Source organism: Gossypium hirsutum, chromosome D09 (genome assembly GCF_007990345.1).
Source record: "Gossypium hirsutum isolate 1008001.06 chromosome D09, Gossypium_hirsutum_v2.1, whole genome shotgun sequence".
Lineage (NCBI taxonomy): Eukaryota > Viridiplantae > Streptophyta > Magnoliopsida > Malvales > Malvaceae > Gossypium > Gossypium hirsutum.
In genome coordinates this window covers 31,979,361-32,051,449 of record NC_053445.1, presented here as the reverse complement: position 1 = coordinate 32,051,449, position 72,089 = coordinate 31,979,361, and the positions used below count along the sequence as shown (strand labels likewise).

The following is a 72,089-nucleotide window of genomic DNA, read 5'->3' as shown; positions in this document are numbered from 1 at the left end:
CTATGATCACTACTATCTTTTAATAATAATAATAAATGTCTTCAATTTAAGGTTAAAATATTTGTTTCCATGGACAAAGTTAATTTATTATTTAATATTTAAAAATATGGTTGCCGATCGAGTCTTAGCTTAATTATTATGAGTACTATTGTCAACGTAGGAGGACGTGAGTTTGAGTATGTTGAAGCGCATTATCTTCCTATATATGAGTTGGAAGAGACAAATGGGTAGTTCTAAACATTATGTCAAAAAAAAACCTATTATTGATCCCTTATCTGATTTTAACGGTAAACGTGATTAAAGGCGAAAATTGTTAAAGAAAAAGTTTAATTAAATTTTTTTATTAATCACAAAAATTCAATTGGATACAAATTAAGGTGGACTTGAGTGCTTTTTTTTTCTTTTCTTTTTCTATCTCTTAATACCAATGCAATCAAGGATTTGATAATGATTAGATAAAATATGAAACAATCAAATTAAACAAATATAAAAGTACAAAAAAAATAAAGCTAGATTAATTAAATGTAAATATATACATATATTTTAGTACCAAGAATCTCATCCCTAAAACCTTCCCTCACAAGGATAGATTTTGCATACCCATTTATATTATTTGCTTCTCTTTGACTTTGGTTTAAAATTGAAAATCAAATCAAATAGAGGAACACAACCCAATCACAATAAGAAGGATCAGGTAACAACCATATGATTTATTTCTAAAATATTTATGGAATACATGAACCACATGATTAAGGTATAATCTTCATGTCTCTCAATCTCTCAACCCACATGGGAATACTTTCGAGGGTATCTGCATACCCAAAGAACCCATAATCTCTACTCTTATTCATACTACAAACATGTTGAAACCCAAAATGTAACACGTTGTTAAGAGCTACTGCACATGTAATTTCCTCCAATTTCGTCTTGAACAATCCATGCATTTCCACTATTTCATCCCATACCTTGCTTTTCTCCTTCATCAGCTCAACAAAATCAAAGTTTTCCAACTCCACGGAAGGGATAAATTCGAGATCAAATATGTCGCACAATTTTTTCCATAAGCTTTTCCAAGTGAACATATCGCCGTTAGTGCAATTAAAGGCTTGGTTCTTGGCACTGGGAGTCACTGCGGCCCATATATGCTGCTTGGCGAGCACGCGTGCATCGGACATGTCGCAAAAATGCTCCCATGTGTACCGGCTACCTAGGTATCGAAACGGTAAACCCTCGTATCGACATATCAATGCGTACACTGCTAATGTAAGTAGCGCGTTGTACACGCTTCTCGACGACGCGCCTATTATGATCGACGAGCGGTGCACAGAGTAGGTCAATGATGGTGCGTATGACTCCAAAAGATCTTCTAGCGCGTAGTAAAAGTTGGGGTAAGGCAAGCGGGGCAAATCCTCCCTAAACGGTGGTTCATGGGGTTCGAGACCCTGGCCCGATTCCGTTGGATTATGGATCGGACCCATGTAGTGTTGGGTACCTGTCTGAACCGTGACATGGCTGAGCCTTGAACCGGTTCCGTTGCCGCCCGGGCCACTCTTCAAAACATCGAGAACGTTGAATAACATAGTTGCGTTAACTGTAACATTTACTTGTTCACTTTCACGAACTTGGATTGCCACCCAGAAAACATGGGTGACTTCGCCGGAGATTGGAGTGAGCGTATCAGCAGTGTTTCCGGCGTCGGTGGCATCAAAAGCGATGTATTTATCGAGGAGCGAGGAAGGGAACCAAGTTGGTATGGGACGTGAAGCAGAGCCATAAACTTTCCAAGGACCGCCGAGGGCATTGGGGCTCTTCAAGGCTTCAGCTAGGCTCAACCCCGCCATGCCGGTGACGCCGACGATGAGTGCAACAAACGGTTGGTGGGAATTGGCCATATTGGGAGCTTAGAGAGATAGAGTTGGAACAGTGAAAACAAAGTGTGGATCAAGAGGCAACACGTATATGAGATAACAATAATTGCTAATAGACAAATTAGTGCTAATGGGTTAGGTCGTTGGGGCTAGATTCAGGTTAAATTAGAGTCAGTTCTTCCTTTCTTAAAAAAAATATATATATATATATATTTTTGACTCCAAAAAGTCTTTTAAAAGAAAAATTATGAAGAATAAATTGTTTTTGGTCGAAATTTTTAGATTTTCAAAAACACTTCTGAAAAGGAGTTGAAAATGAGAAGCTAAATATTTTAACTTTTCCTCTCTGAAAAGCATTTTTGGTGCTTAATTACTTTTTCACCCCTCCAATAACATATTATTTTTCTTTTTTTTCTTGGTGCTTAATTACAATTGTGTTAAAATCATTAATTAAAAATAAAAAAATATTTTTTAAAATATTAATTACAAATATTTAATGGTTATATTTAAATATTTAAAATATAGTTTATATATTCCAATTAAATTTTATAAATAATTAATATTTATTAATTAAAAATATTTACAATTTATATTTTATATATTAAAATATTAACAACAAGTTATAATATTTTTTTATATTATTACTAAAATATAATAATATTAACTAATTTAAATATTATTTAAATACATATTTGTTACTTGATAATAACATGTCTAAAATGGACATTTTATTTCTCAAAAGCAGTTTTTGACAGCAATGCTAAACACTCAAATTTTAAACCAAACTTTTCAAAAGCACTTCTCAAAATCACTTTTCCACAGCACTTTTCAAAAGCACTTTTCAAAAGCAATGAAGAACTGGCCTTTAGTGCTAATGGGTTATGTCGGCGGGGCTAGATTCAAGTTAAATTAGTGCTAATCGGTTAGGTCGGGTGGGGTTAGATTCAGGTCAAGTATGATATTAACATAATTTATGTATATTTAAATTCGGTCTGGTCTGAAATATGAGTCTAAAAGTTTATCCAAATTCACTCGTAATTGTAAAAGATTAACTGAAACCCATTTTAGTCCCGCCTATATTATTTTTTAAATTTAAAAATATATATTTAATTTAATTTATTTTAATATTTATTAAAAGTGTATATTTTTTATTTATTGAAAGTTTTTATATACTCATCTTAACATTATTTTAATGTTTATATTAAAATAGTATTATATATTTAGTATATGTTTATTTTTAATGTGTTCTAAATTACATAATATTTTAAAATAACATAATATAAAATATTATAAACTTAAAAACGGATTGGGTCAAGCTTGAGCCTTGAATGTTCAAGCCCGAGGTTGACTCATATTTTAAACGGATCTAATTTTTTTACATAAGCCTAATTTGTGGATTTAACATTTTTACCGAAACTCTTTCAAATTTCAGATGAACCTTCATACCTCAACATATCAACCTACCTATGTAATATATACCACACATTACTATCCCTTGTCGCGGTTAAACAATGACAGCAGGTAAGAAGAAATCAAAGAAAACAAATATATACTATTATTTATATTTGATTGAATTGTCGAAATGACTTTTATAAAGTAAGTAATTTGTATTATGAATATATTTTTGTTTTTTTATAATTGATACCAACATTGGCAGGTGAGTATGGAGACAGGATATCTGAAATTAATATATCATAACAGCAGGTATGCTATGCCAAAACAAATGCCTTCTCCTCTTTTCCTCTCTTGCTCTGTAGTACTTTAATTCCAGCTGTTCAATTCTTTTTTCTAGGTCATCAGGTGGTGTCATTGCATGAACATCTTTCCATCTTGATGTGTCTTAATGTATATCTCTTCATGCTGACGTGTCTTGAACTGCTTGGCTGCAAAACATTGGATACTCTTGTGACCACTCCTTTGGATCTGGTATGTTGGAGTGATATTCTCTCAAAGCTTCTTTTAACTGTTCTAGGTAAGGTGTCTGTGGATTTCTTTGGACATCCCATGGTGCTAGCAAGTTTCCTGAGGGCCCTATTTCTGAGGGAATAATTTTGTTAATCTGGCATAAGTATTTTTGCAAATCCTTAAGATCATAAGGATTTTCATATACTTCTGAGAAATACATCTTGTGGATCCATGCACTAGGGAAGGCTCCTAGTTGTGTATCTAGTCCATTTTGCATGAAATATTGGGGCTTATAAAAGATAATCACTATCCATTGGACCCTTGTGTTCTTGAGGAATTCGAACATGATCATGTCAGCCCATTGTTCCAAAGGATAGAACCATTTGAAAAAGTTTGCCAGATTTTTCATTTCAGGACTAATCACATCTTGTATTGCCATCGTCAGGAAATGTTGGAGATCTGGAATAAAGAACTCAATTCCTATGTGGAATAGATGAGTTAAATACTAGAACATCCATTTCAATTCTTCAGGAAATTCACCAAATTGGAACTTTAGTGGATTAATGAATGGATAATCAGGGTGAAGTCTTAAAGGTTTTAAGAATAATCCTCCAAAATCTCGAAAAACACTTAAGTGGTATGAAAGCATCATGTTAATGGCTTCTTTGTGAAAACGTTTTTCTAAGATTAAACTTAGAACTTCTCGAGGATGATCAGGATGAGAATTTGGTTGACAAGGAATGGAAAATGGTGAGGGTTGGTTTTGAGGATTTTTCTTTTTTCCTTTTCCTTTGGAGGATGAAGGTTGGAACATAAAAACTTCAATTGGTTTGGAAATGGTGATTTCAGGTGGTCTGGTAAGAATGTCAGCAAGAACATTGGCTTTTCCTTTTATGTGAATGACATTAAAGGAAAACTTGGAAAACCATTCATCCCATCTGAGAAGTTGGGGGTGAGGTACTTCTTTTTGTTTGAATTTCAGCATTTTGAGGAAGGAAGACATGTCCATTTCAATAAGGAAATGATATCCAAGTAAATGGAATTCAAATTTGGAAATACCTTTTTTGACTGCAAGGATTTCTTTGAAAGTAGAGTGATAATGAATTTCAGCATCAGTGAATCTTCCAAAGCAATGTACGTTTCTTGCTGGATTTCTCCCATGGTCAAGTTGAGAATATTTTTGTTTTGCCTGTAAATGTTTTGATTTATGGCTACCTGGAGAGGATCTGGAATAGATGCAACAACCACTTGCTTCAAATTGGGATCCAATCCAAGGGCACAAAAAAGCTTTGTCATCACATAAAAATGCTTGGACAAATCTTTTTTCTTATAAGAGAAACATCTTCTTTTAAAGAACTCTCTTCTTTTTAGGGTTAACAGATCATCAGGATTTCCAATAAAATGATTATGGATAATCCTAATTGCTTGAGATAAATCCATTAACAGTAAGAAGTGCATCTGGTTTGTTTGATCAATGGAATTCCACCAGTCTTTTAACATTTCTGTGAACCGTGAAACAAATTCAACCAGGACGTTATAATGGCTTTCTTCATTCAACTTTCTGGTTTCAAGCCATGCATGGAATTCTTGTAGCCTTTCTGGCCATCTGTTTGTTGGAATGTCATCAAGAGTAAAGATCATCTTCCCTGTCGAAACATGGGATGCAGATCTTACATTTGAAGGTTCTCCGGCTTCAGTGGTTTCTTCTTCTGACATTTCATCAATTTTGACATCTGGATGTGTTGTGGCCATTATTTCCGGGGTTTTTGAGTCTGTTTCTGCTTCAGAACAACTTGCTAATTTCTATGAATCTTCTGAAACGGATTCTGAAGATTCTGATACCTCAACTGGGGATTCTGGAGATATTTCAGTTTCACTTAGAACAGATATCTTTGGGAGTATTTCTCTACCATAATCCCTTAAAAAGTTTGTCAAGGGATTTTTAGTAGACTGTTTCTCTTTTTGGACCATCAATGACTTTGATACCTGTTTAGGTGGAGATGGAAGAGGACTTTCCTGTTCATCTTCTTGTTTTTCTACTGGTCTTTTCCCCAGAGCTTTTTCTTTTTGTTTCTTTTCTTCTGTAAATTTCCTTTTTTTCTTCCTCCTTTTGAGCCTTGATTTGTAAAAACAAATCATAAGTGCTTGGTTTTTTTTTTCTCTTCTGGTGGAGGAAAATCTATCTTCACGTTTCTGGATGATCTTGGTTTATCTAACTGACTTATCGAGGGAAATAATTCAATACCATTTTTTGGTGGTTGAGGATATGGTATTTTCCCTGCTTCTAGAGATTTGATATATTCATTGAGTCTCTGAATTTCTTTTTCTCGTTGGGCCATATGAGAAAATAAATCTTGTCCTAGAGCAGCTGGTTCAGTTGTAACCTCTTTAAGCCTTTTTTGAAAAAGCTTAATATGATTATTGATCATCTCGGAGTTTGCATCAGTTGTATTTTCTATTTTTGATACTTTAGTATCTATCTGATCAACTTTCTGGTCTATCTTTTTTAATGCAGAATTTTGGGCCAATGCATTTTCTGTCTGCCAATACAAGGTGGCTTCCGCTGCTACTATCTTCACTTGCTGGCCATCTGTATCTGTTTGTAATTTTTAAGGAATCTTCGGAGCATGAAGATATTCCTTTCTTGAGAATTCTTCTAATGGTGGAAATTCTTGTTCACAAGAGGAAGTTGCCTCATACATTTGGACTTCTGGAATTTTTTGTATAGGGGCGCAATTTTCTCTTCTTCTTGAGCACACGACTGCAATTGGTTGTACTTTTGGACCCATCTATTAATTCTTTTATAACATGGCTGCTTTAAAGGCTTAGCCAACCATATTTGATTTGGGTCTTTCTTTGGTGGCGACGGTGGAGGTATATGGGGTTGATCCTGGATCTTAAGAGGCTGTGGTTTTCGTTTCCTTGCAGAATAATCTACAAGGTAAACATATTTACCATTGTCTTCTCCTAAGGGACCAATGTCTGGATCTCCGTTCATCCATCGCTCATAAAACTCTGTCTGAGTTGATTTTTTACGGTTTTTCTTCCTACGATTCTTCTGGATTTCTTCATCTATATCCTCAAAGGCTGCATTTTGGCATCCATCACAGGAACAATTTATATCCCAAGGACAGTGTCCTGAGGGATCTTTGAAAATATACGAAGGCTTCCCATTGGGCTGGAAACTCTGTATAAGTGGTGCTTCTGGGCCATGTTCTGGACTATCAGAGGGTATTGGTTGTAACATCATCTGAGTAGAAAAAATTGGAGGAGTCATGAGTTACTTCAAATGGCTATGATCAAACTTAATCTCACTAGTTCCATCAGCCCTAGTGATAATCTGACTTTTTGTGGAACGGATCGGCTGGTCATGTTGGTGGATCTGTTCATAGTTAGTTACCCATTTTTCTGGAAAAAGCTTTAGCAGCTCCTGCTTAGGTATCTGTTTTGGGACATGAACACAGTGTGGCTCTTTTATTGTGTTTACAGAGATGAGAAGAGAATCTTCAGATCCTTGGTTTGATAATTTGAACGCATGATCTTGGACTCTGTACACTATCTGATAGTGAAGAGTAGTTGTAATTGCCGATTCAACCATCTCAGCTTCAATAATTTGGATCTGGACCTTAAGGGCGTCCATCAAGTTGAGATATTGTAAGGATATGGTAAAATTAGAAAACAGAGTTACCATGGCCATTCCTGAGCTTAGAATGGCGTCAACTATTCCGATGCAGGTATCTTGATAACGCTTGTATCTAGAGTCTAAAAGAGAAATTCTGGATACAACAGGTTTCCTTGAAGTTCCATGATAGTTTAGAGCCAATCGAACTGTGCCAAAATGGATATGGAGCATCCATGTTGACTCCATTCTTGAGGAAAATTTGGAGGAATTTCGAGAGTGGCAAACTATTCTTCTTGACCGCCATAAATAAGATTCTTATCAAACTTAGATGACTGTACATACTCACGAACATTTTTTCTGCTGGTAGTAATCAAAGATTTTATGCTTTTAATGGGAGAGAAAACAGGCTTTTGGTATGTAGAATATGGATTTACAAGAGGCAAATCTGTGGCTTGAACTTTTTCTTCTTCAGTGAAGTACTCAACTTCATATAAAGAAGAAAATTTTCTAGCCGAGTGGGATTTTAAAGGAAAACTAGGTAAAGACAAATGCACTTTAGTGGTAGAATTTTTAGGAGAATTCATTTCTGAAAAACACTCTCTTCCTCTCTGAATCTGGGTTTCTCATATGAAAGAAAATCTTGGAGTCGAGGCTTTAATACCAACGCTGGCAGGTGAGTATGGAGACGGGATATCTGAAATTAATAGATTATAACAGCAGGTATGCTATGCCAAAACAAATGCCTTCTCCTCTTTGGCCACTTAAAAAGGCACTGCCTTTTAGCTGTTAATACCGTTAATTTAGACTACTTCTCCAAACTCATCTGAGCTTAGTATTCTTGGTCTAAGCTTAATTTCTAATGTGCAGGATCCATTGTATGACAAGCACAGAGCATACTCTTAAATTCATAGAAGATTTTCTTTCACAGATATGCCATACTCAGGCAGGAAGAGATCAGAGAGATTTAGCAAGACATGATTTTTCAAAAACACTCTGAATATTTTATTTCTCAAACTAGTTATATCTTACAACTGAGCTTCCTCGTTCCTTATATAGAGAAGGAAAGCTAGGTGAGCAGATAAGAAGGAATATGCTTTTCCTTTTAGTACAATGACTCATCACACCTTTTCTAAAAGGAAAGTAAAATAATTTACATAAGGACAAAGCAGATAAAAAGGAATCTACTTTTAGTACAGTGACTCACCCTTAACTTTAAATAAAGACATATATCAGGACAAAACTCTTAGTCTTTAGTCAGTATCATAGTCTGTACTTATGTCGGAGGTGATATTCAATTTTTCTACTTTTGTATCCACATAATCGTCTTTTACCATTCTCTTCTTCAAATAAGATAGCTCCCCAATACTTGTCACTGGCATCTGTTTGCAAAATTCATTTTCCTTTTGAAGGAATCTGCAAAGGTGGTAGATGAGCTAGCTTTTCTTTAAGGTTCTTGACTGCCAAGGTCTGCTTGTTTTTCCAACGAGGAGGATTCTTTTTTAACATTTTTCTTAAGGGATTTATAAATTTTGAGATCTTTGGGACAAAGTCTCTGAGATAGTTTACAATCCCTAAGAATTGCTGGACTTGTTTCTGGGAAAAGTTTTTGGCTAGAAACTTTTTTAATTCTTCTGCAATGCTTGGATGACGCTGATATCTTCCTTCCTTGATAGTCATACCAAGGAATTCTATCTCTTCTTTGTTGACTTGTATTTTTCTTTCCGGAAGCATAATCCCATATTGCAGAATGATTTGCTTGAATTTTTCGAGGGTGGCATGACTTTCTTGATCTGGGCTGTACAGGAGAATGTCATCAATGTAGATCAAAGCATGGTCCACTATATGCTGAAATTTCTTTATCATGGCCTTCTAAAACAATGATGGGGTAGTTTTTAACCCAAAAGGCATAACTGTCCATTGGAAGTGCTTATTTGGGATACAAAATCCCGTCTTGGGCCTATCTTCTGGATTTATTCCCAATTGCAAAACTCCCGCTTTTAGATCAAATTTGGAGAAAACTCAGACTTTTGCAAGGCCTGAGAATAATGAATTTTTATTGGGCAAAGGAAATTTGTCATCTTGTAGGAAATGATTGAGAGGTTGATAATTGATTACCAGTCTTAACTTTCCTTTGGCTTGTTTTGATATTTTATTGAAGTAAAATGCTTCACAAGTCCACTGTGAATCTGAAGTTTCAATCAATCCTTCATCTTGTAATTGTTGGCATTATTTTTCAGCTAGCTTCAAATGTTCTGGGTTCATACCCATGTGACTAGCTTTGGTCGGATTGATGTCTTCATTCTTCTTAAAAGGAAGTCTGATGAAGAATTCAGAATTTTTCCACAAAGGATTCTTGCATTTTTGAAGGAATTCTGAATTAGATTCTGTACATGACTTCTCTTTTAATTCTTCCACGATCTCGTGGATCTTTTCAGAATGTATTGAAAATATTTTTGGAATAGGCACAAAAGGTTTGAACATCTGTTTGTACCTTAATCCATCCGGTAAGGTTCTTAATTGTTTGGCTTTAACGTAAAGATCAAAGCCAACAATTAGATCTTTTCCAGGAAGCTTTGATCTCAAAAATGTAGTAGTAATGGAGCATGTTGGGAAGAATTGAACTTTGATAGGTTTGCTCTTCAAATGTGTTGTGAAGACCTTATTTGCTGCTGAGCTAAAATGTCTGGTATGAGGCTCCCACCATCCTGATGGTAAAACATTTGGATTCATAATGGATTCTGCTGCGCCGGTATCAATGAATGCAATTACAGTAATAGGCTTATTGTATTTGTCTAGGTAGATCGAGACAGTAATATGGGGCACCAATACTTCTAAGCTTGAAAGAATTTGAGAGTTTAATAGCAGAGAATAGAAGGGCGTTTAAGGCGACGTCTGAGGTTGTGCCATAAGTATCTCACTTGATAAAGATTCTGAATCGCTGTATTCTATGATTTGGATTGCACATACTGATTGATCATTAGGCTCATCATCGATAGAAAATAGGGATTCAATATCATCTTCTTCAGTGATTCTGATTCTGAATTTTACTGTATCTGCTGGATCATCTTGGCACCTTTCTAATTGTTTGGGCATGATTTTGCGAAATGACCCTTTTGACTGCAGATGTAACATCGAGTGGCTTTCGTTCCCTTGGAAAACTTCTTCTTTTTTTTGAGATATCTCCATTTGTATCTTTTTCTGGGAGTCTTTGGAGAAAATCTCTTCATTTTTCTGAAGTGCTTCTTTTTCTTGGTATGACAATAACACGACTTGTCATATCCACACTTAATCTTGAGGTTTGAGTCATTACAGGCTTTGTCTAATCTTCTGTCACCATGGAGATAATCTTTGAAGACTTTTCTTCTATTGCATAAATCTTCCAAAGCAATGTACGTTTCTTGCTAGATTTCTCCCATGGTCACATTAAGAATATTTTTGTTTTGCCTATAAAGGTTCTAATTTATGGCTACCTGGAGAGGATCTGGAATAGACGCAACAACCGCTTGCTTCAAACTGGGATCCAATCCAAGGGCACAAAAAAGCTTTGTCATCGCATAAAAATGCTTAGACAAATCTTTTTTCTTATAAGAGCAACATCTTCTTTTAAAGAACTCTCTTCTTTTTAGGGTTAACAGATCATCAGGATTTCCAATAAAATGGTTATGGATAATCCTAATTGCTTGAGATAAATCCGTTAATACTAAGAAGTGCATCTGGTTTGTTTGATCAATAAAATTCCACCAGTCTTTTAACATTCCTGTGAACCGTGAAACAAATTCAACCAGGACGTTATAATGGCTTTCTTCTGTCAACTTTCTGGTTTCAAGCCATGCATGGAATTCCTGTAGTCTTTCTGGCCATGTTTGAACTTAAGCCCATAAGGACTAAGCTTTTAGTTTTATCACAAGAATCAAAGCTTCAATTTTACTTTAAAAAATAAAGCTTCAATTTTTATTATTATAAAGTTTTAGTAAATATATTTTATATTAATTTTTTTCACTTATATAATGAGTCTACAATAATATAGAAGCTTGCTTATAGAGGGTTCGCATATAACTATAAGAGGGGTTTGCACGGGGAGAAGAGAGTTGATAGATTTTTTTTTGAAAGAGAAGAAAAAAAATGAGTTTAAATTTTTTTGACTTATATAAATGTGCAAAACGGCGTCGTTTTGAGCTAGGGTTCACAGGCGCCAAAACAACGTCGTTTCGGCGCGACCCGCGCGCCGACCCAACCCGCTCTTAGGATCCGCGTGTTTTTGAACGGAAGGGCTAATTCACTTTTAGCCCTTCCGCTTTTTTTATTATTTACAATCAAGTTTCTTTCATTTTAATTTTTCCCCATAATTTATTTCGGATTTCAATTTGGTCCACCTTGAAGCTGTGCGTTTTGGAGGGTGGGGATTATTTCCCATTTGTTCCCTCCTTGTTATTCGTGCATTCAAATTGGTCCTCTTTTTTATTTATTTCTGATTTGCCCTCAAATTTATGTTTTAAGTTCGATTTGGCACTTTTTTGTTATTTTTTCTATTTATTTATTAAATTAATTAATTTAATATTACTATACTATCATTATTTTCCTTTTTCTATTTATCTACTTGTCATTATTACCATATCATTAAATTAATTAGTTTTGCATTATTATTTCTATTATATTTTTTATTTATTTACCTAAATATTTTAATTACATTTATTTTATTATATCATGTCATTTATTTATATCCTTTTATATAATTTAAAACTTTAGATTATTATTATATTTTTTTAATATCATCATCATTATTATTAATATTATTATTCTTAAATTGTTTTATACAATATTTATTTAATATTAGGTCTTTAGCTTCAAATTTTTAGTTTGTTATCCTTATTATTTGTCTTTTTATTTTTGGCTCGTTTATTTTATTTTATTTTTGTTCTTTATATTATCGTTCACATTAATGCATTTATTGTTATTCTGCTATGCATATCAACACCGTACTTTATTTCTACCAATTCGTGTTACATTAATCATTACCCAATACATAAATTTTTTAAATAAGCGATATGTCGTATTTTGAGATTCGAAAAGTCATTCCCTAACTTACGGGGTTTCAATTTTCTCGATAAATCTGAATACACGAACCTTTTAAAACATAAGTTTTTTTAAATAATCTCATAAATTAAAAAAGATTGTATTTTAACTTACGGAATATGATTTCTTTTCTAAAACGAGATAATCAAATATCTTTTAAAATAAAAAAAATTTGTGTTTATTCTCGTTTCAAGGATTTAAGACATTGTGTCCTAACTCACGGGATATAATTCTTTTTTTCGATTGACGTGAAATTTGTTATTTTTCTTTGGTTCCATGGTTTTTCCATAAAACTTAACTAGAGGAATTTGTTTATTTCTAAGAGTTTTATCCTCCCTATCTATTATTTTAATTAGTTATTTTTCAAAAGATAAGTCTGGTCAAAGCTCAATCTCTTCAATGGGAATGATATGGGAATGATCAGAACGATAGAGTCGTAACATGGACACATGAAACACATTGTGGATTCGATCTAACTCAGGAGGTAGTTCAAGTTGGTAAGCCACTGAGCCAATTCACTTCTGTACTCTATAAGGACCATTAACTCAGGAGGAATAAAATTTGGTTGTCAGCATTTGAAGCTTGGTTGTATTGGTCTTTTCATGAGCCGTCTCTAGCATTTCCAAGGCTTCATTGGCTTTAGTAAACTTTGAAATCCTTTTGAACTCTTGTGCATTTACCCCATGGGAAATAACATAAAGTGTTTTGGAGTTGATATTAACAACCCTTTCTTCTTCAGTAGTCCAGGTTGCCTCAACCTTAAGAGTTTCTACTCCTTCAATTTCAATAAAGAGATGGGTCTATCCAATTAAAACAATCCTCTAGTTTCGATCATCTATTGATTTAATGAACGCGTTCTTCTTGGCTTTCCAATATGCATAATTTACTCCATCGAGCATAAGGGGTGTGAAACTGAAGATCTTTCCATTGCAAGCAAGTATATCAACCAAGAAAATCAATATTTATGTTAAGTGAAAGGCTCTAATACCAATTGTAGAAATGATTTGGTACTTGTTTAGCGAACAAAAATTGTGGCTAAATTAGTGCCCACAGTTTCAACCACTAAACCAAAAGTACGAAAAAAATAAAGAAGGCCGAGATTGTTTACGCAATTCAACCTCAGTCTACTTCTACGGGGCCTTGCCCAGAGCAATGATCCAATATTTTTCTCACAGTATAACAAATTTATTTAAGTCCTAACACCAGTCTAACTTTCACCAATTTAGCGACCTCATCATTGTACAAAGACTAGATCACTCTCGCATTAAGATTCCCCGTCAAAGGCTTCGTCTTACAATCCAAGAGATTCTCTTACTTATAAAAACAATGCAACATACATGTTCCTAACTTGAACAAATTTGTGCTCTCTCAAACTCTCGTTCTCTCTCGATTCACTTTAATCTAGACAAAACTTAACTTTATATACTACTTAAGTTTTGCTTACATAAGATTTATAGTCTAATCACTTTTCTATAAAATAAAGCTAAAAATAGAATAGGATAATAATTCCATAAGAGTCCCGATGTAATCCAATATCTTCAACTATAGAATGTGACTTTATTGATCTGTAAGAACCAATCTTAAAGTCTTCGATTTCAGCTCAATTGGTCTTCATGTTTTGAGGTTTAACACATTCAAATACCTTCAAAAAGAGATAGCCCAATGTTTTTCTCCTAAAATTTGTCAACTCTGAAAATAGGTGAGGCTGACAATGAAACAATGTATGAAGTTGTGGCCTCTGTTTCAGCCATAGAAACAATCACATAAACTTTCATTGCCTTCAAATGTGTCAATAATATATAAAATCGCGAGTATGGAAAAACTTTTGAACTGGCGAGGATATAATTTATTTTTCATCATATTACTAAATTCACATTTAAAAATAATTATAATATTTAATTTAGATTTATTAGATAAAAATTGAGATAAAATAAAAAGTTGTGATAATTATACATTTAAAAATAAATAGAATTTAAATTACAATTATTATTTTAAAAAATTGTGCTAATTTTAAAATGGAGTTATTACTTCAATATAACTCTAAGTAGAAAAGGTTATGATAATTATTATTTACAATTATTAGTTAAAAAAACTTTACGTAAAAGTTGTGCTCATTTTATTATTGTAAATAAAAGTTATTGCTTGAATAGAATTCTAAACATCTTAATTATTCTTTTATTACTATTAGATTTAATTATGTTAATTAGTTATTATTTTGAATAATGTTACTTTACATTAATTACACAAAGTAAAATTATATTGTATGTTGGATATGTTAAAAATGTTTTAATTATTTGCTGAAAGCTTGTAGTTATAATATGAAAATTAATAAGTTATATATTTTAATTATACTAAAAATCAAATAATAAATATTATTTTTCATTAATTATTGTAATTAAAAATAAAATATTTAAAAAACTAATTAAATATTAAATGCATAAAATCACATGCAACAGATGTAACATTAGAACCTAGTAAATATTAAAGAAAATATTACATATATTAAATTTTAAAACATCACTTTTCGACCACATGAACGAATATTTGTAATAAGAACTAAGAAAATTTAATAATTAAACCTTTTTTTACCATTAAGTTTCAAAAGTGTTTTTCAAGTCAAGAACTTTTTAATCCAAAAGCATTAGTAGCTTTCCAAGTCAACTCAAAACGCTAAAAATTGTAGCTTTTGACTTTTCAAAATGTAACACCCCTAACCCATATCCGTCACCAGAACAAGGTTATGGAGCATTACTGGAGTTTACAGATTTAAAAATAGTTTACACATATCATTTACTATTCATAACCGAAATCAAACATATTCAATCATAATGTCTCTTGAATGGGCCCTCGAGACCTAATTTATGCTTTAGAAAAAAGTCGGGACTAAATCGGGAACTTAGAGAATTTTTTCGCAAAATCTCAAAATTTTTCTTAAGTACAAGGGACACACGCCCGTGTGGCTAGGTCGTGTGGCTCACATGGCCAGGTGACACGCCCATGTCCCAGGCCATGTGAGCATTCGATGTGAGGCACACAACCGTGTCCCAGCCCGTGTAACTCTCTGACTTGGGTCACAAGGCCAGCCACACACCCGTGTGCCAGACCGAGTGGACAATTTAATTTTTGAAAATTAGGTGCAGGGGTCACACGGCCAAGTCACACACATATGTGCTAGGCCATGTGACACACACGGTTGAGACACACACCCGTGTCTCTACCCGTGTGAGTAATTCGAAGTATTCTGTTTCTTAAATTTTAAGATGCAGGGGACACATGACCAAACCACACGCCCATGCGCATGGCTGTGTGTCACACACGGCTGAGACACATGCCCGTATGGACAAAATAAGACCATTTTCAAACCTTATTTCTCACAAATTGCCTTCCACCTATAAAAACACTTAAACATGTTCACCAACCAATTCAAACCATTCAAATCAAGCCAAATTCATGTATTAAGTATGACATAATATCACCTATATGCATATTGGACTTAATGTGCTAACTCAATTTAACCATCAATATAACGATATGCTTTGCATCACTTAACCATTTCAAACACATACCAAGTACGATAAAGTTACACACAAATATATATACTTTTACTTCAAAATATAACTATTACAAGTTATTCCAATGGCTAGTTCCAACCAAAATATTTCCTCTTTATGCTTAACTTAGCTTATACATGCCATTATACCAAAATTTAGTTTGCTTTATATACTGAGAAGTCCAAGGGATAGTGTGATGTGTCTCCGACCAAGTTCCAACCTTCACGAGCTCTCGAGCACTATAAAACACAGGAAGTAAAACAGAGTAAACATATTATGCTTAGTAAGTTCGTATAACAGAAAATTAACTTACCACTCATTTACATTTAAGATAAGCATACAAATTTCATCCAAAGAAATTTAGCAATTTTCCTGAACACATATAATCTCAAGAAACTTGTTAATCATGTATTACATGTAAACATCAAGAATCAATGATCAGCTCATCATGTCATAACTTTCATATACATATGCTTTTCATATCATATTTCCATTTAACATGTGCATTTCCATAATAAATCATCTTACGTTCAGTTCAACCATGTTAGAACTTTATCCGTTAAATTTATTTGAAATATCGATGGATACACATGTAGTACACTCGAAGTGTACAAAATTGTAATCTGCCAACTAATATTCAGAGGTACCCATTAGGGCGCATAATTAGGAAGCACTCTCTCGAGCCATATAACAGGATGCTCATGTGAGCCATGTAACAGGAAGATTATCCGGGCTATAACAGGAAACTCATAAGAGTTTAAAACAGGAAGCTCATTGAGCTTAACAGGTAACTCCGAAGAGTTATTATCAGGGAGCTCCAGATAGCTATATAATAGGAAGTTCAAGCGAACCATATCATGAAGAACACAAAAAGCCTATATCAGGACGCTCATAAAGAGCTACGGTATGTCCACATTATTTGCAGGATCCATACCGATCATATAACAGGATGCTCACAAAGAGCTGCAGTATGACTGCAACACATGTAGGATCAATACCGACTGGGATGCTTATAGGAACCATGTAACGGGAAGCTCGAGAGGGCTTATAAGTGGATGCTCGTAGAGCTATCATTTTTCTGCAACATATGCAGGACCACAACCAATATGGGAAATTTTGTATCTATCGAATTTCATTTATTCAAATGGGGCTTAACTTTTATCGGGTATTATCGGATATGTAACTGATTTTCATATATAAGAAATTTATACAATTCACACATATACAACATTCAATTCAAGCATATTAATATACATAATTTAGTTACATGAGCTTACCTCGATAATTTTTCGTGTTCGTAGGCTACTACTCTAATACTTTTTGTTCGGAAAATGAAATTTATGCAATTTAATCCTTATTCCAAGTCTAACTGGATTTTTCATATAACATTTACAGCCCATATAATTAATAAAATTCAAAAATTTTCCATGAATTTTACATCTTTATAATTTAGTCCGTAAATTATAATTTTATCAAGATTCACTTTACAAAAGTTGTTTATCTATCAACAACCTTTAATTTTCTACCATAAATTTCAAAATTTCAGCATACTAATCCATGGAAAACTTTTAATACTTTGATAACTTTACAAATTAATCCCCAAAATAGGTAGATTAGGTTACTACGATCTCAAAAATATAAAAAGTACTAAAAATTGGACAATAATGCTTACCCAATTTAGCTTCCTTGAACTATTTTCTCTTAGGTAGGGTTTCCATGAAAATAATTTGGGGAAAGATGATGAAAAAGATGATATTTTGTTATTTAATTTAATTAACATCTTTTATTTTTTCCATTTTTCAATTTAGTTCTTTTCTTTTCTTAAGTTTCTATGGATAAATCATCATAAATATCTACTAACTTCTCTTAATGGTCTATTTGCCTTATAAGGACCTCAAATTTTGAATTCCATAGCTATTTAATCCTTCTAGCTACTAGAATTCAACTTTTGCTTTTTATGTAATTTGGTCCTTTCTATAATTAAACATGAAATCGGTAAAATTTTCTTATTGAAATTTTCATACGTCTTTCCTATAATAACGTAGACCATGCAATATTATTAAAATAAATTTTCTTTCTGACTTGAATTTGTGGTCCCGAAACTACTGTTTCGATTTCATTAAAAACGGGCTATTACAACTCTCCCGCTTAAAGAATTTTCGTCCTCGAAAATCTTACCAGTAAAGAGGTTCGGATATTGCTTTCTCATTGTTTCCTCTGGTTCCCAAGTAGCTTTCTCTATTCCATGTCGTTGCGAAAGAACTTTCACTAAAGCTACCTTTTTATTTCTTAACTCTTTCATTTCCCGTACAAGAATTTTGATCACTTCTTCACTGTAAGTCATGTCAGGCTGAATCTCAACTTCTGTCGGAGAAATAATATGTGAAGGATCTGACTAATACTATTGCAACATAGACATGTGGAAAACATTATGAATTCTATCAAGCTCTGGTGGTAATGCTAATCGGTATACAATAGGTCCGATTCTTTCGATGATCTCATATGGCCCAATGAACCGTGAGCTTACTTTTCTTTTACGACCAAACCGAAGAACTTTCTTCCAATATGAAACTTTCAGAAATACTTTGTCACCAACTTGGAATATATTTTTCCTAGTTACCTTCGAATTCCAGCACACAACACCAAAGCATATATTCTAAAATCTGTATCACACGTTCAGATTCTCCATCAATCTGATGATAGAATGCGATGCTAAAATGTAACTGTGTACCCAGAGCTTCTTGCAACTTAATCCAGAAGCGAGATGTAAACCGAGGATCCTTGTCTGAAATAATAGGGTCCGACACTCCATGCAGTCTGACAATCTCAGAAACATATAACTCTACTAATATATCCAGGGAGAAACCCATACGTATCGAAATAAAGTGTGCAAACTTCGTTAAACGATCAACTATTGCCCAAATAACATATTTCTTTTTGGGGATAGGGGTAATCCCGATACAAAGTCAATGATAACTTTTTCCCATTTCCATTTCGGTATTGTTACTAGCTATAATAATCCCCAAGGTACTTGATGTTCAGCTTTAACTTGTTGACATATCAAACATTTAGATACAAATTTAGAAATATCTCGTTTCATTCCCAGCCACCAATACATCTTTTTCAAATCATGATACATTTTGTTACTCCCAGATGAACATATATAATACCATGAAGAGCTTCGTTCAAAATTTTCTGTACAAATTTTGAATTCTTCGGTACACATATTCTGCCTCTGAATAACAGACAATCGTCAGACCCAATCTAAAATTCTGAATAGGAAATTGACTCACATTGTACCCATTTAGCTTGCAATTCATCATCATTTTTCTAAGCTTCACAAATTTACTGTAGAAATGTCGGTTTAGCTTTTAACTTAGCTATGATTGAACCATCATCAAATAACAACAACCGGGTATTCATTGCTCGCAAATCAAGCAGAGACTTTCTACTCAAAGTATCTGCAATTACATTGGATTTTCTCGGATGATAGTCGATAACAAAGTTATAATCTTTCAATAATTCAAGCCACCTACGTTGTCTCAAATTTAAGTCCTTCTGCGACATCAAATATTTTAAACTCTTGTGATTAATGAATATATGACACTTTTCACCAAATAGATAGTGTCACCAAATTTTCAATGCAAACTCAATGGCTGCCAACTCTAAATCATGTATCGGGTAATTCTTTTTATGTGGTTTAAGCTGTCTAGAAGCATAGGCTATTACTTTACCTTCTTATATCAAAACACTACCCAAACCATTCAATGATGCATCACTGTAAATTACAAATTCCTTACCTAATTCAGGCTGAACTAGAACTGGTGCTTCAGTCAACAAAACTTTCAATCTGTCAAAACTCTGCTGACATTTATTAGACCATTCAAACTTTACATCTTTCTGTAACAACCGTGTCATTGGGGAAGCTATCGTAGAAAATCCTTTTACAAATCTTCGATAGTAACCAGCTAATCCCAGAAAACTTCTGACTTTAGATACATTTTTTTATTGTTTCCAATTAACAATTGCTGAAATTTTATTCGGATCCACTCTAATGCCTTCAGTAGATACTATATGCCCAAGAAAACCAACTTCCCGAAGCCAAATTTCACATTTACTAAATTTGGCATACAATTGTTTCTCACACAGTGTTTGTAAAACAATTCTCAAATGATCAACATGTTCATTTTCATCTCGGGAGTATACCAGAATGTCATCAATAAATACCACCACAAATCCAAATACGGTTCGAAAATTCTGTTCATCAAATCCATAAGTACCGCAGGTGCATTGGTAAAGCCAAACGGCATCACAAGAAACTCATAGTGCTCGTACCTGATTCTAAAGGCTGTCTTTGGCACATCTGAATCTTTCACCCGTAGCTGATAGTAACCGAAAAGAATATCAATCTTTGAAAACACAATAGCACCTTTCAACTGATCGAACAAGTCATTAATACGAGGCTATTGATACTTATTATTAATAGTGACTTTGTTGAGCTGCCGGTAATCAATGCATAATCTCAACGACCCATCTTTCTTTTTAACAAACAAAATTGGCGCACCCCAAGGTGAAGAACTAGGTCGAGTAAAACTTTTGTCCGGTAGTTCTTACAACTGAGCTTTCAACTCCTTTAATTCAGTAAGAGCCATTTTGTAAGGTGCTATAGATATAGGTGTTGTTCCAAGAACAAGATATATGGAAAATTCTACTTCTCTGGCCGGCTATAATCCGGGTAATTCCTCCGGAGACACGTTAGGAAATGCACAAACAACCAGCACAGATACAATATAAGCATTGTAATAGCCCAATTTTACCTGGGCCCAGTGCCAAAACCAAAAGAAAACCAAAAATAAAAATTGAGTCCAAAATATAAATAGTCCATTTACAATAAAAGTCCAAATACATTACATCCAGCAGACCCAAATAACACAAACCCTAATGGCCCAAATCTAAACACCTAACAAAAACCCTAATGCCCCATGTATGCTGCACCCCTCCCAAGGGAGCACCGCCCGTGCCTCGTCCCGGGGCCTGCCTAACCCCCTCTGCTACCTTGCACCAAAACGAGAAAAGGCTGGAGCCTTCGCCTCCGTCGACCTTGCAAAGCCCTACAAAACAGATTTAAAAGAGAAGACAGAGTAGGCAGAAACGAAAGTAGAACAATAGAAATAATATACAGTGTTGTAAATGGCTATAAAAGCCAAACATATCAATGTAATGGTTTTTTTAAAGACAATCGAATACAAAAAAACGCAAATATCAATCAAAAACAGAATTCAAAAGGTGATTTTTTTATATTTCATTTTCGAAAGCATATACATAAAAAGAAAACAAAAAAACTTACCTTTATCGCCGTTGCCTCTCCCTCTGTTTTGGAAGACCGACGGACCCTCGGGGGTTTGACGAAGGGTCGCGATGGAGGAGGGCAGAACCGAAAGGTTATTTTATTTCTTTTTGGATTTTTAGGGCTTTTCTAGGCATTTCAACCCTAAATCGGGGTTCTACTCGAAAAGAAAAAAGAAAAAAGGGGTTTTTGGTGTTTCCTGGCCACCGCGGACGGTGGCGTCGTCACCGGCAATCGGCGACCGTAACGGTGGTCCGACGATCAAAGCTAGGTTGGAGAAGGAGGGCTAAGAGAGAGTTGAGAGAGTTTTAATTTTTTTTTTGAAACAAGGGATTTAAATGATTTTTTTTCCAAAAAACCGTTTTGGGCAGGCCTCTCAGGCACCAAAATGACGTTGTTTTGAAGGTAGACCCACATACTGACCCGACCCGCCTGAGAGGATTCGCGTGTTTTCGATTAATGGGCTGTTTGCGCTTTTAGCCCTTCCGCTTTTTTATTATTTATAATCAAGTTTCTCTTAGTTTTTTAATTTTGCCCTATAATTTATTTCGGCTTTCAATTTGGTCCACCTTGAAGTTGTGCGTTTTGGGGGGTGGGGATTATTTCCCATTTGGTCCCTCCTTGTTATTCGCGCATTCAATTTGGTTCTTTCCTTTTTTATTTATTTCTAATTTACCCCAAATTTATGTTTTAAGTTCGATTTGGCCCATTTTTTGTTATTTTTTCTATTTTATTATTAAAGTTAATTAATTTAAATATTATTATTACTATTATTATTTTCCCTTTTTACTTATTATTATATCATTAAATTAATTAGTTTTGCATTATTATTTCTATTATATTTATTTTTTATAGTTATTTACCTAAAAATTTTAAATATATTTATTTTATTTTATTTATTTATATCTTTTTATATATTTTCTAACTCTAGATTATTTATAATTCGTATTATCATTAATATTATCATTATCACTATTATCTTTTAGTTTTCATAATATTTATTTATTCATTCGTTCCATTAGTTTTTTTATATTTTAATTTTTTTACCTTTTATTTTTACTTTTTATTAGCGTGTTTGTTCTATTTATTTTATTCAATTTTCGTCTTTCCTATTGTCATCCGTATTAACACATCTATTATTCTGTTATGCATATTAACATCGTACTTTTTATACCAATTCGTGTTACATTAATCATTACTCAATACATTTTTTTAAATAAGCGATGTCGTATTTTGAGATTCGAAAAGTCGTTTCCTAACTTACGGGGTTTCAGTTTTCTCGATAAATCCAAATACACGAACCTTTTTAAGCATAAGTTTTTCAAATAATCTCAGGAATTAAAAAGATAGTGTTCTAACTTATGGAATGTGATTTCTTTTCTAAAACTGAGATAATCAAATATCTTTCAGAAAAAATAAAACTTTTGGTGTTCATTCTTGTTTCGGAGATTTAAGACATTGTGTCCTAACTCACGGGATATAAAAAATTTTCTCTATTGACGTGAAATACGCCCTTTTCTGAAAAATTTTTAATTAAGCGATATTTTAACAAAGGATCGTATTTTATACCTCTTCAAAGTTTTCAATTCTCGACACTAAGACACTAATTAATCAACTAGGTACCAATTTTGGGCGTAACGAGGGTGCTTATCCTTCCTCATACGTAACCGACTCCCAAGCTCATTTTCTTGAATTTCGTAGACCAAAATCGTTGTTTTAGTAAATCAAAACATTTTATTAAAACGATCAATTATGAGGTGATCCGATCACACCTCAATAAAAAATATTGGTGGCGACTCCCGTTTCTTTCGTTTTCATTCTTAAAATAAAAAGTTGACCCCTTTTATAAAAAATGATTTCGATAAGCATCATACCTTTTCCTGATATATTTTTGTGCTGACATAGTTGAGATCACATTAAACAACCCTTCTAGTTTATTAAATTCAACACAGAGAAATTCACCAATCTGACATTTTAATACAATATATTTTTGTTTACAATTTACCAGTGCATCATGCTGAGTTAACCAATCCATACACAGGATTGCATCAAATTCATCAAACGGTAATAACATCAAATTAGCCGAAAAATAGAAACCGCGTATCATTAGTGGACATTTCTTGAAAATTTTATCCATCATCAAATACTGGCCTAGGGGGTTTGATACTTTGACCACAAATTAGTGGATTTAACAGATAAATTTTTAATAAATGCTAAATTCGTGAAAATATATGAATGTGTTGAACCAGAGTCAATCAAAGTAGTAATATCAGTACCAAGAAGAGAAAAAGTACTAGTAATGACGTCTGGTGCAGAGCATTCTCTCTTGCATGAGTAACATATGTCCTTACTGGTGCTCGTGCTTCAGATTTAGCAGTTGACTCATTCGCTGTACCTCAGCTACCACTGACATTGCCGGGGTTATGAGTTGGTCTACTTCTTTAGGCAAGATTGCTCGACCTTGAAGTCTGAACAATATCTTTTTCAATCCTTTCCGGGCAATCTTTGATATAATGGTGAAGAGAACCACAACTAAAACAAGCTTCACTTCTCATGCGACACTCACTAAATTGAAATTTATTACAATGCTTGCATTTAGGTTTGATATTTTCGACACTTCCGACACTTGCTACTAATAGGGCTAGAGATATCAGATTAGAGCGTTGAGAGCTTCGGTATTTCCCAGAATACCTCAAAGATGTGGTAGAACGATCATGATATTTCTTTGATTTCTTTGAAGCTGACAGTTGTGACTTTCCCATAAATCTTTTACTCAAGATTCAGGATTCCATCTCTGTCTGTCTCTTTTATTTACTTAATTCTTCGGCTTTATGTGGTCGATCAACCAGTACAACAAATTCTTTTAATTCCAAAATCTCAATTAATAGCTTAATGTCTTTATTTAATCCCTCTTCAAACCGTTTACACATGATGACTTTACTCGGGATACATTCTCTAGCATATTTGTTTAATCTGACGAATTCTCGCTCGTACTCAGATACAGTCATATTCCCCTTTTTGAGTTCTAAAAATTATTTCCTTTTTTGATCAAGAAATCTCTAGCTTATATATTTCTTTTTGAATTCTGTTTGGAAAAATTCCCATGTAACACTCTCCCTCAGTACAACAGAAACCAGAGTATTCCACCACTGATAAGTCGGATCTTTTAGCAAAGATACATTATATTTCAAACATTCGACAGGTGTGCAAGATAATTCATCCAAAATTCTGATGGTGTTTTTTAACCAAAATTCAGCCTTTTCCGGATCATCTTTAGCAGTGGCCCTAAATTCTTTTGCCCCATATTTCTAAATTTTATCTACCGGAGGCTTACTAGTTCTAAGAAGTTTAGTACCTTGTGGTATATTAGGAACCAGTTGAGAAACATGAGGGGGAGATTGTTGTACAACAGGATTTGTTCTTAGAAATTTCGTAAACTATTCATTCATCATTTGAAAGAAGACTTCTTTAGCCTCCTTAGATCGGCCCTCAGATACGGGCCTTTTACTACTAGATGCTGCTCTTTGTACTGAAGCTTGAGCATTGCTCTCAGCTTCTTCGGATTTAGCTCTGTTAGACGACATTACTATATGAAAAACATGTTTAAAATGGTTAAGAGATATCACACTATCACAAATTATATAATGGCATGTATAGCTAAACTCGTACTTGCTACATTAGTCCGAGAATCGGCTAAACCATAGCTCTGATATCAATAAATGTAACACCCCTAACCCATATCCGTCACCGAAATAGGGTTCCGGAGCATTACCAAAGCTTATAGATTTAAAAACAGTTTACACATATCATAATGTCCCTTGAATGGGCCATCAAACCCAATTTATGCTTTAGAAACAAATCAGGCCTAAATCGGGAACTTAGATAATTTTTTCGTAAAATCTCAAAATTTTTCTTAGGTGCAGAGGACACACACTCGTGTGGCTAGGTCATGTCTGTGGCTCACACGGCCAAGTGACACGCTCGTGTCCCAGGCCATGTGGGCATTTGATGTGAGGCACACAGTCATGTCCCAGCCCGTGTAACTCTTTTAAACGGGTCAAGGTGGGCCCGAGGTAAAAAATGTTGTAACAACCTGGTTTTGACTCTAATCGGAATAGTGATTTCGGGACCACACATCCGAATCTGAAAAATATTTTAGTATTTTATTTGGTGTTTATTATGTGTGAATTTGCATGTGTGGAAGTTTCGTGAATTAATATTATGGTTTGAGTGCTTAATTAAAGAAAAAGGACTTGATCGCGTAAAAAAATAAAAAGGCTAGTTAATGTGTAAAGTGTTAAATTGCTAATGCCTTTTTAATACGGAGTCCTTAATAGGTTATTAGCTCACTATTAAGTAAGTGGGTGGTATTGGTCAAGAATGACCTTGTATTATAAGGTATATAAATTTATAAACAAAGGTTAAATAAGTAAACTAGTAATATGTTAATATATGTTAAATTATATCAAAATATAATTCATTATTCTTCATCTTCTTATGACCGAAACTAAAGAAAATAGAAAGAGAAAATCATAAGCTAGGTTCGGCCAATTTACAAGCTTAATTTAAGGTTAGTTTTGTTTTAATTTTTGATAATTTTTACGTTTTTGATATCGTTGCTAAGTTATCTTTAAAGCTCATGCTTGAATTTTTGAATTGGTTGTGTATTTTGTGATATGACATTGAAGAGAGCTTGTTGTTTTTGTTGTTAGATGATGGAAAATAAATATATGTTGTTAGATTTTTCATGTTTTTATTAGTAATTTTTAATAAAAATGTGTATTAAGGACTAAATTAAGAAAAGTGTAAATTGAGGGACTAAAATGTGAAATATATGTCATGCATGGACTTACATGAGCTTATTGAATATTGGGCTAAGCTATGGTACAATGAAAGTTTATTAATTTTATATTTTTTTGAAATAGAGACTAAATTGTAAAAAGTGTGAAATGTCAGGGGTAAATTGGTAATTTGCCCATTTGTTTTTTTTTTGGACTAAACTAAATGAATTATTGAATAAAAGAGTTAATTTTTAATATGTTTAGATCGAGAAACGAAGAAAACGGAATTGGATCGGGGGAAGTCAAAAGTAGTCGAGTAGTCGACTGTGTTCGTCGATATCCGAGGTAAGTCTAATAGCAATTTAAATGTTATTAAATTGGAATTTATATAAATATATCTATCATACATTTAGTAAGCTGGTACTAAAAGTATATAAATTGAATAAAACTTGATGATTTTTCTATGTGAAAGCCGAACATAGAAATTGATTTTGGGAGGTTAAAGTAATGGTATAAATTACATGTATATTAATTAAAGTGTGCTTTAAGTTCAATGATATGAAACTAATAGTAGAATTTACATGGATATGTAGTTCGAATGTAAGATTTAATTTCATGAGTTGAATTTAAAGTTATGAATTATATATATATAGTTGAATGAATGATACAAGTTCTTTGAGTTGAACTTAATATTATGAAATATATATATACACATACGGTTCGAATATATATATATATTTTAAAGTTCTTGAGCTGAAATTTATGTACGAATTTTATATACATATGTGATTCAAATATAGGTTATAAAGTTCTTGAGCTGAATTTAATTTATGAATTTTACTTACATATGTGTATGGTTCGAATATAGGTTACAAATTCTTTGAACTGAATTTTAATGTTGTAAATTATACGAAAGATCATCTTTGTATTTGAGATTTTCAGGCTTAAGGCCTAGTAGGCTTGATGCCGGTGAATTAATTCAGACTTTATGTCTAGCAGGCTTTGCGCCGGTGAAATGTATCAGGCTTTGTGCCTAGCAGGCTTTATGCCGGTGTTTTATACAAGGCTCTATGTTCTATAAATCTTATGTGAGCAATAGTAAAAGCAAATAAAGGTGTTAAGAAAGCTAAATTATTCAGGTATGTGTTAGCCATTTGCTTAATTAGTGTTAAGGTAGGTTGATTATTTTTAAATTGATAATAGTTTCAAATGAAATATAGAGTATGAGTTAACCATTTGAGTATAAACATATTTTGGCATAATGATTTATTGAATATTTGGCTTTGCTAAATATTTATGTGTATTTGGCCATATGGTTTGTTTATATGAAAATTTAATGTGATTTTATTTAAAGCGTTATATGATACAAAATATTAGGATCTTTGGTTTATTTTAACTTAATGATGGAATAAGTATTAATATAAAATATATATGAATTTCTGCTTATGACTTACTAAGCTTTAATAGCTTATTATGTGTGTTTTTGTTTACCTCGGTTTTATAGATTTTGGAATCGTGTTACGAGCTCGGGGATCATCAGCAAGCCTATCACACTATCGATTGTTTTCTTCGGTATTTTACTAAGTTAAATTTTGAGCTTAGGCATGTATAGTCTTGGATAAAATAATTGATTTTGGAACTTGTATGTATATAGCCATGCGAAAAATGGCTTGTCTTTAATCATTAGTATTTGTTTTGGTTTTTGTCTTATGGGTTCTTGATTAAGTGTTTAATTTTATAATTTTGGCTATGGCTTATTTATATGTAATATACGGTAGCTATGTTTTGTTGATAATATGGTGAATGAGATGATATATTTATATATATAATATGAGTGGAATGTATGGAATTGGTAATTAATTGAGTTGCATGCTTGTAAATTTTGGAAGTGTAGGATAACTTGATTCGGGTTGTATTGATAATATGTTTGGGTGTATCTTGGTTATACAGGTTCGGTTTGTTTTTTTAAAAAGAAAATAAAAATGAGTTATCCATGATCATTTTGTTTAAGTTGAGTTTATGTGATTTTGAATGGATATTTGATGTGTATAATTTTATATTTGAAATTGATTATATTAGAGCATGAATTGAGCTTGCAATCGAATGAATTATTAAGGTGATATTTAATTATGAGTTTTGACATGTTAGTTGAATTTTAATTATGCTATGTAATAATTAGGTATTTAGAAATATCGTAAATTCATGTGGTGCTTTTAAAATATGTTTGGTTTGAAAATATAAGTGATTATATGATTCGGCTTGATGTTCATATTTAAATTGATAAGTATGCGAATTGATGAATGTCAATAAAGTATAAATATGTTATAGGTAATGTGTTATAATGACCGAACATGTATTTCTTAGCCTCGTGATGATATTGAAATATGGTTATTTGGAAATGGCTCATTAGGAGTTCAGGCGTAAGCTTTATTCTTTTATAATGATGTATATTTGTCTTTTAAATGAGTTTAAATAGGTTAGTCGAATAGAGTACATGATAACTGGCAAGGTGTGAATATAAATTGATGTGAACAGCTGAACATAAGGAATTTAATTACTCAGGAATTTTTATTGAATCGATGTGATAATTCATGATTCTTACTTAAGATTTTACTGTACATTTTCTTGTATGGCTTTGTGACATGTTTGTTTAAATATAATTATGATTATATGCAATTCGGAATTGTTTGAAAGTTGTATCTTATTTAGTAATGCATCGTAATCCTAATCCGACGATGGATAAGGGTTAGAGGTGTTACAAATGTCTTACCCAGGGCCTGACCCGTTTTTTAAACGGGTCTTTTTTTTTCTCCAAGCCCATTTTTCGAGCCTATATTTTTACCCAAACCTCCTACTTTTCAGGCGGACCTTCGAGTCGAGGACCAGGTCTAGATAAGAGATAATATAATCTTAAATGAAATAGAATTAAATAAAAGAATTGAATTTATTATTTTTAAGTAATAAATAAGCCCTTAAAAATAGTATATAATAATTTTGACGAGGATTGGATTTTTTTTCACAATTTATGGAAGGGGCTTATTGAGAAAGCGGCTTACTTCACTAATAAATAGAAAAATTGTTGGCATATATTAGCACAGTGGTCATGTGCTCAGCATTTTAGCTTAGTTGTCAACAATTGTTCTTTTATTTCTTTATGGGCGAGGTGGCGGTGGAAAGATTAAAGAAAATAAATAAAGAATAGAAAAAAATGAAAATAAAAAGTTGTGTGTGTTGATTTTTTTATATAAATGTTCATCTTATTTTTTTATTTACTACTTGCGAATATACGTAATTACAAAATTATTGTAAAAATTAATAAAATAATTTAAAATAATAAAATATTTTTTATTGATTAAATGACGTTTAAATTATAATAAAAGTGTAATTAAAGATAAGTATTACTTCAACTTTTATTGCGAGTATGGATAAATGTAAAAATGATTCTGTCTTGAAAATGTATCTGCATATCTTATCAAAAAAATAGAAAGGTTTCTGAGAAGTAGAGTTTGATTTAGTTTGCACCTGCACACTAATAATAGATAAAATTTATTATAATTTATATATTAAAATTATCCAATTAACTACTAATTTTTAAAATTAATGTTTCATTTTATAAAATTTTATTTGTAAAATTTATTTTATCATTTTAAATTTTATTTTTCTAATTTAAAACCAAATAATAATGTTATTCATTAAAGAGTAAATTCAAATATAATCAAATTAAATTTTATGAACTATAATATAATTTTCAATTTTTAATAGCTTATTTTATTAAGTAAAACAATTATTGAAATTAAATAATCTAATTGTATTATTAGAAAAACAATTGAATAAATTAAAGATAAATTAAAAATTCAACTCCCTCAAAAGTTAAAATAAAATTTAAATTTGTTATTTTAATCTTCTACTTCAATTTATCATTCTCGTCATCATCTTCCATCTTGATCTTTTTCTTCGATCTATCATCATCTAAACTTACCCATTTTTTACCCTGCCCAGCCCATGAATAGGTATAACTATCTTTAATAAATATTGGGCTTTTGATGCAATTAATTACTTTGGTGTTGCAAATTACTTAAACAACAATAACAAATTGAAGATTTGTATAAAATTATAAAACTAAATAGAAAAATAGTATAAAGTAAAATTAAAATTAATAAGAACGTACAATTACAAAGTGAAGCATTCATATTAGACAATGATAAGGTGAAGCGAATAAAGGTGAGTTTAAAACAAATTTAGTAAAACATGTGTTGATATCGAGTGCAACAAGGGAGGAAGAAAGTGAGGAGATCAATGTGGGGGTAATAGAGGTCGGTTCACCTAAAGAGGTCGAGAGTCAAAACAAGGATAAGAGGACAGGTTGATCAAGGAGACAATTGCTCATAATTACCTTAAAATGCTAAAAAAATCGATCCTTTCTTCATCTTTTTTTTTCAGGGTATTTATAGGAGAGGTCTCATTGTCTGTTAGGATGATGTGGCAGGATACATAATTAGTCTCGCTAAATGTGTAAATGATAATCTTGAGCATATATCATGGGTCTTATCAGTTCGAGGTTTTTATGCCTAAATAAACTCTTTATTGTATTGGATCTGCATTCACACTAGGAGAGTGTTCATACTTAAATACGGGTTAATGCCTCTTTTTAGGTGGAGCGGGAGGTTTTTCCCAAAGGTTTTGAGGACGAGTGGCTTGTCGAGGCATTGCTTTAGGAGGAGCCAATGCATAGGTCAACAAAGTGTCTAGTGTTGACACGTGTCCAAGTAGTGGAGGGGTATAACTATAACACCTCAATGGCGGATATAATGTTTTGGGTGTATAGCAATAAACAATCTGTCTGGCGTGGTGTTATTCACCCAAATGATCGTTTTGATGCATATGTGTGGGCATATAGTAACCGCCACTTGAGTTAGTAAGAATTTGATTTCATGATATTTTGCTATATTAAAGAGACGTTCGTGTTAAAGGATAAAAGGGAAAAATGGGATGAGTATTCACCAAAGGTATAGTACGTCTGGTTTGTATGGAATACTATGCTAGTTAGACTTTAATTAATCTGGCTAGAAACCAATTGTATAGTTTAGCCTGATAAGTTTGATAAAGGGACTTATTTATATTTTTCTTGAAAATTGTAGGCCAATAAGAAGGCAAGTTCTGATACGTATGACACTTGTTAAATTCCATTAAGTAATATGAGTCATATTTATATGTGAAAGTGTGTTATTAAAAGGGTTCCTCTTCCTTCTTCTTCCTCTTCTTTAAGTGAAATTTACAGATACCTTCCTTAAGTCTGGATGTATCTCTTTATCTATAATCTAGAAGCTAAGGTTATGTCATGACCAGTGGTTATTCCATTCTTAAGTAAGTGTTACTATTCTGCATGTTAAATTCTGAAATAGTAAGTTTGTAAGAGGGCATGAACAGTAAGATGTAAGTATAAGGCTTTGCATGGGAGTTGTCAGTGCTCAAATTGATGATAAATTGTATACGAATGAGTCTTAATGATGTTCTTATGTTTTGAAAGTAGTGGTTGCTGCTGGTTCAATATGGATATCTAGATCTAGAGTTTTGATCTGTCGTTAGTGAGAATTAGGTGAGTTCTATGTTGACTCCTACATGAATACTGTTCATATTGAGAGATATCTGTACGAAATTCATTGAACTATGAATCTGAAACTATGAAAAGTATAATATGTATATGGATAGTGAATTTGATAATTTTATGTGAAGATAAGTGTACAAGTATTGAAACAGTGAAGTTTGGTTGAATATGTATATATATGAAATGCATGCTATGAGATGAGTGTTCTAATTGGGTGTATGTTAGTGAAGTAAAATGTTGAATTTATATTATGTCAATGCATAAAGAGTTTATCAAGAGATTTTGTGTCTGTTCACCGCAATGGTGTCTAATGGAGTCCGTGGGGACTAAAAACAGGAACTCTGAAGGAAAAGTCTATGACCATAACACTCTCTAAATAAAAACTAAGGAATAGTGATTGCCCAATAAGGTTCTCTATGTGTCCTAGGATGATGATAGACAATCCTTACGTAATGTGAGTTTAGGAAAATCCATATCATAAACACAACAACTATGAATAGCCTTTGGTGGCGCACTCTATATGATTGCTATGTAGCGTAAATTGTCAAGAATATCTGGTAAGTTATGGATCTGAATGTCTGTCTCTATGGTAAAATATGAGTAAATTCTAATAGTTTTGTAATAAGTTTGACCAAGATAAAGTATTGATATGCTCCGGAATAAGAGTTGAATAAAGTCGTATGGGTTTTGTGAAAAAGAAATGTGTATCTGTATGTTGAGAAGGGTATTTTTCACAATGAAAAGTAAATATGGAAAGTAAGTGGTATTTCATATTCTTCTAAAATTATTTTGAATATGAGTTAATGTCATTTTGAATTATGAGATTCTGATATAGCATGATGTGGAGTTCATCTGGATGTTATAAGCAGTGAATTATCAGTAGGGATATGTGTACAGAACTGGATCAGAGTATGTTTGAGTGTGAACCAATAATATGAAATTCTGTGTAACTATCTACTAAATATATGTTTCCAGCCAAGATAATGCTAGTGAACAATTGTTTGAAATAAGAGTATGGGTTAAGGTCTGGATTGTTGGAAGTGGTTTCTAAGGGTATGTTTTGTTAAGGTATTATGTGACAAGAGATTTATGAAATGATTAGAAGGATTCATCAGTTAACAAGATATGACAGATTAAGTATGATAAGGGCATGATAACTGGCATATAAAGGAATGATAACACTGTATTGGTATCAGTCAAAGTAAATGATGTAGAAGATGGTTGACTCATAACAATTTATACAAGATTGCAAAGTACCAATAAAGGTAATGTTCATAGTGAGTTCACTAAGTACTTTTGTACTTACAAGGTTTGTTATTACTTTTCAGGTATGTTGAGAAGAGGCTTCACCTGGAGAGACAAAGTCAAGAGTACGCTAAGTTGGTGGCGGAGTGGGATATTAAGCATAAAGTAGATTTCAGTGCAGTCTTGAATATGCCTTTTAATTTTATCTTAAAATAATTTCTAACTTGATAAGATCTGTAACAAATCTAATGTAATAAGTTATTTATCATATACTTTATTTTAAATTTCCAAATGTTAAGTTTTACTTTTGGAACTTAAAATAACATGTTCTAAATAAATGAGAAATTGCAAATTATTTTTGTTAAATGTTTTGTATCATTTAGTAACATCCGATATCTGAATCCAGTGAATTAGGTTGGGTTTAGGGCGTTACAAGTTTAGTATGAGAGCCTGATTCAGTCGATTCTTGGACAGATTATGTGGAAGGAGCCCTGTATGCATAGTACGCTGAGTCTGGCTTAGTCTCTCAAGTATGTGAAATTTAGTGTTTTGTGAAAGACATTTAGTAAACTGCTTCTGAGATAAGTAAGACAAATAGAAATAAAGGAAGTAAATTCATTGATAAAGATGAAATACATTGTTAATTAACGAAAACTGAAGCATAGGAATAAACATAGAACATTTCAAATTTCTCCCTCGTTAGGTTAAATAGCGGGTTTAGTTAATGCCTCATTATTTGGGGGAGAATCATCAGAATTTTGATCCTCATTGGCTGAACCCTCTTTATTGCTTATAGCATTAGGCGTAGTGGGGATGAGAAAGCTATCAGACTGTTTCCATTCTCTTTGAAAGGCTACCCAGTCTTCACTTTCAGGATGGTATACATCAAAGTTAAGTGAATCTGTAGAAATGTCTTTTAGGTAATTGAAATCTACTTGACTAAGATCTATAGGACCTGCAGCCACTTTGGCGTGTAGAATCAAATTTGATCTCCATTCTAGTAAGGCATTAATAAGATTCTTTTGGGTATCCTCTTGAAACTTTCTGAAAGTTTCTTTATGGGATTGGCGAAAACTTTTTAATTCTACCTTGTGACTTTCCTCTTAGGCTTTGAGTTTTTCATTCAAAATAGACTTTTCATCTTTCAGTTGATTGATGTCCTCTTTTAATTCTTCATTCTCCATTTGTGCATCTTTGAATTTACCCTTCAAATTTACAACTCGGGTATCCAATCTTCCAATTAGGTAGATTCTTGATGTTTTTGGCAGAGTTTAGATAAGAAATCTTCGCCAGTCTTCACCGCCTTCTCTAAATTTGTCATCTTAATGTTATAACACTTATTAACGTCCTTAAGATTCCCACTCCAAAGATTATGCTCTGTAGATAAGGCTTGTGAAACTTGGGACATGAGAGATAAGAGGCACATAGAAGAACTGGACAAAAGGTAGGAAGAAAATCCTCCTTTAACCACTAAGGAATTAAACCTTATTGTTGTTGAAAAATAGAGCCAAGTGAAATAGACATTGGGATGGACTCTAAAAGATCTCGCCAAGGAAAGATCCTTTTTGTTTCATTGGAAGGAGTACTATGAGGTGGAGTATGAGGAGGATCAGTGCACTGAACTAAAGGTAATGGCTCAATAGGATTCTCTGAAAGAGGAGGATCAGACATTTGTATTGGAGATCCTGATTGATGGGTGGATTCTTTTGGTAATAATGAAATGTCAGCTAGGGGCACGAACTGATGAGGGACTTATAACTGTAGTGGCAAGCTCCTGCTTGGTTTACGTTGTTTTAAATAAGGATATTCACTACTCCCAGTTTCTTGAGAAACTTCCTCCACTCTGGCCCTTTTCATGGTTTTTTTTTACTAAAGTTTTTCTCAATGGACCAATGTAGTATTCTCCTTAGTTCGGGCCTCATTAAGTATGGAAGTGATGTCCATGTCTTGAGTTGAATTAGGCGAGGTATGTGAATGAGAGGAAGACCTTACACCAACAATAGGAGGACTAACTTATTTTGGAGAAGAGGGAGAAGCTGTAATAGGATTAGTAATAAGATTCCAATTTCATGGAGAAAGGCCACATATGCTATAAAAATAGAAAAGTGGTTCTCTTTTGTGCCCTAATAAAATGTGTGCTAAGTCACTATCTAAATTGCATGGCCAAGCTTCAAAAGCAGATGGCACCGTGAAACCATCCAACCACTTGATGGAATCATTTGATCAATAACCATTTGGACTTGAATGTCCAAAATGTAAACTTACTAATAGTTTAGCCACCTTTGGTGTAGGTTACCCATAAAAAAAACAAGTCTTGAAAAATTAAGTACAATCTGCCCTCTTTATAACAATCACTCGCTATAACAGTCAAGTTCCTAGTAGAATTGATATCTTATGTTTTATTTTAACCATCTATAATAACTTTCACTTATAAAAACAACAACCATAATTATGAAGTACATTTTTTATTAAATTAATTATCTATAACAACATATTGTGTAAAATTTTAAGTAAAATTATAGCTATTTCATTTAATGAACAATCTCATTATAGGTTTTAATCATATCTACTATTTTTGAGACAATGCCTAAAACTATCCATAGCCCCTTCCCAATCTATAAATAGGAGGATAATACACTTTAGCGCACTCAAACTCACATCCCCTTGCATTGACAATAATGCCTATTCCAGTCGAGCTAAGACTCAATCGGCATAATTCTCTAATTAAATATTCTATTATGAATTTAGAATATCATAAAATTATAAATTGATTACTTGAATTTAATAACTCATGATTAAATATTTAATTTAATTTGATATCTCAAATTGATTAATTGAATATGTTAGATTTATGAACTTTATAGTTTATCATGTGAAAGAATGTAAAATAAAATACATGTACAATTGCTATATATATTTTAAATTTTTTTATTTAATACCAATTTTTTTAACCATAATTATTATATTTTTTAATTTTTATAAATATTCGCGATGGGAAATTTATGGTAAATAGAATTGACTGTATTGGAAATTTAAATACTTATTCAAGCCCATCTCGGATTGGGTAGCCCACCCGATCCAATTCTTTAGCCACCCCTGTTTTATTGTGTATAACTAAAACGGCTTCGTTTGGTAAACCTTTTTCCTTCCATAACAAAAACCAAAAACCAAAAACCTGGGCTTCATTTGGTCGCTGGCCAGTTTATTGCAGAGGGGACACATGAGAAGGCTTTCCTCTTTAGCTTCGAGGTCAAAACCTTCACTCCAAAACCTCACAAAACCCCCCAAAAACACTCCAGTTTCGCCTCAAATCCCACTCAAATTCACCAATCCTGCTTCTCCCTCACCTTCAAGAGGTAACTCTCCGATTAATTGTCATTGCATTTCCCAGTTTCTTTCTAGAAACGATTGGTTTTTGTTGCTTAACCACGAGTTAAAAGCCAAGAGACTCATTTTGAATCCTCAGTTCGTGATCAGTTTTTTTCAAAATCAAGAAAACCCATTGTTCCCTTTGAGATTTTATATTTGGGTTTCCAATATCGACCCTCTATTTGCAAAGAATCCATCGGTTAAGGCTGCTTTAGCTAATGCCCTTTATCAAAAAGGTCCGGTTTTGTTTTCTGTTGAACTGGTTAATGATATTAGGAATTCAGGCCTTAGTTTCACTGAAGATTTGATTTGTGTTTTGATTGGTAGTTGGGGAAGATTAGGATTAGCTAAGTATTGTGCTGAGATATTTGGGCAGATTTCATTTTGGGTATTAATCCTAGCACTAGATTGTATAATGCTGTGATTGATGCGTTAATAAAATCCAATTCACTTGATTTAGCTTATTTGAAGTTCCAACAAATGTCAGCTGATAACTGTAAACCAGATAGGTTTACATACAATATTCTCATTCATGGTGTTTGTAAAGCCGGTGTCATCGATGAGGCAGTTCGGTTAGTTAAGCAGATGGAAAGTTTCGGATACTCACCGAATGTGTATACTTATACCATCTTAATTGATGGGTACTGTAATGCCAGGAAGGTCGATGATGCGTTTAGACTCATTGAGATGATGAAGAAGAGGAATGTGTTTCCTAATGAAGCCACCGTGAGATCGTTGATTCATGGGGTTTTCCGTTGTGTGGCTCCACGAAAGGCATTCGAGTTGTTGATAATGTTCTTGGAGAAGGAGCCTATGATGCAGAGATTGGCTTGTGATACTCTACTGTTTTGTCTTTCGAATCACCATATGGCTATGGAAGCAGCATTGTTTATGAATAAACTTCTGGGGAGAGGCTGCATGCCTGATAATTCAACATTTAACCTTACGATGACATGTTTGATAAAGGGATTCAATCTCGATGAAACATGTCAAATTTTGGATAGCTATATAGAGCGAGGTTTGAAACCAGGGTTTAATACATATCTTGCACTTATGCAAGCCTTGTATAGTGTAGGGAAATGTGGTGAGGGTGATCGATATTTTGACCAGATGACTAAGGGTGGGTTGTTATCCACTGTTATTTCGTATAACATGGTGATCGATTGCTTTTGCAAAGCTAGTATGACGGGCAAGGCAAGGGAGACTTTTAACGAGATGTGCTTTCGAGGTATAGCTCCGACTCTTGTTACTTTCAATACCCTTATTGGTGGGCATTGTAAGATTGGGCAAGTACATGATGCTAGGAAATTTCTGGTATTGCTTCTAGAATCTGGTTTTGATCCTGATATTTTCACATTTAGTTCACTAATTGATGGACTTTGTCGAGCACACATGATCGATGATGCTTTTGATTGTTTTACCGAAATGTATCGGTGGAATGTCACCCCTAACGATGTTACATACAATATATTGATTCGTTCTTTATGCGTAGTCGGGGATATTGCTAGAGCAATGAAACTTGTAAGAAAAATGCAGGCAGCTGGGATAAGTGGTGATGTTTTCTCTTTCAATGCTCTCATTCAAAGTTTTTGTAGAATGAAGAAGATCGAGAAAGCAAAAAAGCTTTTAGTCACCATGTTGACGTTGGGGTTGGATCCCGACAAATATACCTATGGCACTTTTATTAAGGCGTTTTGTGAATCTGAAAGATTTGATGAAGCCATTGGGATGTTTCACTTGATGGAAGCTAAAGGTTGTTTCCCCGATCCCTATACATGCAATTTAGTTTTGGAGTCTTTAGTCTGGAAGGGTCGCTTGGAAGATGCTTGGAATATTGTAAAACGATGCAACCAAAGGGGTACTAAGTTAAACTTGATTCCCGGGCTTTAGGATTTGGTTATTTAAATGAAATCGTTGGGGTTTAGGCTGAGAAGTGCAGACAGATTAACCTGTGGTTCTCAAGCTACCTCAGTACTGTTGTCGAGATTTTTAACTTTGCAATGCAACGGAACATCAGGTGGTCTACCTGTTCATTTATGCCATACTATCTGCTCAAGATGTTGCACTTATTATCTGGCTGGATACGCGGGTTCAGTTGCTAGAAAAATCAAGCAATGAACTTCAATTGGCACCCTCTGCTCCCAGATTATTTTCAAAGATTAAGAGGCTATACTGCTATAGTGGAAAACAAAATTGAAATTTTGCCACATATTAGCTGAAATTCCGGACCGGAATAAGGGAGGCTTTGGGGTTGAAGGTACATGGTTTATGCTTACAAGTGCTAACAGAAATGAATTGTTCTGCATTTTAAGCTTTCTTATATTTAAAGCCTATTATTGTACTACGAGTAGTGTAATAAAAGGTCATCTCAAGAAGCTATTCAAACGAAATATGGTTTATTTGAAGAGAAGGATTCACTGTGTTTATCAAGTTTGTTAATAATAGAACTCACATTTAAACCCCATTGACCATCGCTGTTCTTTCTCATACGCTCGTTGGGGGGGATTAAATTTCAGAAATTGCCTGTTGGTGATGTGTATCAAAAGTTGTGTGAGTTGTACTTGAATTCTGTAATTTCCTTCACAAATTTGGATTTTATTGACAATTGTCATGGTATTACTACTTTATTTTAATCCTCTCATCCGTCTAACCAGGAACATTGTGCACCAATAATATTAAAAAATAGATGAAATTATTATTTTTATCTACTTTAAATTTTTTATTAACCAATTTTAAAAAGGACAATTAATAAATAATTTAAGAAAAATAAAAGACAATTTTTAAAAGCTTCACCAACACAACTTTACTTGTATGTTTTTATTAAACTTTCATTTTATATATTTAGTACGGGTTTATAGATTTTTTAAAATAATTTTGTGGTTTAATGTGTGTTTTTTTTCCTTGTTTACTTTAAATTTTGTTAAATGATAAAATTTTATTTGTAAAGTTTATTGATGAGTATTTTATATAATCAATTAATATTTTTATATTTAAAATTATTTAATCTAATTCATTTAATATATTAAATATTTTCAAAAACATTGGTAAATCCGAAACGGTATACCGAAACAAATTGATACCGATATGTATCAGTTCCAATAGAAAAACGATGCACCAGCCTGTGCAGTATTGACTACCTTAAGTATTACTCATTAATAATATTATAAAATTATTTTATACTAATATTTTTATATTTTATAATTTAAGTTGAATAAAAATATTTAATTTTTTTTATCAAATATAAATTCTAATAGACTTGATTTATATCTAAGATTTGATTTATATGAGTTGAGTTTAATTCTTTAATATATTTAAAATCTAATGGAGTAAGACGGGATGGTTGTTTGCTCACTCTAACTTTAGATTTTATTTATATGTATTTGAACTCATTTTATCTCGAACTTTATTTAAACTTTAGCTTTTCATTCTATTTTTAAATTCGAAGGGATTTCTTTAATCTCATCTTGACTCGTCTTACTTAGATGTAACTTCTAGTGTCGTTTTTTTACAATTTATGTCATGGGTTCAAGTTGTAGTGCAGGAGTGGTATGTGGGTGTATTGACAGTTATTTGCTCCTACTATCAGTTAAGGGAGAACATTTTTCGGTTTTAACTGAAAAATTTGACCCATTCGGTTTTTCGATTTTGTTTTAGTCGGGTGAGACGGGTTGGTCGTTTTTTACTTCTCAACACAATGGCTAAGGCTGATTAATCGAAAAACTGACTAATTAAACCAATTGCTCTCCTAATGCTATGTGAGTTGTACAAAAAAAGGTATTTTTTTAAGGTTAAAAAATGTTGTTAGTCCCCGAAACTTTTATAAAATTTAAGATATAATTCATATACTTTAAAGTTAAAAATTCAATTCTCTACTTTTTCAATTTTAAAAACATTAGTCAAGTCATTATCTTTGTTGATAGTTTTTGTCCGAATTTATCAACCTAGCATGTTTATTTTTGTCAATTATATGTCACGTTATATAATGCAACTTAATCAAACATGCCAAATTGATAGATTTTAACAAGATTTTTTTTTTATACAATATTGAGGTGGGGATGGTCACACGGTTTAAACCAAGGTAGTCAGTACCACACTAGTGGGTGCATCATTTTTCTATTGAAATTGATACGTATTGGTATAATTCTATTTCGATATATCATTTCAGATTTATCGATTTTTTTTAAAATATTTAATATATAAAATAATTGAATATATTAAATCAATTAGATTAAATAATTTTAAATATAAAAATATAAATTAATTATATAAAATACTCATTATTTTAAAATTTAAAGTAAACAAGGAAAAAAAATCACATACATGAAACAACAAAATTATCCACAATATTATTTTAAAAAAATTATAATAAAATCTATAACAAAATTATCCACAACAAAATTATCCATTTTTTAACATTATTCATACACCGGCGGATGCACAATGTTTCAACCGATGCAACCGAAATTAGTCGGAACAAACCGATATGGATTAGAATTTATACCGTACGGAAAAGAGAAGTAATTGTTTCAGTTTATTACTAGAACGATGCACACCAGCTGGTGCAATCAAAACTGGTGAAGAATTGACTATATTAGTTTGAACCAGTGTCAAATGGATGTGACAAGAGTTTTAACCATTGCCCCATACAAGTCAAGATTTGATGAGATGTTAATGATTGAACTGAAAATTTTAAATTAGGAAAGTAGGAGTTAATTTTTAACTTTTTAAGTACAATGATAAAATCTCAAATTATATCAAAGTACAAGGATTGATAGCAAATTTTAACCTTTTTTTTTAATATTTAACTCAAATTTTATATAAAAATTGTTCGGCTTTTTTTTTCAAACTAACCCAAATAAATTGATTATTTATGAAAATGACCTAGGTGCAAAATCCTGTATGAAAATAACTTTTTTACTACAGTGCACGTTGGTGTCGGCCATCTCACCATCAACTCTACCCTCCATAATCCCATAATCATCGCCCATGATTGCTCGGTCCCTTAAAAAATATTTATTTGGTGCTGGCACTGTGTTCGCCAGCACTGCTATATATTTTTTGAAATACACCTTAGAAATACTGGTATTTCGAGATTTAAAAAAAAAAGAAAAAAATAATATTTTAATAGACGCTGGCAAAGGGAAGGCCGACAAAAAGAAAATAATTTCTAACACCAATGCTGGCAACGGGAACACAAACACCAAAAAGATTGAAATACTTTTTTTTTTTTAAATTTGAATCTGTACCAGCAACGTAAATACCGAAATCTATTAAAATATTTTTATTTTATTTTAAAATCTCAAAATACCAATATTTTTAATATCTATTCGAAAAAAATACATACTGATATCGGCAAACACAGTGCTAACACAAAATTTTTTTTTTTTTATGAACCAGGTAATCATGGGGTAATGGTTGCGGGATGATAGAGGGTGGTGCCGGCGGTAAGATGACCGACACCAACATACACTATAGAAAATAGGTCATTTTTCGTACAAAATTTTGCACTTGAATCATTTTTGTAAATAATTATTTTATTTGGGTCAGTTTTGAAAAAAAAAGCGAAACCACCCCGTGTCGACATAAATCAAAGAAAGCCTCTCCCATTTTTATTTTCAAAACGACAGAGTTTTCTGCGATTTCAATTCCTTAGCTAACACGTTCAAAGTTCAAAACAATTCATCTTCGATCAGAATCGGAACACTACGGCATTTAATCGGCGAACGAGAAAACAAAAGTTAAAGGAAATAGAGGAAGAAAATGAAGATCGACGTTAATGCGATGGCTCGTAGAGTCGAAGTCGATAATCGAATTCCTCTCCATTATTATTACCGAATCGCCGATAATCTCCTCAAACAGGTTCCCCATCGAAATTTTGTCCCTAATCCTACTTTTTTTCTTAATAATTACGAATTTATTATCGCTTAATGTTTAGTTTTAGCTTAATCTTGGTTTTAATCATACCTTTTTTTCCCTGAAAAGTAGTTTTAATTGCTACCGAGTTTATAGTTTTAATGCTTTGATTAGTTTATTTATCATGACAAGTTAAGTTAAAATTTGAAAATGCTGGTAAGTTAAGTGCATATTAGCTTCAATTTGTGACATTGCCCTGCTAATACTTCGTTTTTTTATGTTTGCTTGAAATTTTAGGTATATGTATAGTTTTTTCTTTTAAAGTTTTAATTGATACTGAATTTATAGTTTAATGCTTTGATTAGCTCATTTTTCGTAATTAATTATCTTAATATTTGAAATGCTGGTAATTTAAGTGCTTATTAGCTTCATTTTGTAACAGGGAATACTTAGTTCATTTATTTTATTGAAATGTTTGGGAGATTACAAGTTTTTTAAACTAATTTTTAAATTTTCAGGCAAGCATTTACCGAGACGAAAAGAATATAGTAGATTTGTATATAATACTACTAAGATATTCAAGGTGAGTGAAGCGAAGCTCTGATTGAATAAAAAAATATGAGATTAATTTGTGTTAAGCTTATTTGGGAATTTTTTTTTATCAGTTTGGTATCAGAAACTATACCATTTCATCGGGATTACCATGTTTCACTTCAGAAAGAAAAGGCTATGTATAGAAAGGTGAGGCTTAATTGTTTCTTGTTGTTCTTGTTGCTGTATGACGCGAGTCTGCTCAAATGGAATTTAATGATGTTTTTGTTGTAATGCTTCTTATTTGTAGAGGCTTTTAGCTGTACTTGATGAGCTTGAATCTTTGAAACCAAAGGTTCACCGGAGAATTGAAGAACTAAATAAAGCTCGTGCAGGGGCTAAATTGCTTGAACCTGATGGCTATAAAACCACTTCCTATGGCTTCGAGAAGACATCACCTTTGGAGTGGCCCCATGTAAATAAAGGATCTAGTATGAACTTGGATATTAAGCAGGTACTAATCTGTTTATAACTGGAGGGTGCAATGTGGCAATTATTTATATCTTGTTTCCTTGTTTATGTGTTCATGGTTGTTCGATTTTGTTTTCTTTTTTATGCTTTTGTGCTTTTTAATAGAATGTCTAATATTATAGCTCTGTTTTCCATTTTATTTGGATGCAGCCTGCCAACATGGCTGTTCAATCTTCATGGAAGTATAACAATAATAGTAATCAATTTGACAAGCAGTTCCAGAAGTTGTAAGTTCTGTCTTCCCCCTTGTTACTGATGATTTGAATTATGAAACCTCAAAGTTGTACCTTTGCAATCCAAAAATCAGCAGTTCTATGGTTGGATCAATTAAAATTAAACTCTGTGCTTTAGCTGGTACCTATTGGAAAAGGGATTAATTGATGTCAAATTCATGGCCATGCAATAGATTCTATATTGTGTTACTTCTGCATTACAACATCATCTTGATTTTTTGGCCTTTGCACTTTGCCATATTTGTTTGTGTCTATGAATCTAACTCGTCGCCATGAAGATCCAAAGTCGTAGTAAAAAAAGAATTATTGAAGAACTTTTTCCTAAGGCTGACATGTTCTACTTATTCCTGGATCTGTTCAGGTCTCTCAATATACCACTTCCAAATAAAGAAACATTGTCTAGACACTCGTTTCTTGGTCCTAATGGTCTTCGAGGCCAGTGGCTTGGACCTAGTGCTGAGATAAAGGTAAACCTCTGTCTGCTATCTCTCTCTCTTCTTTCCTTATCGATTGTATAATGTCTTTTTCATGCTTAACTGCAAAACCTGCATCAAATAATTGGTTCTGCTATATAATGCAGGTTCAATATCCAAGCAATATGGACTTGGTTCCTGCGGAAAATTCAGGGTAGGGCTTTCCAGAAATTCTAATCATTTGTCTTTAAGCTGATAGTCATTTCTATTTATCCATCATCATGTGATCTTTTCCTTTAGATATTCTGGAAAATTAAGATAGAATATATGTTGAGCTTTAGTTTTGTCCCTACAATGTGGCTGCTTTAACATTTGTCTATTTGCTGTTACAATTTATCATAGGCCAAATCAGGCTGGACAATACGGTCCTTTGGCTGTAAAAGATGGTGATCCAGGACAGGTTGGTTCTGCAATGGAGTCAGTGCTCTCCTTAGATGATGGTCGATGGTTACAGCCTGCTGAGGGTTCGTGTCACCCTTTGATTACCGAAGCAAAGGAGGACCCTTTCCAGTTTGTCAGTATCAAACAACCTTTGCCTCCTCCTGTTCTTGCTCAAGTGCAGCAAGACATTACTCCAATACCTCCATCAAGAGTGGCTGATCCAAGACCTGGTCCAGCAAAGCCATCTGAAGATGGAATGCCAAACACTAATTCATATCAGCATTTACATGTTGTATGTCTGCTGTATCAAATTCTTGTTCTTCCCTATTACTTGCTGGAATTTAATAATCATCAGATTTTGGTCTTCTTGTTGATTTATATTTGAATTCTTGGCATATTCTGCAGCCAGTACACATGATGGAGGATTTCTTACGACTAGCTCGGGCAAATACAGAAAAAAATTTGGAAACATGTGGTGTTCTAGCGGGATCATTGGTGAGAAACTATGTTCTTATAGTTCATAGCATTTTTGTTTGAGAGAGTTGGGAAATAGGGGCTTCAAAGTTTCTGCTGGAGGTTATTTATACTATTGATTTTGTGACTAGAAAAACAGGGTTTTCCATATCACCACACTTATAATCCCAAAGCAGGAGTCCACTTCAGATTCGGTATGACTTTTTGTTCTTTCTAGTATATTTTCTTACAATCCTGTGAACTAATAGTATTTTTACAGAAAAGTGTTAAACCATTATTGTATCCATATGCTTTAGTACTGTTTGCAATAAATTTTTTATTTATTTTACTTTTCAGTGTTCAACATTAAATGAAGAAGAAATTTTTGAAGTTCAAGATAAATTGTCTCTGTTTCCACTGGGTTGGATTCATGTAAGTTAACAAGCCTTGAGTTTACTGTGGATATTTGTGTAATTAAGTTTTCTTTTCCTCTATGCATTCTTTTTGAATGAATACATTTGACAATGGGTATGCAAAAAGCTCACTTATCAAGCATTCTATTTCATTTAATGCTATTATCATTTCTGGTTTACTCCACTGTTGCAATCTTGCAAACATAAATATGTTATTTTAAAGTTAACCCATGATATTCTGGTTTACAAAGCTTATGTTGGTTGCTTGAGCTTGACTTAATTGTAATGGGTAACATACTATTCTAGATATATGAAAGCCAGGTTACTTTAGCATGTTATCAGTTTACCACCTGTATTTGATTTTCTTTCTGGGCTTTTTGACTGATGTAGTTCAGTATTTTCTACACGTAGCTTGGTGAAGTTTGTGCTTCTTTGGAGTCTGTATTTTGCTTTTTAATCTCCATTAATCCTCTGATTAGCATTATATGGTGTTCTGATATTCTGTGCATCACTTAATCTCCTTCATGAAGCTGGATTCATGCTGGAGAAATAAGAATGCATCTGAACATCTAAGTGCACTTTTGCAGACAAATGGTTTCGCGCATCTAAAAAGTTTAAATGCTTTGCAATTTTCTTTTTCTTTTAATTTTCAGACACACCCAACTCAGACTTGTTTCATGTCATCGGTTGATCTTCACACTCATTACTCATATCAGGTAAATCCAGTCTTACTGTGCAAATCATTCCTTTATGATTACATATTATACAATTCTTTGACAAAATTCTTTCTTATTATTATTTTTAGATTATGTTACCAGAAGCAATTGCAATTGTTATGGCCCCTACCGATACATCCAGGTAGATTCTCATTTTCTCCTAATGATAAAGTCATTGAATTCAATGAAATATGACAGTATTATACTTGCAAATGCAAATATGTCATGATTAGACAAGTGTTTTCTATTGCGGTCATGTTTTGAGATGCCGATATATTTTGCTGCATGGAAATAAGGAGAAACTTATTTTTTCTTTCTGTTTTTAGTATGTAGGCAGTCCCTATACTATTGCTAAAAGGTGCAATTAAGTCTTGTACTATAGGACCAAGTAATTTAATTATTGTTTGTCGGATTTCAACAGTCCACATCAGCATTTAGACAGTTTTCCATTAACATTATTATCGATTCTGCTTGTTTGCCCTAGTATCTACCGTAAAAGAATTGAATTTCTCAGTTCTATAGTACAGAGATTATTTTGACTATTGTACATGGATTGTCGAGATTCTATTAACAATTCTTTTCTCTGAATTGCTTGTTATGCAGAAGCATATTCTATCTTTAATATTTCATTTCTACTAGCCGATGAAAGTAGTAAAGGCTGGGATATATTCGTGTTTCTAAGCGAACAATTTTTTCTCTGCTAAGCTAATGATGTTGAGAATGATTAGATTAGGTTTAATCTTATGAACAATTCCTGTTATATACGAGGTTTTTGCATACTTTTACTTGCTAACGAAGCTTTTGCATCTGGTTACAGCCCACATGGTATCTTTCATCTGTCCGATCCAGGCGGTGTGTCCATCATTCGGAACTGTCAACAACGAGGATTTCATCCGCATGAGGAGCCTTTAGATGGAACACCAATCTACGAGCATTGCTCTCATGTATTTATGAACCCAAAGATAAAGTTCGACGTTGTTGATCTCCGGTGAGGTAAAATTGTATTGAATCAAACTGAAGAGAATCAGAGTGCAAATACAGCGTATACTCACTCAAAATTTTCATGAATTATATTGTAAGAATTATAAACCTATGTATATTAGTACTTTCTTTAAAAGAACTGGTCATTTTGAGACTACGTCGTTTAAGATGGCATGGAAATGAGATTAAATAAGAACCAAATTTGGGACATGTTTTTACTGCATTTAGTTTTACGCATTTTTCTTTATAAATTATGCACTTACAATTTCAAATCCATCATAGTTTTAATTCACTAAAAAATATGAAAAGATGAAAGATATATATCTTTGGTTTCACTACTAATTCAATCATGAGTTTAATTTTTAGAATAGAAAAAGATAATAGTATTTTGGTAATAATATACTTTATTTAAAATATAAGGATATTTTAATAATTTTATCGATTGATTTAATGATGAGTTGATTCATAACACCAATTTAGTTTTGTCATATTAACTCTGTCACACACTTTCAAATCTTTGAAAAAGATATATCGAACACGATCGCATAAGCTCATCATTCGTGCATTCATTGATGAATTCAGCAGCCAAAGCCTTTCAAATATTCCTCATCGTCCCCACAATACATTTGCACCATCAGTGTTTAAAGCCAAGCCTAGACCTAGCAAATATCGAACACGATGCATACCGCACGAGATCATCGACCGCACATCTCGAGTGACAAAGCTGAAAGGGCGATTACAATAATAACATTTCAGCAACCATTTCATCAACCAAATCATTCATGATTTGTCCTTCAATGTCTACTCCAAGTTCAAAGCCATCAACTTCAAAGTCCAGCCATTTTCCGTATCGACTGCTCATGTCGTCGTCGACGAGCTCATCGACCATACAGTCCCCCATGGCTCTCCACCTTGAGATCTCCTTGTAAACTTCTTCAGCTAACCGTTCGTTTCTTCTCATTATCACCATCCCTTTGGACCATATTCGACATCCCCCACTTGCATACTGCCTGCATCTCGAGTCTAGACATTCACTGACTGAATCGAATAATACCTTACGTTCAAGCCTAGACTCCTCTTCAACTCCTCTTCGGCTTTCCAACTGATCGAAAAGATGAGGGTTTATAATTTTACGAGCTCGACCTACGGCAAAGTCCTTGAACATTAATTCCACATTACTAACTATAAGCTTCACATATTCTAGTTCCCAGTTGCTCGATAGCATAGGATCCGACATAACAACGATATTATGATTACTTCTAGCTGCATATGATATTGAAGAAGCTGAATCCGATAACTCCGTGTCAGCTTCAAGTGTGCGTAACTTCTTTAAAGGACTCAGCCGAAGAACTTCCAGAGTTTGAACCGATGAACACCGCTTGCTTCCTGAAAATTGCATCATAGATACAGATTAGTATAGCTAAGAAAAACTCAAAGCATGGATTTAGTAACAAACTTATAGGACAAGTCGGTAGCTTTACCGTCTATACTGTAACTGTCCATGCTATCCGAAGAGTTACAGCTTTCAGTTGAAAAAGAAGTTTCGAGGATAGAAACCGGACTAGGTTGCCGAGCATCGAGATGACTACTACTGCATTCATCCATTTCATCAAATCCCTGAATGTTCTATATGAGCATTAATTATCATTTTTGGGAATAGTTTTGCTCCATACGAGCAGTGTTACAAGACAAAGAATGAAAACTCGAGTTAGCGATTGAAAAATGTCCTTTACCTGAAACTTGTGTTTCGGAGTGTGCCCTGGATGTTGCGAAAATGATGTTGAAATCGAAGTTGATACGGAGTTGAGAGATTTCTTGCAGGAAGATTCGACTGCATTGCTTAATTCGCGAAGCTTTTGTTCCAAAAGCACACTTAAAGCATCTCCTCCTATCACATTATATCCTAATGAAGACAACTTCATACTCTCAGTATCAAGCAACAATCGCTTGCCCCGATTATCCATGCGACTGCTGTTATTTTCCTCTGCAATCTGCATAGATGTCTCCATTGATCGAGTAAGTGGGGCGGTGAATGTGAACGAGACAACATCCATGCCTTTCTTCTTACTATCTTCGACCCAGTTGAGGCTTCTTTCAGTAACATCATGGTCTTCCTTCTGGGTTTTTTCCACCAACATGCGATCAACAACCTGATTTTTCTGAAAATTGGAATCTCTATCCATCGATCTTTTCTTCCTTAGGTTCTTTGTACTAGAATATGGACCTTGCTCACTATCCGTTGCACCTATATTGAACTTCCTTGATCCAGTTTTGGAATTCCCAACAGTTTTACCTGACATTTTGTGTTGCCCCGAAGCAGAATCCGTAGGCAGCACTTTTCGACTATGCAAGTTGGAACCTATTGGCTTTGAAGGTAATTTTCCTTTATCAGTTGTACAGTTTTGCTTCTGATTGTTCGGCCTGAGTGCACCTGGCACATTGTGCAACGAAGATTTCTTATGCAAACTCTTTCGAGAACTCAGTTGGCTCTTTAAGTGTTGGTTTGACTTAACCTCACTCTCATCTTTCGTTCCTAACAAACTCCGGCGGTTGCTTGAATTCAGTCCTTCTCGTTTCTGCACATTGAACTTTGCTTGTATTGCAAGCGAAATAGATTTCCCCTCACTCTTTAGAGCCGAAGAAATTTCCTCTGTATCAGAAGTCCGCAATGTTGGTGCGTCTATTGATCCGTTCCAGCTCTTGTTCATGGATTGTCCTTTAAGATACTTGACAGCATTCGACTCGACTGGCTTCCGAGTTATCTCAGTGAGTCGGGATGTTTTATGTGCGGTTTCAGATTTCTCTTTTAAGTCTCTAACTTTCACAGGCACAGAAGAAGAACGAACCGGAGGCTTTCTTTGTGCAGCCTCCATTTTCTCTTTGAAATCACGAACTTTCACGGGCACTGAGGACGATCCGACCTGCGGCATTTTGGCTCTAGTAATGACTTGGGGACCAGGCTCGATAATTCTCGCAGCTGCTTCCATTATATGAGCAGCATCCATGGTAGGAAAAAAACCCGGACTCTTGATCGGAGATAAAAGTTTATGGTGTGTAATTGGAATTGTTTTAGCAGCCTTTGGAGGCAAACTTTCGGTTCGGAATTTCTCTATAGGTTTGCTGACTATCTTCTGAGGTTTCAGTTCTGCAACGATCCTTGCAGGGCCGCCCTCCATCTTATTGAACCGATCATCTGGATAAACTATTTGCTCATTATGATGATAATTAAGGTTTCTCCTTCGAAAATGAGCATCTCGAAGAGATTGAGTGTCGAAAAATGGGGTGGAGTATGGCTCGGAAGATGTAGGTAACGAATCTAGTCCCATAAGCCGAGCAACTACATTTGGGGCCTTAGCTCCATACATATCATCATCCGTAACTGAAGATGCACAACTATAATCACTACTTCCTTTGAAGCTTGCCCCAGCTCCGATTTCATCCTCGTCCATCTGAAATAATCACAAACAACAATTGTAAGAGCAATTTCAGATTACGATCCACCCTGAATTCATATCCTGTTGCCATGTTCTCACCAAATGGATTCGTGTCATCGGTATGTTCCCATCACTTCTCTTTCCCTGTTTGGAACGCTCTAAAAATTTGAAGACATAAAACCGATCAGCAACGACAAAAGGACATAACTATTATGATGCAAGAACATAATTTTCCCTTGCATTCGCCGGGAAGGTGGTTATACCTGGAAAATCCGACTTGCTTGAGAATAGCTTCTTCCGAGATTTCGCAGTCCAGTCGAATAGCTGAAAGAATCCACCTACATAACCTCCTCCATTCGTTGAACCTTCTTTTTCGACCCCCATTGTATGAAACCAAACAGATCAATTTATACTGAGAAATACAAACTCGATTCAACCGATCAAATCCGTCTGTTGATGTTGTTAAACACAACGAACCATTCAGTTACCAATTATAGAATTTCTTACACAATCACACACTATATCATAGACTCCTACAAGATGAACAAAACCTAGAGAAATATATTAAACTAGACGAACAAAAGGCTCGATGCTCATCGTTAACTCGAGTTCAAGATGTCCGAAAATGCATCAAGTTAAACATGGTGAAATGCAGTATCTCAATCATCATTTCACATCATACTAGCACTACACATTGCAAAACTTCAAATAACTAAAAACCATTGAACAAACTTGAAACCGAAGAACATTAAACAAGTAAATAAACCATCTCTAAATCCTTGATTCCATAGTCACCATTCTTATATATCTATATAACAATGCACTCAATTTTTAACATTTGAACTAAATTATTCTCACAAATTCCAGGTACAATGTCGGAACTATGCTACATTGATATCTTGAAATTCGCCTCTAAATCTTCACATATGCTTTACTATAATAGCATTGCTGTTTAAAATTTAAATAGCTAAGATCCCACAATATTGCATTTATCTATAGTACTAATGGGGGATTAAAGAACTTAGACACTAACTGCATTGACTCATTTTAATATAATAAACACCTTAGATCCCAATTTTAACCCAATCAGTAAATCAAATGATAGATTGCTTCTACAACGTACCAAGCAATTCAATTTCATTGAAGCTGCAAGACGAACACTGTACTCAAAATTTTAAGTCATATATCCCTTTTCCCTGATTTTCCCAGCTACCAAACAGATCCATATGAACAATTCAAAATAGGAAAAAGAAAACATAAAATCAACAAATACACCCCCAAAACAAAAAGCCAAATCTTTACACGAAGGAAAAAAAGAACTTACATTGAAACCAATGAAGAAGATCAACTTGAATGTCACTAAAAAATTTTCTGGGTTGAGCTTGAATATAAAGAAAAGACTAAAGCTTTGATATGCGATTATTAAGCTTAAACTTGGGGGGGGGGTTGAGACAAACAAAAATGAAAGGCTCCTCCTTTGAATGTGAGAAAGGGACAGAGAGATACAACAGAGAGTTTTTTTGTAGTTTCAAATAGACAATAAGCATGGGATTTTGATTTTTGAAAAAAATAAGGAATAATAAAATCGTTTTTTTTAATTTAATAATAAAAAGAGGTAAATTTAAGAAAAGCTTGTAACGTCTCTTTGGAGATTCAAAATTCCAAACGGGAGACTTTTGAGTGGTCCTTGGGTTTTTCATAATGTTACAGTCCTGTTTTGATTATTTTGTGTACCACCTGATGAGCTGGTGTACACGCGTCAAGTGAAAACCTATTTTTCAAAGTTATTAGGCGACATGGTATGAAACATCAAATTAGAGTTCACAAAATTAGATATAATATTTAAATTTTTTAATATATATGATAAGAATAAATATAAATATAAATATAAATATAAATATAAATATATATGATTATTTTTTTAGAATTCATACAATACTATTAATTTATTAAAATTTATATAAAAATATCTTAAACACGATTGTAAAATAACAAAATATAGGAATTCAGCATGAATAATCGAATGGGGTATTAAGATGAAATAATAAAAATAAAAAAAAAACAAAATTTATACATTTCTTTATCAACTTATTTAATAATTAAACTTATTTAATACATGTTGTTTGATTTGTCTGAATGTGTTTGCATTATTTTGACACTTTTTTCAATTTTTTTGTAAATCTACAAGTCAAAAAGAATGTTTTTGATATGTTTCAAATATTACTTTTTAGCTAAAATTTTTAAAATCTTAATTTTGATGGTGATGGACTTATTTTTCCTTAAACTTTTTTATCTCTATTGATTCGGTCAAGTAATGTTTTTATGTTTTATTGTAAAATCTTGACTTAAATATGCTTTTCATGAATTTTTATTAAAAAATAAGTATATCCTTATTAATTTTTTTTTATTTTTCTTGTACTAATTTGAATTACTTTTTTTTGTAATAAAATAGAGATCAATCACAAAGACAAAGCAGTTGCACTATAAATTGAGTCCTCGTCAATCTGAACTTGCTCAATAATTTCTATAGGAATATCCTTGAACTTGATAGAATCATATGGGATCTTCTTCATTGCACTAGCCAATATGTGAGCTGTAGCATTAGTTTCTCTTGCGACCTTTTGTAAAATTACCTACCACTTCCTGCTACAATGTTCCTTTATTCTAATCACTAAATCCCTATTTGACTTACCATGAGAATTGTTCGAGATTGTTGAAAGGCCACAATCTATTTCAACAATGATATTATCTCATTTAACATCCCAAGCCAACACAAGGGCATCATAAATCGCCCAAAGCTCTGTCTGCTCGACATTACGTCCTCTAATATTCCTACCCACACCTCCAAGCCATTTTCACATAACATCTCTCGCCACAATAGTAGTTGAAGCAAATCCCAAACTCGGAGATCTTGCCCCATCCGTGTTCAATTTAACAACCCCTGACAGAGGAGGTACCCAATGACTGCAACGGCTAAGATTTCTAGAAGAACCAACAGAAGGAGCAAGACAATGCTTAATAGAATTCGCCCAACTCCAAAGAGATAAGAATATGTTTTAAATCAATATCCACCCCTTTGAAAATTCACATATGTCTCTGTTCCCTCAGATTCCAACAAATTATACCAACAGAGATTGTCACTCTACCTCAGTATAGACTAGATCAAGCTCATTCCTTAGATTTAAAGAAATCCAATAATTGTAGGATGAAAAAAAACTGCACAGACATATCTACTAGGGATAAGCTGTTTCCAAGCCTTACAACAATCTTGCAAAACATGAATGATAGATTCTTCAGAATTACCACAAAGTAAGCAAGAATGATTACCAACCACACCTCTTCCGAATCTTTAATACCAAATTTCTTTTTTAAGTTTTCTAAAATTTATTTCAATTAATATCATTTTAAATTTGCATATATCAAGTATTCATTAAATACTGTTTGATTTACATATGCTCTTTCTTTTGATTTTTCTCTATATGTGCCTCATTTCCTATCAAGTGGTATCATTTTCTCATAGCTGCTTTAGTTCAATTGGTTTCATGCTTTTATTTTCCTTTTGATATGTTTAGTTTGGAGAGTCATGTCTTATGTTTACTGTTTTAGATGTTTTTATGCAAATCTAAATCATGCAATGTATGTTGTATGAGATATATGGCATATTATATGATTGAAATGAATTTTCATTTTTTTATACAATGCGTAAAACTATCCATAAATTCTTATAACTTTTAAATAGGAGAATAAACAAACTTTAAAGCGCTCGAATCTATGATCTCTTTCACTAACATAATTGGCTTTTATGAATTAACTAAAGATTAGGCGTTTTTATCATTAGCACATAATTGTGCTAAAATATCAATATTTATAAATTTGTGTGGTCATGGAAATTATCTTGGACTATAAAAACCTTTATTGATCCATACACAAAATGCCATTTGACGGTCGATCCAAAGGCAGATATTGATAGAGGCCTAGAGGGACTTTGCACTCTTCCCAAAATTTTGAGAAATATTCTCTTTAAAATTTTTAGAAAATTTTAATTATATTTTTAATATTTAAAAAAATCAATTTCCTTGAAATTTTAGAAAATTTTAATTAAACTCCTCAATTTTTTGAAAATCCTCATTAATCTCAGAAATTTTAATTAAACTTTTAAAATTTTTAAAAATTTTACTAAGCCTTCTAAAATTTAGTCTCATAATCCGTCATTATGATCATCTAATTGTAATTTTAAATTCGAAAAAGCCAAAGAAAGGGGTTGAGTACCCTATTTTCCTTGATAGGGTCAACACCCTTAGAGAACAAGAGAAGAAAGCCATATTCCTTCCTCTTTTTTTTTTTTTTCCTCTTCAATCTATTCAGTACTTCACCATAGTTCATCCTCTTCTCCTGAAACTCACCCTAAAAACACTCCATTTGAAGCATTCTCTTGACCATTTCCATCATCCACTATCTAGGGTTTGTATTTCTATGCGGGAAATTTTGTTCGAGTGAACAAGGCTTAGAAGAGGTAAGAGCATACGCCACATTTTTCTTATTCATGCATGCTTTTAAGGTTATAAAAATTTGTTAAGCAGCTAAGCCATATTAGTGGGTATTTATCACCTTTATTAAATGGGTATTTTATATACGTGTTAAAGAAGAAGTAGTTGAGAGGGAGATTATAAGCAAGGAGATGACAAGTTTGTAAATTGAAGTGGAAGAGTAGATATTTCCACTTATTTTGATATTTTGTTGATAAATCTTAAATTTAGCATGTTTAATTATATTGATACATTTAAATGGGTTAATGCGTGATATTTAAGTTATGGTAGGCCTTGAGTAAAGTGAATGATAATATATATATGTTGTGTTTTATTCTAGTAATTTATGCTTCACTCATAATTTTGGTATTGAAGACAATGTACTAAATTGATAGGAGTAAGGGATACTTTGTGAAAATTCCAAGTTTAGTTTAAAAAAATCACTACTGGTTATTATTGTAAACAATGTGACAGAGTAAAAAAAGGCTACTACACCTTATTAGAATGCATATCCTTAATTTTCTTTTTTCTTTTTTATCCCTTCTTTTTAGAGTCGAATGCAAGGAAAGAATGAATAGCATTATTGAATTGCATCGTCTTATGTTGAAATGACAGATAAGGAGTAATCTTGACACCCATTTTATGTTTTGTTTTCATTTGTTTTCTTTTTCTTTCTTTGTTTTTTGAAAAAAAACCTTGTTAAAACATTGGGATGATATTTTGATCAAGATGGCCGAGTTAGGAAAATATATATTGGATATGGTTCCTTAAGTGTAGTATATTTGTTTTGTATACTTGTATTTTTGATAGATGAAAAGTAAAAGTGATCACAGGTCGTTTGTCTTTATGATAAATGACATAATTACTATTTGATAGTAATTGACTTTTCATGAAAGAAGATGTAATGGTTACCATGAGATAAAATAGGATCATATTGGGAGAGCGAATTTATCCAAAAAAGATTAAGGATATCCTATGAGGGTAACACACTTATGACAAGGTCATTGGACGAGCACTAGTTGAGTAGCTTTTGTAATGGTATGTAATTATAGAGAGCTTAGTCACAGCTCATTGAAACTCGAAATAAAGTGCATAAAGAATCAAATGAATAGAAATGGATGGAAATGATAAAGCTAGAGAAATGGGCCACATTCGGAAATGAATATGTTTTCCCATTAAGTATAAAAATGACTTGAGAATTAATTTAAGTTTTTTGAAAATTTATTTAATTAAATAATTGAAGTTCGAAAATGTAATTAAATTATTAATCATTGTAAATCTGTTGAATATGAAAATTAAATATATTTTCTCATAAAAGTTGACATTAGGGGTGAGCATTCGATCGAATCGAATCGAAAATTTTCGAGTTAATCGAGTTTTCGAATATCATTTTATCATCCTAACTTTATTTGAAGTTTTCTCGAATCGAGTCGAGTGAGATGAAATTCGAATCGAATCGAATCGAATCGAATATATTTGTTCGAGTTAAATTTTAAAAAATAATTTTGGGTCCTTGTAACCACTGTCACCCATCGTAATAAAATTTGTCCACCTTAATCAAATTTTTTATTAACTTTCATCACCTCATAATTTATTTATTAATTTTTTTATATATTGGTTAGCTTCTTTGCTTGCTTAGTTGTTTCAATTATCTTCAGATTCTTGTCATTATGTATTTTGGAATTAAAAAATATATTAAATGTAAAAATATGATTTTTTTAATAAAAGTTATTTTAAAAATAAAATGTGAAATTGATAGCAATATAAAATTTTAACACGAATATTTTATGGCATAATTAATAATTCAATTTTAATATAAATATTCAATATGACTAAACAATTCAATAATATAAATAATATAAAATGTGAAATTTAATTTAATAATATAAATAGTAGATATAAATAAAATTATTACTATTTATGTTTAGTGAATTTTTTTTGGATAATTTTGATTTTTTATTTGAGGGTAAAGGGTGAGAAGTAAAAATTTAGGGGGAAAATAAAAAGTTTTGGAGAATAAAAGTTTGAGGGAAAGTAAATAGGGGGAGTAAAATTTTGGAGGGAAAATATTAAAAAAAAATTGGAGGGGGAGGGTTTGGGGTAGATGGGAGGTGGGGTGAGAAGAGAATAAAAGTTTTAGGGGAAAAGTGGGAGGGAGTAAAAATTTTGGGAGAAAATAAAAGGTTTTTAGGGTTTTTAGGAGTAAAATTTTGAGAAAAATAAATGGGAGAGTAAAATTTTGGTGGAAAATGGATTTTGGGTAGATTGGGGGGATTGGGGGGTTTGGAGGGGAGGGGAGTAAAAGTATTGGGGGGAAAGTGGGAAGGAGTAAAAGTATTGGGGGGAAAGTGGGAAGGAGTAAAAGTTTTGAGGGAAAAGTAAAAAGGTTTGGGAGTTTGGGGTAAAAATGTAAAATATTATAGTTTGATATTCGAATTATTCGAGTTATTCGAATTCGAAAACTCAACTCGATTCGAACTCGAAATTCGAAAAAAAAATTCGAGTTGATTCGAATAACTCGATTAACACGAATAACTCGATTCGTTTAACTCGAAATTCAAATTTTTTTTCAATTTTTTCGAGTCGAATCGAGTTTTGCTCACCCCTAGTTGACATGACTTTAACGGTATTAGAATTGGGTTAAAAAAATTATTTAATTGAAAAAATAATTTATCTGATTAAATTAATTTATAAATAATATTTATTATTGGAAATAGAAAAACATGTATCGAGTTGGGTTAAATTATAAAGTGCTAGATTAAAAGTCAATGAAACACAAATAATTGGACCCAATACAAGAGAGACCCAAACTCCCCTCATATTACATATGAGGGACGACATCCCTAGTTGGCATGCCTAATGTATTTAACTAGGGAGTGTCACCCCTTTCTTCTAGTTAAACTAGAAGGCTAATTTTTCTATTAAATATGTATTATTTGTGTTCTACTAATTCAATCAGGATTCTCCTATCTCTCTCTATAAATAAATGACATTGGTAGAGCTATTTACAACAGTTCATGCAAGTTTTCAATATTGTTATTCTTCCATAAAAAAGTGAGAATTTATTTTCTAAGTATAAATTCTACTTTCTGGGAATAACAATTCTACCGATTTCTATTGAGGGAGAATTACTTTCCAACTGAAAGTAATAAATCGTTTATGGTTCTGTGTTTGGTTCACGATTATTCAAGCTCACACTCAAAGCAATTCGTGGTACGAGAGTAGTAGAGAATGTCATTTAGTTGAAAGATAGGAACATCTAGGATCCGTTTCGCTCAAAGTACTAGTATTTTTTGGGAAAAAATTATTGCTATAAATATTACAAACTGACTTGATTTTCAAAATTTTAATTTTTCGTTATAACAAAAAACTGTTTTTTAAATCGGATTTTTCCAACAATATCAATACACACCTTGTCAATTTTTAACTTTATGTGCAATTTTGATAAATATTTTGCATCATCATTTAAAGTGTTTAGTATTTTTAAAATTTTAAAATGCTTGCAAAGTAGTAAAGTATGTAAACTTGAATGGTTGTTGATTGAAAGATTACTTGCTAACCTAATATAGAATGTGTTTCTTGGGCTTTGTATAATTAGGTTTTGTTAGAACTTTGAGTACTTCATCTTTGAACTTTCCATGGTAATATTATATTTTGAACTTTTCTTTACATAGTAATCTTAAATGATACGCATGACTTGTAATTAGGTTTTGTTAGGACTTTGGATATTTCCTCTTTGAACTTTCTTTGATAATATTATATTTTGAACCATTCTTGGATACATTACCTATCTTAGATGATGTGCATGACTTGTAATTGTATAATTTGGTTTTGTTAGGACTTTGGATACTTTCCCTTTCTATATTTTGAACATTTCTTGGATACATTACCTTGATAATATTATATTTTGAACCTTGATCATGATTTTAAAATTTGTTGTTTAACATCCCATATCTGCCTCGGTCACCGGACTCAAGCTATAGAATGCTACCACAGAAAATAGAGATCATTACATACAATTTCCATTTAAAAATAAATTTATCATTTCATAATCTAAGCAAAATATGATTAACAACCTAATCTGGGTCTTAATCGAGCTTACAAAAGCTCTAAAACAAGTTCAAGGTTGAACAAGGACTAAATTAAAACATATGATAACACTTTGAAACTTTGCTCAATACATTTCAAACCAATGCCATACATAAAAACATCCTAGTAGTACCTAACCAATATGCCATTTTGGCACCATCACAACCAAGATAATACATTATCAAACATTCACCATGTTAAAAGCATGATAAACATACCAACAAAGTTCATTTTGCCTAAGTTTTGCAATTCACAAACCCAACTTGACCATTTAGGTCTCAATCGTACAACCTTCAATATGCCAAAACTTACCATATCACACAAAACCAACTTGATCTAATAAGTTCAAACCTTACAACTATCATTTAACACATATGCCACACATTCCATCCAAGCATTACCATTTCCATACATTTTATGGTTCAAGATAAAGCAAACCTATACTACACATACATTCATCATTTACCTTTTAAGTATGCCATAGAAATATTAAAATTCAACCTTACATATCAAACATTATGAACACTTTTCAACATCAACCTTTAAGCTCAAAACATAATTCCAAAATAGCCTATATACATGCCACATAACTGAAGTAAAAACAATTCAAAATCTACCGAGACTGAAGCTTGATAGTGTGAACGTTGAAGTTGATCCGACAGCCTTGTTCCACAAATTATCAACTATAGAAAACAAGAAATAAAACAGAGTGAGCTTTTAATAGCTTAGTAAGTTCATGGGATTAAACCTACTTATAAGCCTACCTTGAATCACATATATGCAATAAATTAATTAATATGATACTAAACCTGACAATATTAATTCACAAGAAAACAAGTGAGTTCGTTGTATACAAATTCACTAAGTAATTCAACATCATTCATGTCATTCAAGATTTTACGATCACATAGCATCATCAAACATAAAAACATCTATATTCCATTTATTCACAGATTTGGGTAGCCCAATGAACAATAGAAAAAACAACTCGGATACTCGGGTAAATATATCAGGGAGCACCATAGTGCTGAACAAGTCACAAATGTGCATACAAGGGAACTAAAGTGCAATCAGGGGCACGGATGTGCAATCAGGGCACTGTAGTGCTAGCAGAATAAGCATGCATCTAACCCAATTGTATCCTAGTCATTTACTATGTTCAAATGAACATTTATACAAGATTATGAACATTTACAATCAGGAGCACTTTCATGTTTATCCAAAACACATTTCATAACTAGATAACATTCATTCAGTATCCACATGAATCATGTTTCACAAGTGTACAAGACTTTCAATTAGATCCTTTCTCACCTTAGTATTAATTTATAACATTTCAATCTAACAATGTATACATATATATTCACAATTCAATCACAAACAATAAATATAAGCACATTTCTATTCCCTATGAACTTACCTAGTATGATCAACTATCGAGTTGAATCCTAGGGACTATCCTGTAATTTTTCTTTTTCTTTTTCTTGTTTATCAATCGATTGTTCCAAAGCTTGATCTAATTAATAATTAAGTTCAAAATATCAATTCCAAATACCTTAACATATTCAAATATATAATTTCAATTTATAATATTTCTCTAAACTTTTACAATTTATTCAATTTAGTCTTTAAAACCAAAACCTTTATAACTTTCACAATTAAACACGCAAAATTCAATTCGCATACGTACACATACCTAGAAAGTTCTCAAGCATTTAAAATTACAAAAAATTATGCTAAAATTGACATATTCTCATTTTGGTCCCTAAACTCAAAACTAACAAAAATCACTTTACAAATTAGTCCCATTTAACAACCAAGCTTACAAATCTACCATTAAATATCAAGAAATTCAATACTTCACTAATGGTAACTTTTAAAACCTTTAACAGTTTTATAAAATAGTCCCTGGGTTAGTTAGATTAAGCTACAATAATCTCAAAAACATAAAATTTACTAAAAATGGGCTTGAACTGGACTTATATGCAACTAAGAGAAGGTTGGCCGGATCTGAACTCTTCAAAAATAGTGTTTTAGGTGGGAGAAAATAAAAATGAAGAAGAAGACCATTATGTTTCATGTTTTAACTTTACTATTTTTATTTTAATATTAAATTAACATGTAAAACTTATAACAAATTAAGCTCCAACAGTCCCACCATCTTAAAAATGGGTAATTTACCGATTATATCCCTTAATAAATCCTAATTAACCCTTTTATCAACTAAAATTCAATAATGATCAAGTTTTACAATTTTTATGATTTAGTCTTTTTCCTCAATTAACTATCAATTCACTAAAATTTCTAAACCAAACTTCAATTAACCTATATAATAGCTCCGTAAGTACTCAATAAAATTATTTACAAGCTCGATTTATAGAAATGAGGTCCTGATACCTCATTTTCTAAAACCACTGACTTTCAGTAGTATTGAAATTAATCATTCTATTAGTAGAATTTACCAGATCAAGCTTCACTAACACATTGAAATTGTATCGTAAATATTAAATAATAATATTTATAGACTCACTTGTCGAAATTGTGGTTCCGTACCACTGTTTCCGACACCATTGAAAAACGGATTGTTACATGTTGGCTTATTACCCTTGAATAGAATGAGTAGTTCCAAATGCATGACAAGGGAAGACCTAGGCAATTTCTTTAGATGGTTGGAGCCTTTCGAGCCAAACTTTGCAGAGTTTTTCCTATTACCTTGATTTTGAACCTTCTATTTTTTGGGTTCACTTATACACTTAATGTTATTATTCCAGCTTATAAAGCCTTAGTGCTTACATTACAACAAAAATGAGTTTAGACAACAGATGATTTGTAACGTTTAAAATATTGTTAACTAAAGTACTAATAGATAGCAAACATAAAAAGTGTTGTATTATATTAAACATTATGCTTGGCTTTTATTGTATTAAGCAACACACTTGCAACAATGTATTTATATTGTTGTTTAAAATTATATTGATAACCAACATAAAGAAAATCATTGCATATTTTGAAAAACTAAAGTAACAATATGAATTGTTATTGTCATTTACAACACATATAATGTTTCGAATTGATACACCTAATTACTTATTAATTAATATGTACACAAAAGTTCAACTATACATTGAATATACACATATGTATTCATTATTAATACAAAATAAGATAATCTATCTCTAATTCTTCAACAAAGATAATCTAATTAAAATTGGTATTCTTTACTGTTAAATAAAATTTAAAATAAAATTATTTATTTGTTGTTAAAATATTAAATAGTAAAATTATTTGTATAGGTTAAAAGATGCTATAGGCCCCTGTACTCTTCACAAATTTTAAATTTCATCCCTATCCTCCACTTTTCAGATTTCAAAATTTAGGTCTAATTATTAACATTGTTAATTTTCTTTTTTGTTAAATTAGTTGGTGTGAAACTTTGAAATAAAAAAAAAAACACTCACTTAGTAGCAATGTAACTAAAAAAATGACTTTATAATAAACCTAAATTTGAAAATTTGAAAAGTAGAGAGGCTAAATTCCTAGAAATAAAAATATAAGGACTAAATTCTAAATTTATAATAAAAAAAGGAACTTATGCCTAAACCTGACCATGGGTCGGACCACTCAAAAAGTGGGAGGGTTTGGGCAAAAATATAAGCCTGAAAAATGAGTTTGGGCAAAAAATTGAGGCCCATTTTCTAAACGGATCAAGCCTCGAGTAAGCTTTTTTGCCCAGGCCCGACCCGAATTTGCAAAAAAAAAATGATGCTATTTCCACTGTTTTGGTGTTGTTTTGTCATTGTTTTGCTATCATTTCACTACTATATTGGATTGAATCTAACTATAAATATTTATTAGTATCAAAGGCATTAGCGGCGTTTATGAGAAAAACACAAAAAAAATCATTTTACTTTAAAGAAAACAACGCCGTTTTGTTTGGTGTTTTTAGTGACATTAGCGGCGCTAGGTGAAAAACGCCATAAAAGGTTATTTTGTTTTAAACGAAACAATGTCGTTTTGCTCTCCTCAATTTTATCCCAACCCATATACCGGAAATACCTTATTTTTTCCCCCTAAAAATTTTCCCCAAATCAAAATCCCAACTGATCTGCTGCATCGCCGTCGACTGTCCCCTCTACTGCGTCGCCGTCGCACTCGTCTGCTGCAACCAATCGCTAAGTTTTTTCTGTTATACTTGTTTGGAGACTTAATGAATTCTGAGCTTTCTATAACGTTTATTCACTGACTTGCTTTAAAATTGATAACAAAAGTCAAACAACTTCTTTGAAATTGGATTATATGCCATTTATTAAAAACAATTTACTCCCTGACTTGCTTTCGATTCTCTTCTAACATTCTTCAATGTTGTTTTAGAGAAAAAGTGTATACATTAGATTTTCTTATATATAGACGAAAAAAAAAACTATAGTTAGTGAAATTACTTTTACAGTAGTGGGAAGGAAAATGGAATCTGTTGCGTGGGTTGGAATGAATTTTATAAATTAGGGGGAAATTAGGAAGGATTAAATGAGAGTTGGAGAAGGATAATCAAGTGTTGGGGTTTGTGGAAATCGGGAGGGAGACAATAAACGCAGTGACATTTTTCATCAGGATGTAGGATTATGCTTCATAATATTGGTTTTAACCAGTGATGTTCCTTTTTCTTTCAGCCAAAGAATGTGAGTAATATATTTTCTCCACGATATGATTGTTAGTAGGAAAATAGCTTAGTAGTTGATTATTGCTTCTTTTCCAGAAATTCATTGCTGTCCATGGGCTTAATTTATTTTTTAGCCTTAATTTAATTTGGTAATAGTTTTTAGGGATTGTAACATTTTTTTTTTGTCTAGATTAGTTCATTAAGTCTCAACGTGAAAACAATTGAGGCGTTTAACTCAAAACAGAGAAGCTGCAAAGAAAAGCCGTCTTAGAAAGAAGGTAACATAAAAAAGACATATACACCGAAAAAACACATACATTTGCATGTAGTTTCTTACTTACGTGTCCATAACATATAAACTGATGCATATATATATATATGTTCAACAACTAGAGTCGAGTAGAATAAAGTTAATTCAACTTGAATGAAAACTTCAGAGAGCACGATCTCAGGTTTTTTTTTCTATATTATATTGATTTCGATTTATATATATTTACTGTAAGTGTCAAATTTAGCTCCAATAATTTTAAATTATTTTGAAACTTTAGTCTCGACCAAATGATAGTAGTTAAATATGTTTGGAGTTTTATTTTGCTATTAGTCTTGTATTATGCGTAAAGTTATAGATTGAATTTCTGATTTTTCTTTCAAACATTGGATCGTTTTACTTACTTTAGATTTCCCATCTAGTTTTCTGTCATCCAATTTGCTTAATTTCAATCCACATTGTTTTAGGTAAGACAGTTCTGCTTCCTTTCTTTCTTTGTTTTAAATTCATTACTAACAAATTCATAAATTTTAAAAATAATTATGAATATTATATTTTTAAATAATTTATTACTCAAATTATATTATTTTAAAAATTTAAATCCAAATCTTGAAATACTAATTTTCAAAAGTTTTTTTTTCTTTTAAATTCAATCAATCTACTAAACTTATGTTTTAGATTTTTTGAAAAAAAGTTATAATCACCAAACTAAATATTGGATCCATGAAGTATGGATGATTTGGTTTGGATTTTGGGAGGAGTAGTCATTGTTTCATATCTTTTTCTCTTTAAAATGACAGAGAATCATAAAATGGGCAATCAAATAATCTTGTTCTCCTCAACTTAACTTTATCGGACTGCTGCCAATTTACGTTTTCTTTATTGAAACAATATTAAACAAAGCTAGCAAAATTTTTTATAAAATAATATAATAATATGAAATTTAAATGAATAAAATATGGTAATATTTATTTCTGGGATTCCAGTAATCCACACCCCTGACATAGACATACAATATGACCACCACTTTGATTTTAAATGAAATGTTTATTTTTTTTATTCACAGTGTATTGAGAATTTTTTAAGTTTGCTTGTGGGGTTTCATGTACCAAATTCTAACCCAATTATTTTTCTTTCTTTCTTTTTTCATGAATAAAATAATTCTATAAAAAATAAATTTCCTTAAAAGTATATAGTTTAAAGTTCAAATTTTATAACTTACATAAATATATATCATAACTTACATAACTTAATTATACTTATAAATAAACAACTTACCTGAATTAGTTTACACCCATTAGATACTTGATACGTATTGTCTATTTTAGTACAATGATATGATTTAAATCAATTTAGAACACTTAACTAACCATAATTATTGTCAACTTTAGATTTCAAGAACTACGAAATGGGTAAGAGTTGGATGAATTTGTCAAGGGTAAGCAACGACTATCGAAATGGAGTACAAACTTTTCTAAATTTTGCATTTCAAAATGCAAGCCAAGAGAATATGATTCTTTGCCCGTGTAAGAAGTGTGGAACATCAATTGGCATATTCGTGAAGTTGTCTACAAACATCTAATTGTTGATGACTTTATTCGGGGTATAAAAAATGAATTTTCTTTGGAGAGTGTACACCTTGTAGAACCTCTTCAACCATTAACCCGGCTTATCCTTATAATGCTTATCATCAGTCTGTTAGAGAAGATGACATGGAAGGTATGTTGCGGGATGCATTTAATATGCGCAGTCATGGTTTGCAATCGTTTCCACCTGAAATTATTGCATCCGATGATTGTGATATTGGTGGAAATGCTTTTACCGAAACGGGAAGAAGTGTACCTAATGAAGAGCCAAATGGAGAAGCGGCGAAGTTCTACAAGTTACTTAATGAAATGAATGAAGAACTTTATGAGGGATTAAAATTTTCAAAAATGTCCTTCTGTATTCGTCTTTTTTACTTAAAATGTTTGGGAGGGTGGACCGGAAACTCTTTGACACTGCTATTAGATTTTTTGAGAGATATGTTTCCGTTTGCAAAAATCTCTCATTCATGTAAAGATATAAAGAAACTGATAAAAGATTTAGGCCTTGGATACGACAAAATTCATAGTTGCCCAAATGACTACATGTTGTATTGGGTGATCGGAAAAACCAACAGTCTTGTCATGTTTACGGTAAATCTTGTTGGATGAATAGGAATACAGAGGATGTGAATGAGGATGAAGGTGAGGCACAGTCAAGAAAGAAGCCAATAAAGATTTTGCGATATTTTTCACTAATACCAAGGCTTCAAAGGCTTTTCATATCATCAAAGACAGCCGAGTCTCTGAGGTGACATCATGATCAACAAATTGATGATGGATTATTAAGGCATCTTGCGGATTCTTTAGCTTGGGAATCATTTGATAGTAAATTTTCAAGCTTTGCAAGCGATCCTCAGAATGTGAGGCTTAGGCTAGCATCTAATAGATTGAATCCTTATAAAATCATGAGTACTTCGTACAGTACTTGGCCTGTAGTGCTTGTTCTTTACAATTTGCCTCCGTGGATTTGCATGAAGCAATCTTCTTTTATCTTATCTATGATTATCCCTGGAGAGAAAGGTCTTGGGAATGATATTGACATTTATATGTAGCCACTTATTGAAGAGTTGAAACAGTTATGGGCGGGTGTTGAAACATATGATGGCTTAAGAAAGGAGAACTTTTATTTACGTGCAACTTTGTTGTGGACTATTAATGATGTTTTGGCTTATGCCAATTTATCTGGTTGGAGTACCTAAAGGCGTTATGCTTGTCCTTGTTATGTGGCGCAAACATGTTCGAAGTGGTTATATAATGGGAAAAAGTTATCTTATATGGGGCATCATCGATGGTTAGATGGAAATTATGGATTTAGATTTCAGAGGACTTTATTTGATGGTACTGAAGAGTTTAAAGAAGCTCCTGAGTAGACCATTAGATCTGAAATCTTGCTTATGTTAAAAGATATCAATTTCAGTTATGGAAAGATGGATCAACCACCCAACACGTAAACAAATAGAAGACCAAGGGAGGCGTATGTTGGCGATGTTGACTGGTAGATTGATGATGAATCTGCTGAAGAGGATGATCCTAATGAGGCAGACTTGTGGAAAAAAAAGAAGTATTTTTTTAGTTACCTTATTGGGAGCATCACATTTTACGACATAATCTTAATGTCATACATATTGAAAAGAATGTTTGCGAGAACATCATTGGGACAATTCTGAATATCGATAGAAAAGCGAAAGACAATCTTCAGAGTCGACTTGATCTAGTTGACATGGGAATTCGATGTGATCTTCATCCCTAAGCACTTTTGAATGAGAAATATCAGTTACCGCATTCTATTTTTACAATGTCGAAGAAAGAAAAAGAAGTGTTCTGTACGGTGTTAAAAGATATAAAGGTCCCAGATGCGTATGCATCAAATATATCTTGATGTGTGAGTCTTAAAGATCGAAGACTATATTCCCTAAAATCACATGATTATCACATCTTGATGCAAGATTTACTGCCAGTTGCTTTACAGTGTTGTATGTAAAAAAAGGTGACGTCTTGTATAATTGAACTATCTAATATAATAAAAGCTATTTGTGGCAAATTTTTAATTGTTGAAGAACTTGCGAAAGTACAAGATCGAGCCGCATTGACTTTATGCAATTTGGTGAAGATCTTTCTACATTCCTTCTTCACTATTATGGTGCACTTGCTAATTCATTTCACTCATGAAGTAAAACTTGGTGGACCGGTTTTCTATCGGTGGATGTATCCTATAAAGAGGTGCTAATTTATTTGTAAAGTTTTCATTCATTCATGAATATACCTTTAGTTACAACTTTTGATAATGTTGTATATCGTGTTTAGGTTCCTATGCCAATTGAAGTCTTATTGTTGTAATAAGCGTTACCCAGAAGGATCAATTGCTGTAGGTTACTTGGCAGAGGAGTGTATGACTTTCTGTTCTAGATATTTAGAAGATGTTGAAACAAGACTGAATATACCAAGTAGAAATGTTGGGCTCACTAATCGTAACTTAGCCGAAACTTATTTATTTCAAAGTTATGGAGAACCAATATGTAAAGTTGAAATTGCACACTTAGATGATAGATCTTAGGTACAAGAACATCGATATGTTCTTTTTCACCACGATTTAATTATACTATTAAGCAAGTAAGTTTTAGAATTTGATAAATATTCATCTTATTTATTTTTTTATCTTCTAACCAAGTAACCCACTTTTTAACATAGCGAGTACAAACAAGTCTTGAGATCTCGTTCACGCTCCTGAAGATTACAACATCGAGAGATTCATAAGTTATTCACAAAATATTTTCATGAATGATTATGGCAAATGGTACGCAACTAAAGCTTTCATTGACAAATAATAATGTTTTCTCATAACCATTATAATTAATCAATTTACTTTCAATTCAATAGGTTTGGAGTGGAAAGGATATCAATGACGAAGTTAAATGGCTTTGCCAAGGTCTGAATAGAGTAGTAAAAAGATATAGTGCCTTCCTCATCAATGGATTCAGGTTTCATACAAAATCTCGCGAAAGATTGAGGAGGACTCAAAATTGTAGAATAGTTGTTAATTCTTCAATTACAAGTTATGCTAGTGCTAGGGACAGTAATCCTGCTGAGGGAAATGTGGAGTATTACGGGCTTCTTACTGGCAGTATTGAGTTGGATTACTATGGCAAACGGAAGGTTGTCTTATTTCGATGTGATTGAGCTGATGTTAATATTGCTCGTGAAATAAAAAAAAGATCAATTTGGTTTTACAATGGTGAACTTCTCTCGATTAATTCACACTAGACAACAATTGATAGACAAGTCGTATGTATTTTATTCTCAAGTGAAAAATGTTTTTTACTCGAAAGATCCAACTAATGAGGGTTGGTACGCTGTACTCCGTAACACCCCTAGAGACTTGTTTGACATGGGCAATGGAAGTAGCGATGACATCGACGAAAGATCAGAAACTTTACCTTTTCCAGAACAAAACTTAAATGAAACTATCCCTAGTATTAGTACACAATTTCAATGGGTTCGCCAGGATGTGGATGAAGATATTTACGAATTATGATGTAGTAAGATTTTACGATTTTTTAATTATATGTAATATTATAATTTAAATCTTGATCTTGTTAAATATTTTAACTATTTTATATGTACTATTATTGTTGTAATTAGTTACTAAAATTTCAACTATTTTATGTGTATTGAAGATAAAATGCCTAGAAGAAGATTGCGAGATCTAAGTATTGTTCAAAATCCTCCAAATTCAGAAGAAACAAATAGTGAACAACAGACTGCTATTGGATCTTCGAATGCTCTGAATACAGCTGACGACCCTGTAGAAATTTAAAGTAATGTTAACTTTAATTTACATGCGTGTTGACTTTAATTATTGATTTCTGTTTCAAATTCTTATATTATAATATACCATTTTTCAGCTGAAAGTGATGGGACGCGCAAAACTCGAGGACGTACGCTATTAAAAGATTTATACGAGTTAAATTCTGTCGAGCATTTCAAAGTAGCTACAAACAGTCTTGGTTAGCCTATTGGATCAGAAGCTCGACTTTTAGAGTGATACTTGGGCATTATAGCACGAAATGCCAATCTGTTGCCTATTAACTACGAGTCATGGCATCATATGCCTGATAGTAACAAAAATCAAGCTCTCGATAATATTAAGGTAATAACGTGAATGTAATTTATAATACTTTGGTTTAAGTTTCATTTATATTTACTTTTTAAACTTGTGTTTTTTACAGGAGAGATTTGCTTTAGAGGTCTCGGATAATTATGTGAAGAAGGCATTAGGAAAAAATAGAGAGACCATAAAATTCTTCAAAGAAGAAATACTTTAAGAAAAATATAAGCCTCGAAGAGAAATTGCGAAATGTCCCGCCAGGAATGTTGAGGTACCAATGGGAAGATACAATTAGATTTTAGAATTCAAAGAAAGGAGAGGTGTTACGTACTTCCAAACTCTTATAATTATTTCGGTTTATAGTATTTACTATATACGTAATAATAATTTCATAATGTAGGATTGTGAGCGAGTTGGAACTACAAGTAGGCAAAAACAAAAATTCACGCACACAGTTGTGTCAAAAAGTTTTGCTTGTGTAGCTGAGGCCGAGGTATTTTGAATTTATTAATTGTGTTAAATATTAACTACTTTCTACTAAATAAGATTTTTACTACTATATTTTAGGAACTGTCGTCTGGTCAAAAAGTTGGACGCTTTCAACTTTTTGACATTACAAATAGAAAGAAAGATGGATCTCCTATGACTACTGAAGCTGCAGAAATTATGGTATATTTACTTAATAAAATTATTTTAAATATTTATCATGTTTAATTATAATGGTTTACTTCGTCATTTGTAATGCAAATAATGTTAAGTTATGTTGCATTTGTTTTGATTATATATTTCGTTTCTAACTCTTTGATTGATTAATTAGGAGAAACTAAAGGATAAAAAGGAGGAGTATGAAGTGGTCGCTTCGAGTGATAGTTCTGTTAATCTTGACGACATTGATAACCGAATTATTACTGAAGTTTTGGGTCCTGAAAGGTATGGTCAGGTTCGATTTCAAGGATCTTTTGTTAACCCAACTCAATATTTTGGATCCAGATCGCAGCAATACATGTCTTCGGGGAGTCAGGCTCAAGCTGAAGTTCAGAAGTTAAGAGACCAGATGGCTTAGATGCAAGCGAGCACAGTTGAGCAAATTTCTCAACTTAAAGCGGAGGTAGCATCGAGAGAAGTAGAGGCTTAAAGAAAATATGAAGAAATCTAGCTACAACTTAAAGCGGAGACAGCAACGAAGGAAGCAGAGGCAGCAGCGAGGGAAGTAGAGCAAAGCAGAAAATATGACGCACTCCAACTACAGCTTCAGAATATGATGAAGATGTTTCAGCAGTCGTAGAATCCGCCATCTTATACGTTTGTTTTCTTATTGTAAGAATATTTTAACATTATAACTTTTGAAAAAAATAAATTTTGTTGTTTCATTTATTAATTTAGATCATATACATATTTCTTTCATTGGATTTGAAGTATCATTTAGGTTTGCAATTTTTGGTTGGATTTAATGTTACAGGAAATTATGTTGACAATTCGGGTTCTATATAAATGAAAATGGGATGTTAAAAATCTGCTAAAGTTAGTGGCATTTTTTTCACAAATGCCGTTAAAGAACATGACTTTTAGCTGCACTTTTACTAAAAACGCCGCTAAAGGTCATGTTATTTAGCGGCATTTGTGGGGAAAGCGCCGCTAAAGGTCATGTTCTTTAGCAGTGTTTGTGGGAAAAGTGCCGCTAAACGTCATATTCTATAGCGGCGTTTGTGGGGAAAGCGCCGCTAAAGGTCATGTTCTTTAGCGGTGTTTATGGGAAGAGCACTGGTAAATGTTATGTTCTATAGCGGCGTTTTTCCACATAAACGCCGCAAATAGTTTTAGTGCTTATAGGCCCAAAAAACGCCGCTAAAAACTTTTTTGTTGTAGTGTTTGAGCTTATTATTAATTAATTGCGTTTATTCAAACAAAATAAAATAGTGTTATTTGAGGTGTTATTTCGGTTTGTGGTAGTTCTTTGTTGCCTTCTTTGGATTGATGTGGTGTAAGGAGTTATCTTATGTTGTTGAGTGTTTATTGTTAGAGAAAGCATAAAAGATTTTGAGGTGTTTGAGGCTTAGGATACTAAGTATGTTGAGTTGTAAGGAGTTATCTTGATTATTTTTGTAATATATATATATATATAAGGCAAAAAATATGTCTTTAATAATTTTGACTATCCTAAAGCATGATACTATACGTAAGGTGCATTAGGGAAATATTTTTATTTTATTTTGTGGCCTTTCTTTATTTTTTGGTTTATAGTTGCTTTATTTGTTTCATATTTTAATCTTGTTCAGATATTGCTTTACCCTATGAAATATCAAGTGATACTGGTAGTGCCCTAAATGGAATATTGAGTGAACATGCTCTGTTATTTTCAACTATGCATAACCCTCCTCAAGTATTATTTTATTTAGTTTAGAACTTGAAAAATGAATTACAATTGCAATGTTTCTCTTCTTTTCATTTTGAATTGCAGAATGATTTTAATTATTTTTAAAAGGTAATTTTTGA

At 32.6% G+C, this 72,089-nt stretch overlaps 3 protein-coding genes, 1 long non-coding RNA gene and 1 pseudogene across 5 annotated transcripts in view; 3 read left to right on the top strand and 2 right to left on the bottom strand.

The window, feature by feature from the left end:
- LOC107892997 (uncharacterized) overlaps positions 1 to 105 on the top strand; it is a 984-nt gene extending 879 nt beyond the window's left edge. The window contains exon 3 of the long non-coding RNA XR_001682696.2: positions 1 to 105. This exon is cut by the window's left edge and continues 69 nt beyond it. This is a non-coding gene — a long non-coding RNA (uncharacterized lncRNA).
- Positions 106 to 690: 585 nt separating this feature from the next.
- LOC107892104 (3-oxo-Delta(4,5)-steroid 5-beta-reductase) lies at positions 691 to 2,202 on the bottom strand. The gene has a single exon (XM_016817098.2). The coding sequence runs from the start codon at positions 1,890 to 1,892 to the stop codon at positions 750 to 752; it is 1,143 nt and encodes a 380-aa protein (XP_016672587.1). The 5' UTR covers positions 1,893 to 2,202; the 3' UTR covers positions 691 to 749.
- A 33,969-nt stretch (positions 2,203 to 36,171) lies between these two features.
- On the top strand, positions 36,172 to 38,999 carry LOC107892103 (putative pentatricopeptide repeat-containing protein At3g16890, mitochondrial; annotated as a pseudogene).
- Positions 39,000 to 41,929: 2,930 nt separating this feature from the next.
- On the top strand, positions 41,930 to 47,141 carry LOC107892102 (AMSH-like ubiquitin thioesterase 3). The gene is made up of 14 exons (XM_016817096.2): positions 41,930 to 42,225; positions 42,738 to 42,802; positions 42,885 to 42,960; positions 43,061 to 43,264; positions 43,432 to 43,508; positions 43,876 to 43,981; positions 44,095 to 44,141; positions 44,330 to 44,660; positions 44,774 to 44,863; positions 44,974 to 45,036; positions 45,179 to 45,253; positions 45,888 to 45,950; positions 46,040 to 46,092; positions 46,768 to 47,141. Exons 1-14 carry the CDS (start codon positions 42,127 to 42,129, stop codon positions 46,940 to 46,942), a joined length of 1,524 nt encoding a protein of 507 aa, XP_016672585.1. The 5' UTR covers positions 41,930 to 42,126; the 3' UTR covers positions 46,943 to 47,141.
- Positions 47,142 to 47,460: 319 nt separating this feature from the next.
- On the bottom strand, positions 47,461 to 51,936 carry LOC107892101 (uncharacterized). 2 transcript variants are annotated; one of them, XM_041100324.1, is made up of 6 exons: positions 51,690 to 51,936; positions 50,629 to 50,815; positions 50,465 to 50,523; positions 48,665 to 50,380; positions 48,413 to 48,548; positions 47,461 to 48,317 (listed from the first exon to the last, which is right to left on the bottom strand). In XM_041100324.1, the coding sequence occupies exons 2-6, from the start codon at positions 50,747 to 50,749 to the stop codon at positions 47,668 to 47,670; spliced, it is 2,682 nt and encodes an 893-aa protein (XP_040956258.1). In that variant the 5' UTR covers positions 50,750 to 50,815; positions 51,690 to 51,936; the 3' UTR covers positions 47,461 to 47,667. The 2 variants fall into 2 exon arrangements, with proteins under 2 accessions (XP_040956258.1, XP_040956257.1); XM_041100323.1 differs by having other exon boundaries at positions 48,413 to 48,557; positions 51,690 to 51,912.
- Positions 51,937 to 72,089: the final 20,153 nt, after the last annotated feature.

Coding starts and splice junctions, on each gene's coding strand:
- LOC107892102 (XM_016817096.2), top strand. CDS start 42,127: ATGAAGATCGACGTTAATGCGATGGCTCGTAGAGTCGAAGTCGATAAT. Junction 43,982..44,094: donor GACCTAGTGCTGAGATAAAG/GTAAACCTCTGT, acceptor TATATAATGCAG/GTTCAATATCCAAGCAATAT. Junction 46,093..46,767: donor GCCCCTACCGATACATCCAG/GTAGATTCTCAT, acceptor ATCTGGTTACAG/CCCACATGGTATCTTTCATC.
- LOC107892101 (XM_041100323.1), bottom strand. CDS start 50,749: ATGGGGGTCGAAAAAGAAGGTTCAACGAATGGAGGAGGTTATGTAGGT. Junction 48,558..48,664: donor CTCCGAAACACAAGTTTCAG/GTAAAGGACATT, acceptor ATGCTCATATAG/AACATTCAGGGATTTGATGA. Junction 48,318..48,412: donor GGACAGTTACAGTATAGACG/GTAAAGCTACCG, acceptor TGCAATTTTCAG/GAAGCAAGCGGTGTTCATCG.
- LOC107892104 (XM_016817098.2), bottom strand. CDS start 1,892: ATGGCCAATTCCCACCAACCGTTTGTTGCACTCATCGTCGGCGTCACC.